This window comes from Coffea arabica, chromosome 7e (genome assembly GCF_036785885.1).
Source record: "Coffea arabica cultivar ET-39 chromosome 7e, Coffea Arabica ET-39 HiFi, whole genome shotgun sequence".
Lineage (NCBI taxonomy): Eukaryota > Viridiplantae > Streptophyta > Magnoliopsida > Gentianales > Rubiaceae > Coffea > Coffea arabica.
The window spans coordinates 45,052,754-45,124,842 of record NC_092323.1 but is presented as its reverse complement, the minus strand read 5'-3'; the positions used below and the strand labels follow the sequence as shown (position 1 = coordinate 45,124,842).

Genomic DNA, 72,089 nt, shown 5'->3' with positions numbered 1-72,089 from the left:
TCAAAAATCCTAAGACCGCATTCTATCAATATTTGCCCCAGTATGAGGGTATTAAAACTGAAAAATTGCCCCAGTTTGGCTTTTGAATCTTTTCTTTTTCTTTTTCTTCTCTTTTTTTTTCTTTTTTTTATGACAAATAGGAGATAAAAATTTACCCCAGTGTGGGGTTTGCAATCTTTAGGGGGCTATCAAACGAATGATTAAATTATTCTGAAGGTTCAAAAGGAAAAACTAGGGGTAAGATGTTTAAAGAGAAAAGAAAAAGGTCCACCTTTAATCCACCCTAGATGGTATCTCAAAAAGAAAAATGACATAATCAGATAAAGAATTTCTTACACATGTCTGAATTGATTAGCAGAAGAAAAACCTGTCCATCCAGTTCTGTGAGAATGGGCGTTCCTCTGGATAGCACTCTTTGAACAAAAAAATGGCCCTTGCCAAGTTAGAGCAAACTTCCCTTTAACCTCCTCTTGAATCGGAAGAATTTACTTGAAAACTTTATCCCTCACTTCAAATAAGCGAGATTTGTCTTTCTTGTCATAGCCAGTGAACCATCATTTGTTGATAGCATTATCCCTGACAAATAACAGTCAACCTCTTTTCATCCATTAGAGACATCTGCTCATTGTGCTCCTTGATCCATTTAATTTCTTCTACCTGAGCCTTTGTCAAAATGTGTGAGGACGGGATCTCAATTTGGCAGGTATTATCACTTCCATTTGAAGCATAAGGTATTGCCCCAACTTAGAAATATAAGTTCCAAGTGAAATGCTCTGAAAGTTCAATAGCAAAAATTTGCAAAATTGAAAGAAGAACTCTCTCCCTTTTTTTTTTTCTTTTTTTCGCCCTTTTTCCTTTTCTCTCTTTTTTTTATTCCCCCTTTTTCTTTTTTCTTTTTTTCCATTCCTCATTTTTCTTCTCTCTTTTTTTTTCATTCCTTTTTTTTCTTTTCTTTTTTTTATTACCCTTTTTCTTTTCTTCTTTTTTTTTTATTCTTTTCTTCTCTTTTTTTTTCAAGTTGACTGCTGAAGTATGCACTCTTTTTGAATAAATAGCCGATCCTCCACATTGCAATGTAGTATTATCACCCCCTTTTTATTCGTGATTACCCTCCGAATTTGCAAAATTTTCTCTTGCGTTTTTTCCTCGAACTCAACCATAAACACATGCACAAGGGGAATTTTTTAAAGCACTTGAATTTTTCAAAATTCTTTTTTTTTTTTTTAGCTATGATATAACAATTAAGACTCATACAAAGTGTTGAATTATCAAAATTTGAAAAACATGTACTTGATCTTGGACATACCTTACAAATGTGTTATAAAATTTTGCCTCAATTTGAACTTATTTGGTGAAATCTCATAAATATATTACAAAAAAATTGCCCTAGTTTTGGCTTATTTTAGTTGCAAAACAATCACATACAATGTGAATAGAAACTATATTTGTCAAATGAAGAATTTAAATATCATATCCAAATTCATATAAAAGATTTCATGATAAATCTCTCAAAATAAGGCCAAATTGCAAAAGATCTCTTCCTCGTTTTGGAATCGATGTTGAGGGAAAAGGGTCCCCTTCTTGTTAGCTCATCTTTTTAGGACCAATCAAATGGATATTATTTAGGATTTTGGGGTGGCTCTGGGAGATGGTATATCAGGATCTGTCTCTTTTTTTTTTTTGTGCCCAAATTGTATCTAACACATTCAATATCACATCTTAGTGAAAGCAAATAGCTTATCACTCTTATTTTTTGAGAAAACTCAGTCAACATATAAGCTGTATAGGTTTGTAATATATGGGTAGAAACAATAGCTAAACATATGAAAACAGGTTATGGCCTTATGATCATGAGTGATTGGTAGATTCCTTAGAGGCAAGATTTTCACTTCAAATTGTTATGAAAGATAAGTCAGCAATGAACTTTATAAGCTTGTAATGTGGCTTGACAATGATAGTTAAAAGAAATAAAATTTTCAAAGACAACGCACTTAAGATCGCATTCCTTCCCAAAAATTGCCCCAGTTTTGGACTTAAAACTCAGGACCCCATTGACTCCTTTTTTTTTATCAATCCTCCTTTTTTTTTTCAATCACTAAGGGGAATGCAGCATTGGATGTCTTTGTATTTTTCTTTTCATTTCATCATTTTTTTTAATTTTCTTTTCATTTTTTTTTACCAATACTGATATCCCAATGTCAATGATAGAATTGAAAACTCCCTAATTTTGTAGTATAGATGGCCCTCTTTCTTTCCGACATTGAAGACCAAATATCAATGGTAGAGTCAAATTCCCCCAACTTGTAGCATTTTCTCTTCTTTTTTTTTTTTTCTCCTTCTCCAATGTGGGGGTGCGATCATAAGTGCTTTTGAAATGAACCACCAATTTAGGCTCAAATAAGGATGCAAAGGATAAAAAGTGTTTAGATGGTAGAAACGATGGCCAGAACATCATTCTTATTTCTTGTGACAACCAAAGTCAAGGATAGCCCGTTGGAAGAATCCATCCCCTTTTGACATGTAAAATTATGATCACTAAGGCTTTTATTTGAAACGAAATTATTTTTTTTAAACGCTCAAATGGGAAAACAAATGATAAAATCTGTATAGATAGAGAAACGAAAGCCTAAAGTATCATTCCAAATTTTCAAAACAAAAAAGAAATAATGTACATTTTTGCTTTCACTCAGATGTGGATTGAATCTGGTTAGACATACTGGACATTTTCACAGTAAAAATTGTCTCACTTTGAAGCAAGTCAACCAATGTGACTGACCTTGGAGGTTCAATAGAAGTGGACAAAAAAATGAAAAAGAAAAGTGTCGGGGTTGATATTTTATGAGAAACTATAAAATTTGTGTGACCGCTTTTATTTTCGACTACTCTCATTGAGTAGTTTAGACCACAAATTTAGTGTATACAAAGACTTTTGGAAATTGGGCATATACTCATGAATTTTCGAACAAGAGGTCAAAAAAAAATCTCAATTTAGCTTTATTTCTTAAAATCCATCATGAAATCTCCCAATGAACAAATAAAGAATGAATATATACAAAACACTAATTGTCTAAATAAAAACTTTATTATTCAAATATTTAAATTTTTTTTTCAAATATAATACATGTGAGAAGATAAAAATCTCTAAAGAATACATTTTCAAATATATACACACTTTCTCTTTCTATCTTTTGAGACAAAATGTATTAGAAACAATGAATCAAAAGATTTTTGAGATGCTTTAGACTGGCATTTTCAAATGAATTTTTCATTCATTCATTTTTTTTACATTATAGGATCTACCCAAAAATCAAGTAACACTTGTAATTTTTTTTTTAAATTTATCAGACCCAAAAATATTACCAGATATAAGAAAAATATTTTTTACCTTGTTGAAACAACTTTTATAAATGCAGGGGAGGGGAAAAAATTAAAGAAAAATACCCAGAATTAGTAAGCAAAACTGTAAAGTCGGTATGCATGTCCTATGGGGGAGCCCTTTTATGCCAAGAGTTGGCCTAGTACGAAAAATGCAATCCTCTGAGATAGGCACCATACAATACCTGATGGATCCGATCAACTTATTGAGTAAAAAAATAATTTGAAAAATTTGGCCAATTGGAGTGAGAAGAGACATTTGTCCAAAAAATGAGGACAAAGTCCGAATGGATTGCTTGCTTTGATCAACACATAAAATGATGTGTAAAAGGGCCTACTCTTGAAAGGATTACCATGTCTCGACTAGGTTTTCAGTGAACCTTAGATCGAAACCCTAACAAAGAACAAACGAGTCAAATGGATCGGATAAAACTGATGATTTATTCAAAATTGACTAGATCACCCTAAAAATAAGTAAATTGATCAAATGAATTGAATGAAATTTGATTTATTCAAAATTGATTGGATCACCCTAAAAAGGGTTAAATTGGTCAAATAAATGAAAATGACAATTTATTCAAAATTGACCGAATTGTCCAAAAATGAATGAATTGACCAAATAGATTGGATGAATTTGATGGATAATTTGATTAAATGAATTGAATGGAAATGAGAGTTCATTGAATTGGCTACCTATTGGTAATTTCAAAAAATTCATTGCGATGCATCAGTCTATGAGCCTTCTAAAATCAAGATTTGGTCTCGATTATAGTTATCGTCTCAACAATGTGGAATTATTTGTGAATTTCTTCAAATTAATATCTTTTGCGCAAGGGAATTTTACCAAATATGTTAAAATGGCCAAAAAATGATTGTTAGATGCTCATATTCCAAAGATCGTGCTATGAAAATGATCGGATCCTACCTTACCTTGTGCACTACCCCTTTGGATGGTACAAAAAATATAGACGTGCAAGTCTCATTGGATTATATATCCGAAACACAAGGTGGCTTATTCCTAACACAAGATTCCCTAAATGGAATTCCTTCTATGGCTCATGCATGATGCCAATTTATCAAAGCAACTAAATATGCAGTACACAAATGAAACTTGACCTAAAGGAAACCCCCTTTGTATGTCGGGGTGAGCCTAAAATGAAATGTATTCAAGCTGTAAATGCGAAGCATTGAATTTAAACGTGTCACGTCAAATAGGGTAGGCCCCTAGAGAGTACCATGCCAGGACTCTTACTTTCTAGGGTTTATGAATGCAATGAAGACAAAACCCAAGAAAAGTTAGTACAATCAGATAAATACACATAACACATTGTGGCAAAGCAATACAAAGAAATAAAGCAATAAAAGGAAAAGAGGGGTTGGATCCCTCCCCTCGTGAATAGTGTCCCTAATAGGGTAAGGCAGACTCTACCCTAAGTAAATTATCATGGATGCATGAGGTATTGGCTCATTAATGCATCTAGACTCGATAGGTTTTAGGTCCCCAAGCCGTCAGACTTGGAAACCAAAGGTCATCAATCCCAAGGTTCTTTGTCGGTAGCTCGAGCGATTCCCCAGACACTGCTACGTACACGTCGTGTCACGGCCACATGTCTGAGTGAATCTTTCAAAAATCCTCAATCTATGACTAAAAGCTGAAGGCTATCAACCCAAAGCTTAAAATGGAAGATTGAGTGACCCTTCGGATCATGCTACGCACACGTCGTGTCGCGATCACACGTCCAAGTAGGTCGCCTAATCCTAATAGGGAAGAGTGGCGTGACAAGCCACTAAAAGAAAAATAAATGAGGGATAATAAAAAAAAAATAAAACGTATGCACGTATGTTAGTGCGCGATTTGGAGTGGAGGGATTGAGAACCAATGCGAGACTCTAGGGTAATATTCCCCACCCCAAATACAAAGCGCGATACAAATAAGTAAATAAACAAAAGTAAATAAATAAATCATTCATCACATACACGAGGAACGATGAACGAATACGAGGGTGAAATGTAAAACATCCTAAAAAAATGCAACCTAAAACATCCAAATATGATAAATAAAAAGGATTAAAAAAAAGAAAAGACAACTAAACCAAATGCTTGGACTCTCTAGCTCCCCAGTGGAGTCGCCAAGTTGTCGCGTCCCATTTTTCGTGATGAAAAATAAGCATAAAAATAGGTATTTACAAAATATGTGATTTTATTTTAAAATAAATGAAAAGGACCTAAAATGAGACTTTAAAGAATGCGACAATTTGGTTCCAAATATTTAGTCTAAAAAGGGTTTTCAAGAAAAAGGGAAGTCGCCACTTGGTATTGAGTTTAGGTGTACCAAGTCACCCCAAAAAGATTTTTGACAAAAATAAAATAAAATAAAATAAAAGCCTTTTTGACAACTCCAGGTCTTTGAAAAAACAGGAGAAAATGGGTTCGGGAGTCACGGTTGAAGAAAGGGAAGGTAAAGGATCGATTAACTCATACCTAAGGCACCCTTTCAATCTAGTCTAAACTAGTTGCGAGGTTTAATTAAAATTTTCCTAATCTAACCCTTAATTTTATCATGTTTGGATGCTTCCAACATGGATGCAAATCTAAATTTATAAAAATATCGAAAGGGACAAAATGTTCATTCAAGAGTTTAATTGAACCAATTGCATTAATTGCGAAGATCAAAATAATTTCTTGAATGTGTCACGAGTATGCGAATGATGAAATTAAAAGAAAAGAAAAGAAATTAAATTATATACATAGATATAAGTGATCAAAGAAAAAGGGAATGCAACATAAAGGGTACGGGAGGCAAAAACTCATGACAATAATTTTCTTATACAGGGATTAATGGGATATTTAAACTAAAAAGTTATAATCACCCATTTCCCATGTTTGAAAAATAATTCTCCTAATATGCACAAGCAAATGAGCTAACTTATTAGACAATGTCCTAAATGAAATGCAATTCTAAATGACATGATTAACACATATAGAGGATAGGGGATAATATAATAGGAAATATCATGCAAATGGGAAAAGACCCTAAAAATGAAAATATGCGTGAATATGTAATGAATATCACACAAAAATGAATCTAACGCACGAACGATCTAAGGGTCTAGCGTTGGACTAATCCATTTCTAAAAATCCTTACTAGCGTTGGACTAACAAGTAAATGGAGGGAGAAGCCACAACTAGCGTTGGACTAGTGTGGTGACGTCATGCATTTTTAATACATAATATTTAATACATAATAAGACAAGTAGACATAAATTAAAACAAATAAACACATAAGAGCACGTAGCACGTAACACATAAGCATAATATCTAGATGCAAAAATCCTAACGAAAGCGGGTAAGGCACGTAACACATAAGCCACATAAGCACACAATCTATCTATTACATCGGGGAGCGCCTAACTACAATCTAAAAGGGGAAATAAAATAAGACAAATCTAATTATTCTATCTATTACATTTTTGAGGTATTTAAGTGCCTCTCAAATAATTATAAAATTAACTAAACAAACATAAGAAAATTTAAATGAACATTCAAATCAAATAAACAAAACATATAAAAATATATAAACACATAGGACCACGTAGGAGCACATAAGAACACGTAATTGACATTGAAATAATAATAATGGGGTACCTCCCTTTTGAAGTGATGACTAAACAGAGTCAAATTGCCCTATTTATACTCAAAATGAACAAAAGAATCATGACACCAATTTAATTGAAAAACTAATAATAATAATGAAAATTCACCTTAATATGTCAAACGTAAATAAATTTAAGAATATCTAAAAATTACAAGTTGAACGTACTCAAAAGTAACATAATTAGCTATTAAAAAAAAGAAACAATCATAATAAAGGAAGTCAAAATTCACCAGGGACTGAATTGCAAAAATTGAAAAACTTTTGGGGAAAAAAATATATTTTCCAAAGTTTAGAGGTCAAAATTAAATGAAAGATTAAATTCAAGGACCAAAGTGCAACTAATGTAAGGACCTAAGTGAAACAAATTCAAAATGTTCTGGGCCGAAGTGAAACTACTCAAAAGATTAGGGGTTAAAGTGCAAATTTCACTAGCAGATCTTCTTAAGAAAACAGGCTACCGGGCCACTCTCTATTTTTCTTTGGGCCACGCTCATCTGGCCCAATCGAAGTCCAGGCTAAAATAACTAGGCCACCCCCTTTTTTTATCACTCAAACCCAACCAAAAATAAAGCATGGGCTCCAACTTCCTAGCCCAATCAAAACCCAAAAGAAAATAAATAAAGATCCATTCCTAAAACCCAATCAAAACAATCACCAACCCAACAGAATAAAAAGACATTAGCCCAACCATTTTTCTTTTCTTTTTTTCCTTTTCTTTCTTTTCTTTCCTTTCTTTTTTTTTCTTCTCTTCTCCTTCCTCTCATTTCTTCTTTCTCCCACTCCGGCAGTGTGAAGCTTCTGGCAGCCGTGCCGGCTGCCGCCGCCGCCGCCGCCGCCGCCGCCGTTGGTCGCCAGCGAATTTTTTCCAGTCACAAAAAAATTATCAAAATACACACCCCAACTCGGTTTTTCACGTAGATTGCATCTCCGGAGTTAGTTTTTACAGAAGATGATCCAAAAGTGGTTAAAATGCTAAAAAAAACAGCCCAATTTTTATTTGTTTAAAACATCATAATCACCACTAAAAATCACAAAATTTATACTACAACACTCCTTACAACCTCTACAATACAACTCTGATTTTAATTTGACAAGAAAATAACATAAAAGAGCTAAAATAAAGCAAAACAGCCCCCAAAAATTCTTTTTTTTTCTTTTGGCATTTTTTCAAACAGTTAATATGCATATACAAAATTTATCTCCCTTTTCCCTAATCTAGCTCAAGCTATTTCCCAAATTTCAGCAATACAACAGCAACAATAAAAAATAGCAAAAGCAAGATAAATTAAAATCAGAATGTATCTAATATGCTTTAAAAAAAACTGGAAAATACCTCAATGAAAGTGGAATTGCCTTGGCTGAAGTTTTTCTGATGCCTGTGAGCATGTTGGGGAGAGGAGAGTGCTTCTTGTTGTGGCTTTGTCTGTTGGGAGCAAAGAAAAAAAAAGCCGAGAGGGAGTTGGGAGGAGGAAGAGTGCCTTGCTTCTTTTTTTTTTTTTTTGTGTTTCTCTCCTCTGCCCAAGTGAGCCGAGAGGGATTTTTTGGGAGGAAAAAATTGGAGTGTTGGTTTTGTTTTTTTTTTTTTTTTTTGCCTTCTGTGAGTGAGAGCCGAGAGAGGGAGGGAAATTGAGTGCTTTTTTTTTTGTGTGTCTTGTCTAGCTGAGAAAAAGAGCCGAGTGAAGAGTTTTTTGCCCAAAAAGGTGGAGTGTTTTTTTTTTCTTGTTCTCTCCGTCTGAGAGAGGCCAGAGAGTCGATATTGGGAGAGAAAAAAAGGAGCTTGTGTGTGTGTTTGGTCAAAATCATTATTTTTTACCCAATGACAAGAAAGTTGAGTGTAGGAATGGGTTAAGTGTATTTTGTGGGGAAAATGATGAAAATGTGTAAGTTTAGTAATAATTTGATTTTGACTTTTTTTTTTTGATTTTTTGATTTTCTTTTTGTTGTTGTTTTGTCTTTTTTTTTTTTTTTAAACAAACCTGCAAAAATGAGAAAAATGTACATTAAAATGCTAGAAAATAAAGAATTCATTAAATAGAAAATCTTGAGAAAATATTAAAAATTGACAGAAATTTGGTGTCTACAGATGTTTAGTGCTAGGCTTTGGTTAATAAATCGATGGGCTCTGATTTTTTTTTATTTTATAAGCAGGCTAGTGCTTATTTTCTTTGGGTTTGTGGCATAAGATTGGAGGCTCAAGTCCAACTTCTTTGTTGTTTGAGAATTGTGGAATCATGAGGGTTAGGTTTCCTTTTTTATGGGGTGATTTGCTTTATTTCGTTGGGCGCCAAATAAAAGAAAAGAAAGAAAAGGCCCATGTTGTTTTCCTACATAATTTTCACAAATCAGAAACGAATTTTGTATTTTGGTCCCTGAATTTTTAAAAATAATTTTACTCTAACCCTAAAATTTTAGATTTTTCATTTAGATCCTTAATTTAATTGCCTTTGATCCCTAAACTTTACTCTTTATTCAATTTTGATCCCTAATTTTTTGATAATTTAATTTGACCCCAAAAACTTCTCAATTTTTGCAATTGGATCCCAAATCTTTATTACTTCTCAATTACAATTGTTTATCTCCTTTAATTGTTAACCATGCTTCATTTAAATGCCTTTCATTAGTAAATTTTAGGAATTTTATATTTATTCGTATTTCTTTGAAATAAAGTGAATTTACTATATGCTTACATTTTCTTTTAAATTGTTAATTAAATTGGTGCCTTGGCCATTTTGTTGATTTTGGAGTATAAATAGGACAAATTCTACCTCATTTAACCACTACTTCAAGAGAGGTACCTTCTATTATTATTTTAAGTTCTTTTATGTGCTCCTATGTATTTTTTTATGTGTGATTGCATGTTTTGAATATTTTTTCTTTTATTTACTCATTTTATTCATTTTAATTTTTCATTTATTTTATTTAATTTTTTATGCTTATTTGAGATACATTTAAATGCCAAATTGTAATAGATAGGTCTTCCCCTTTTGCCTAGGAAAAAATGTATTTAGTAAGACAAATGTAATAGATAGGTTTATTATTTCCCAAAAATTCCCCTTTTAGATTGTAATTAAGGCCTCCAATATAATAGTTAGTTTTTATTTGCTTGTATGTTTGTGTGCTTATGTGTCTTATTCACTTTCTCTAGGGTTTTGCATCTAGATATCTTGCCTCTGTGTTATGTGATCTACATGCTCTATATGTTTTATGTGTTTATTTGTTTTAATTATGTTTTATATGCTTTATTTATTTATAATGAGCACATGACGTCACCACACTAATCCAACACTAGTTGTGGCTTTTGCCCAGAAAAAAATGTATTTAGTAAGACAAATGTAATAGATAAGTTTATTATTTCCAAAAAATTCCCCTTTTAGATTGTGATTAAGGCCTCCAATGTAATAGTTAGTTTTTATTTGCTTGCATGCTTGTGTGCTTATGTGTCTTATTCACTTTCTCTAGGGTTTTGCATCTAGATATCTTGCTTCTGTGTTATGTGCTCTACATGCTCTATATGTTTTATGTGTTTATTTGTTTTAATTATGTTTTATATGCTTTATTTATTTATAATGAGCACATGACGTCACCACACTATTCCAACACTAGTTGTGGCTTTTCTCCCCAATTTCTCACTAGTTCAACACTAGTGAGAACTTGTAGAAATGGGTTAGTCCAATGCTAGACCCTTTAGACCATCGATACGCTAGATTCATGCTTTATTGTGACATTTATTGCATCTCATGCATTTTTTCCTATTTTTAGGTTATTTTCATTTGCATGATATTTTCCTACTATTATTCCCTTACCCTGTATAGGTTGGAAGTAAGTTATTTAGAATTGCATCTCATTTTATTTAGAATCATGTTATTTAGAATTGCATCTCATTTTAGAAAATTAGAAGTTAGTTAGTCTATTTGCTTGATCAGGTAAGAAGAGTCACCCTTCGAATATGGGAAATGGACGAGTATGACTTTGTAATCTTAGCACGCTATTACCCCTCTAATCAATGGTGGCTGAAGAACATGGAATTGGACCGAAACAAGGGTCTTGGATTTTTGAGATATTTTAGCTAATCATGTTTTGGCCTTCTTTCGTTTAGTTTCTCACATTTGATTCAGTACATAGGCTTTTAAATCTTGATGGATGAATGCCATACAAAAAATAAATAAATAAATTTTGTGTTACTGGTTTTGAGTTAGTCAACTGTGACTTAGCTACTTAATCGTATGTTGGCTGTAATCAAGGGGAATCTTTACATAAAAGTCACTTATATATTGATTGTTTACTGGGGTGCAATACTACCGTGGCATGTAAACTATTCCAGTTAAATTTGAAGTTGGCTACAGACGGGATAACTGATCTTTGAAGGCTGAATTATGTTTGGGTTTTCAAGTTGATTGTGAATCACGAAACGGACCTTTCATCTATGAGTAATTTTTACTAAAGTTCGGATCAATAGTACTTTGTCTAAAGCACTATTTTAGTCGGACTTCAAAATGGTTCAATTCAACTAGTCGATGTGTTTTAGTAATAAGATCTCAAATGTTGGTGATTGACCAATTGTGTTTTAAAATGCCCCTTGTTGGCATTATTAAGCTGGTGCCTTTAGAAATGCTTATGCAATGACTAAAATGTGATTAACCAAGTTAATACAGGAACAACCGTTCGTAATTGTATAAATAAAGCCCAGATTTTATGACAAAGTTCATTATCGATAAAAGGAGTATCTTTACAAGCACATGAGTTAAGAAACAATCCCTAAAGGGCTAAGATAATCATGATAAAGCAATTAAAGTATTTTAAAATTTCATTATGGCCCCAAAAGGTTTAACAATTGACTGTTTTTGTATGAACTAGTCCTATTGGTTAAATCGAGTCCAAAGAGTTTTAGAAGTAACCCAACAAAATATAATAATGTAGTGAAATGCCCAAATTAAGTAGAGCAAGTCATTTTCATAAATTAGATTATTTTAAAAACCCAAATCTATTGTAATGACCCAAACTTAATTAGACTCCCTAAAGTATTTATTTTAAAAGTCCAACAATATTTTAAAGACCCAATTTTGTTTAAATGAACTCAAAAAATCTTTTAAGTACTCAAGTGAATCGCGAACCCAAATATACATTTGAACAAGACATTTTCACGAATGAACTTAACTCTAAGGCCAAGTCTAAACTCAAATTCGGTCTAAATTAATGTAGGGCCTTTTATACTAGAATATAAAGTTTCTTTGTGAATATATGAATTTAGGCATTTCTAAAAAAAAAAAGAAAAGTTTTGAAATCGAGGAACCTTTTGAAAAAAAATGAAACTTTCTAGCTTAGGAAATTTCTAGGCAGGGGAACCATTCTATTTTTAGGAAACTATTTGAGTGCATTTTATCGAAAGTCCAAACATGTTTTATAGGATTACTTAAGAAAGAAATAGGTCCTTTAGGAATAAGACATGAGAACTAATTATGATATACATGTTATTGACAATAGGTTTGAAGTAAGTATAAGCATGTTAAGATATCTTCAAGTTAGCAGTTTGAGATAGGTGGTGCTTACCCCTCTGGACTTTCTGAAATGTTAAAGATGAATTTCCTCAATTGAATGCTTTATTTTGATACATGTAAAATGGATCATGTATGCTTATTTGAAATATTTTGTTATGCAATGTTTTATGAAATGAGTGGTATATTTTCGTGAAATGAAAGAAACATACATGTGACGTGTGACGATTTTATATTACGAAAGCTTTAAATGGTCATGAAATAAACGGTAAGGGCTATAGTCCTAGTATGTTATGTTAGTCATGGGAGTCGATATACAATCCGGCCGATTGACTTATGTTATGTTATGTGGTCAAGAAGTTTACGTGCAACCTCTTGGTTACCCTTTTAGAAGGGATTTAATATCTAGCCTAAATACTCATAAGCCGAATATTGTATATACTTGTTTATAAGCTATGTTTATGAATTGAGATGACATGACTGATATGTTTTATGATTTGCAAGTATGTTCAATGAATACAATCATGTCACATTATGTTTTTTTTATACCACATTCGACGGGAGCCACCTCTAGAACCTGCGAGACTAAGTACTGTGGCGGCCCATTTTTGAAAATAAAAATGAAAGTGATGCTAAAATTGAGTTTTTTAAATTTAAAAAATAAAGAAAAAGGGCCTTGAATGGGATTTAGAAAATGCGATGGTTTGGACCTAAAATAATAGTCTAAAAAGGATTATCTTACAAAAAAAAGAGTTATCACTTGATATTGAATTTAGGTGTACCAAGTCACTCAAAATATATTTTAAATGAAAAAAATAAAATCTTTTTAAACGTATGAGGACTCGCAAATTTCTTATATTTTTTTTCAAAAATACCTTTTTATTTGGAAATTATTATTTATTAAAACCCTACCACCCAATCTTTCCACAATAAGTGCAAATAAACCTAGAAAGTAGGGTTTTACTTTTGGTTTCAAGATCGGAGCAAAATTAGGGTTTTCGCGATTTTTCGCCGGATGAATTTTCGGTACAGAGTAAGGATTAAATTTGGAGATTAAAAGTGACTTTTAAGTGAGAAATAATATGTGACTAGTAGCAATGATATAAGGTTAGTGAATGGGAAGTAAAAACCCTGGTATGTGAGTTTTTAAGAAAAACGGCGCGAACCGGCGGGTCCCGCGAACTACCGATTGAACGCACCACTTGACCACCATTTTTCTTACCATACTAGCTTATTGATATTTGAGCAAAATATCTTCTTAATTCTCAGCAAGGTTGACCGAATTCTAAGGCTAGAAATGCAAGAAAGAAAGAGGAAAAAATGAAAGGAGGTGGTGGCGACAAGTGTCGCCACCTAAAGGCTTCTTGACCAAGACAAGAACTTTCTATTTAACTCCAAAATTCAGCACTTTTCTCTTCATTTTCTGCACCCTTTGGCCGAGAGGAAGAAGAGAAAAACATCAAGGGAAGATCTCTCCATTTCTTCTTGAATCAAACCACTAAGTGAGAAAACAAAAGAAATAAACCGATTAAACTTACCTTTGAGTGATTAGTTAGTGATTGTTGGTGAGATTTTGGAAAGGGAAAGCTAGGGATACACTTGGTGAACTCTAATCAAGGTAAGGAAGATGAGCTCTCTAATTTTTACTTTCAATCTTGTTTAAATTAAGCTTAGTAACTTAATTTTGTGGTGAATCATGGATGTTATCATGTTTTGGAGGTTTTCCCCTTTTTGATATGATGAACTAGGGTTTGAGAACTTGCTGCCAATTTGATGTATGATGCATATATGTTGTAATTAAGGTTGTATAAGGGTTTTGGTAGTGATTGAAGTAAGAAATTGAGGAAGGTTGCATTAAAAACTGAAAATTCCAGATTTCTGGAAAATTTGTCTTCCTTTCTGTCCGGTTTTGTAGCTGCATGTTAGAGGCCGAATTGGCCTCAGGTCAAAGCATGAAAGTTGTAGAGAATGGTATTTTATAGGTTCCTACAAAATTTCAGCTCAATCGGAGCAACGTAGGTCATGAAAAGTCCAAAATACCCTTACTATTTTAAGTTTTTCCCCAGCAGTCCGTTTGGTCCGTTTATCCAGTTTATCACGTTTTTTCACTAGGATCCGTACTGATTTAGCTTTTTGCCAAAACATGAAAGTTTTAGTATTCTGACTTAGCTTTCAAATGCCTCTAAGGACACTTGAATCGGACTTTTGTAACCTGAGATATGACCATTACAGTACAATGCGGTTAAACAGCCAACTAGTTAGATTTTAGTTCTGTAAATTGAGGATTTGACTAGGTTGCATTGGAAACTGGACTAAGTGACCTTCATGAACATTGTAGACCTGTGTCTTAGCTTCGAAACGGCATAAGTTGCGCCTCAATCCGATAAGCGTAGCCTCGGATGTGTTATTTCCGTAACTACACGTCGAATCTGTCTTTTGCTAGATTGTATTTCAGCACTTGTTATTATTGTGATTCTTATTCTTATGATATGATGAGCCTATGGAACGGCTTTTGACTTGAATTATGATATGTGTGACTTTGGGTTGTGGCTGAGGAAAAATAATGAAGCCTAAATGGCTGGAAATTAGGTAAACACAAAGGGCATGCTGCCCAAATTTACGCTCGAGGACTAGAAAATTATATTTGCAACTTGAGTAAAGGTTAAGTGATTATCACTTGAACTAGCGAGAACCTTTGCTACTATGTTTATCGAGGGTTATACGTTAGGACTTGGCCGAACTTGTACCCTTGAGGAAAAGACATAATGGCCAATGTAAACTTGTATTTCCTTGTACTTTCAATTCAAGTGTTATTTCCAAGTATCTATGCTACAAAACCTTACGATTTGAAAAGCGAGCAAGTTTTTCACGAGTGTCTTTCAAATGAATTTCAATTGGTCGATTCTTAATGAACGGGACGTTTAAGTTTCGAATCCTACTCGTGTTTTAAAGTTCTTAAACTGAATTTTTATTGCAGATCTGGACTCCAAGCCTGGAGTATAATTGAACGTGAATACTTGAAGCACTATATTTTGGTGAGTGCTTCCAAATATCCGATTGTACTTGATACATGTGTTCCTTACTTGATTTGTATGATTACATGAAAATGAATGATAGGGCGAGGGTGTACTTTACCGCACTTGCCCTAATATGACTTGTTCTTGCTAGTAATTATACTTGACTTGCTCTACATGTACTTGAGATATGTCTTGCCTGGAATTCCAGAAACCCTGTGGCTAGTTAATCGAGTCGAGCCGGCAAGGGCCTGGTCGATTAGATAACAAACCCTGGGTCACTAATAAGGTCGAGTGGAGTGTTATCTCCTCGGCAATCCGGTATCCTCAGTATTACCACCCGTGTTTCGTGTGGCGTGCGGGCCCGGAAAAGGGGGTTGATCGATGGACGGGGATTGGCGTGTAGTGGAGTTTTATTTTGGACTTGTTATTACTTGAAAGTTGACGGAGTGTCAACTACCCATTGATCAAGCTGGAATGGAGCCGAGATATGATTACCGTATCCTTATATATGACTGCAAACTTGATATTACTTGGCTAGTTGAAGTACTATTTCCCTGATACGACTTGTTTGCTCGCTATTTCACTATTACCATGTTATTCCTTGATTTGTTGGCAAATTTGATATTTGGAACTTCACTGAACTTTGATTCACCCTATTAGTTTTGTTTTCCTTACAGGGGTACGAGCGAAGCGTGAGAAGTGTAAAGGCTAGCGTAGTCTAGTTACTTTAGACTTTGTTTTGAATTTTGGTCTTGTACTCGCGCTATTCCTCGAATGGAACCTTTTGTACTTGGACTGTATACGTTTTGAACTAGTTTAAGCATATCGAGACTTTGTACCCTGATTTCCTATCCATGTATATTATAAGCTTGAATTGGGAATGTTATATATGGTTCATGGTTGTGTGCACGTGATTCGAGTGAGTGAGTCCTGGCGAGAGTTGGGCAGGCGGTCCGCCGAACCCTCTGGTACGCCTTAGGGGGAGGTGGGGTCGTCACAGGTGGTATCAAAGCCTAGGTTATGAATTGATCTAGGTAGATTGGGTACTTGATACGATTGGCTAGGATTTTATCCTTGAGCTTAGCCTTTAGCCTTGTTTTCAACGTGTTGCGTACTTATTTTTCAATGTTATTTGCAAACTTAGGTGATGGCAGACGCTGACGCTTCTGGGGGTGCGGGGCCGTCTCAGTCCGTACCTACTGATATACCTTCTGACGCTCCTGCTGGCGAGCCCTATCTGGAGGGGCCCGTCTCTCGCGTGATCACATACCAGGAGATTCCTGGTGGGCCGGTGCAGCGGTGGTCCCTAGCGCGCAAGATCCGACGCTGCGATTGCTGGAAGAGCTACTCCTATCCTGACCGAGTGGTTCTCGCAGTGGATGACGAGCGGAGACGATTGGGTAGCACCAATCGTAGGTGCTATACGGAGATAGAGCGTCTTCGAACTACACTCCGAGACCGGGGAGCCCTGATCCGAGAGTTGGAGGCCTCGGTTCTGGAGGAGCAGCAGCGGACCGATGCTTTCCGCGAGCAGGCTCAGGCGACGACTGGACGTCTGATGCGGGTAGTTGCGGCCATTAGAGACCGGACTGGCCATATTCTGACCGTGTGTGAGGCTTTAGTGGACGATGTGCTCCAGGACTTGGCCGATGAGGGCCAAGTGCCTGTAGCTCCTGGCGTTCCCAGTGCTCCTGAGGAGGATCCGGAGGAGGACCCGGAGGAGGAGCTGAGTGCATCCTCGGAGTCAGTTGGGTCGGCGTCTAGCCAGACCACTTGCTAGGATTGGGGTTTGAGGAGTTTTTGAGGGATAGTAGGAACATAGTGGGACGACACGTCTCCTTTTGTTTTGATTTAGACGTGTCTTGGTGGATGTAAATATCTTTTGTTCTATGTTCCTTGGCTGTGATAGCCTCTGACTATGTGACTTGTTGGCCTGTATATACGACTTGTTTGTTATGTAAATAAAGTGCTTGTTCCTTACGTGTTTATTTGCCTCTAGTTATCTTGTTGCAACGTGATATATGAGTCATACCTTACCTTGTTTATATGTTTCTAGTTGGTTAACTCTCAACATGGAAGATAATAGAAGTTGGACCAAGAAAGCTAACCGAGAACGCGGTTCTAGGCGAGGCCGTGAGGGTGAACAAGTACAGGAACCGGTGCCAGAACCGAGAGAGGAGAGGGAGGCAGCGGTTGAGCAGCAACCTGAACCCCAGACTGCCGGGGGAGATCAGGTGGCCACTGCCATCCAACAGATGACTAATATTTTAGCCCGGTTGGTGGAACAACAGGGTCAAGGCCCTGTAAATCAACCTAGGGACCCTGATTTGGGGCAGGATAGAGCCTTGGAGAGATTCCAGAAGTTCTCTCCACCCAAATTCTTAGGAGGACCAGACCCGGATGGGGCTGAGAAATGGCTGGAGGCCATGATAAATATTTTTGCTGCCCTGAACTATACAGAGGAGAGGCAGGTTCAATTTGCTGTATTCCAGTTTGAGGGGCCAGCTAGGACCTGGTGGAACGTAGTGAGGGCCAAGTGGGAGAGAGAGGGAACTGCATGGACTTGGCTAAACTTTGTACGAGATTTTAACGAGAAATATCTTCCTCCTATCGTCCAAGAGAAGCGAGAGGACGATTTCATTAAACTTCGCCAAGGAATGATGAGTGTAACTGAGTATGGACCCAGTTTACGAAACTGAGGATGAATGTTGGAGAAAGGCTCAGAAGTACCTAAGGTGTGGAAGTACGGAGCACCAGATAGTCAACTGCCTGTTGATTAGTGATACCCAGTCGACTGCCAGGTCAAACCCAAAACCGACCAATGCTGGAGGGGCTAGATCGAGGGTTCCGGCCAGAGTATATTCACTGGACCAACAATCCGTGCCTGAACCAACGGAGGTGGTAGAATGTACGATCCCTGTTTTTCACCGGTTAGCCAAAATTTTGATAGACCCCGGTGCTACTCACTCTTTTGTTAATCCTGCATTTATTCTTGGAATTAATTTGAAAGTTGAAAAGTTACCTTATAACTTAGAGGTAAGAACACCTACGGGTAATCAAATCTTGCTGGCGAATGAGGTGTATAGGAATTGTGATATATGGGTTGGTGAACGGAAATTGGTAGTGGACCTGATTGGTCTAGCCATTAAGGGGTACGATGTTATCCTATGTATGGATTGGCTAGCTCATTATCATGCTCGGGTAGATTGTAGGATGAAAATGGTCGAATTTTGTATACCGGGGGAGGCAACTCTAAAGCTTGATGTGAGGGGTATGATAGTCTCTTCTGCACTTATTTCGGGTATAAGGGCTAGGAAATTGCTTAGTCGTGGGGCTCGTGGTTACCTAGCTTTTCTAATTAACACTCCGGGAGAGAAGACTAAGTTGGAAGACATTCCAGTAATCAGTGAATTCCCGGACGTATTTTCGGAGGAGTTGGAGTCTCTGCCGCCCGAAAGGGAGATTGAATTTAAGATTGACTTAGTACCCGGAACCACTCCTATTTCGAAAACTCCTTATCGTATGGCACCTGCTGAGCTTAAGGAGTTGAAGGTGCAATTGCAGGATTTGCTAGAACGAGGGTTTATTCATGAGAGCGAGTCTCCGTGGGAAGCTTCAGTGCTATTTGTTAAGAAGAAGGACGGGAGTTTAAGGTTGTGCATTGACTAGCGAGGATTGAATACAGTAACCATTAAGAATAAATATCCTTTGCCCCACATCGATGAATTGTTTGATCAGTTACAAGGGGCTGTTGTGTTTTCTAAGTTGGATCTGTGACAAGGGTACTATCAGTTGAGAATTAGAAAGGAGGATGTGCCAAAAACGGCATTCAACACTCGATGTGGGTATTTTGAGTTCGCAGTGATGCCTTTTGATTTAACCAATGCCCCAGCGGCATTCATGGATCTGATGCATCGAGTGTTCAAACCTTACATGTATAGGTTTGTAGTGGTGTTCATTGATGATATCTTAGTGTATTCGAGATCAAGGGAGGAGCATGAACAACATTTGCGGATAGTACTACAAACCCTAAGAGAGCACCAACTGTTCGCTAAGTTCGGTAAGTGTGAATTTTGGTTGGAAAGTGTGGCGTTCATAGGTCACATAATTTCAAAAGATGGCCTTGCGGTAGACCCGGTGAAAGTGGAAGTTGTGGCTAAACGGAAACGGCCAGAAAATCCTACAGAGGTGCGAAGTTTTCTAGGCTTAGCAGGGTACTACTGCAGATTTATAAAGAATTTCTCGAGAATTGCAGGACCCTTGACTAACTTGACTAAGAAACAAGGAAAGTATATTTGGGATGTTAAGTGTGAAAGTAGTTTCCAAGAGCTTAAGAAACAATTAACTATGGCTCCGGTTTTAGCTTTGCCCAGTGGAAGTGAAAGTTATACGGTTTATACCGATGCTTCGAAAGAAGGGCTAGGGTGTGTGTTGATGCAGAATAGGAATGTGATTACCTATTCATCTCAAAAATTAAAACCTCATGAGCAGAATTATCCGACCCATGATTTGGAGCTTGCAGCTGTAGTATTCGCTTTGAAGAAATGGCGGCATTATCTTTATGATGTAACTTTTGAGGTTTATACGGATCATAAGAGCCTTAAGTATCTGTTTTCTCAGAAGGAGTTAAATCTAAGAAAACGTCGGTGGGTAGAGTTCTTAGAGGATTATGACTGTACAATTAACTACCATCCTGGAAAGGCCAATGTTGTAGCAGATGCTTTAAGCCGGAAAACTCAACTAGCAAGTTCCTTAGTGAGAGAGTGGAGCCTGTTGGAGGATGTCTGTGAGTGGAAACCTCGTTTGGAACCGAAGCGGGTGATTTTTGGAAATATTGAGGTGAAGTCGGCACTGATGGAGCGAATCAAAGAGGGCCAAGTAAAGGACCCAATAGTACAAAAGTGGGTAGAAAAGGTGGAAAAAGGGGAGTTACCTAATTTCAATCTAAGTCCTGATGGAATCCTGAAGTTTCGAAATCGTGTCGTGGTACCTAGGGATGAGGAATTGAAAAGGGAGATTTTGGAGGAATCACATTGCTCTAGGTATACGGTGCACCCAGGGAATAATAAGATGTACCGAGATTTTAGAAGTCTGTATTGGTGGGAAAATATGAAGGCGGAGATTGCCCAGTTTGTGCAAAAATGTCTTACGTGCCAACAGGTATAAGCTGAGCATCAAAAGCCATCAGGTTTGTTACAGCCTTTAGAGATTCCTGAATGGAAATGGGAGTACATAACGATGGATTTTGTGTCAGGATTGCCACGAACACAAAAGGGGTATGATGCAATTTGGGTAATAGTGGACAGATTAACTAAGACTGCACATTTTCTGCCAGTAAACATGAAATATCCTTTGGAGAAACTTGCTAAACTTTATATGGATGAGGTAGTAAGACTACATGGGGTACCAGTGAGTATTGTATCGGATAGGGACCCCAGGTTTGTATCCCGATTTTGGCAGAAATTGCAAGAGGCTCTAGGGACTAAGTTGAGCTATAGTACAGCGTATCATCCGCAAACTGATGGACAATCTGAGAGAACCATCCAAACTCTTGAGGATATGTTGAGAGCCTGTATTGTGGATTTTAAAGGAAGTTGGAGCCAATATTTGACCTTGGTTGAGTTCGCGTATAACAATAGTTATCATTCCTCTATTCAAATGGCTTCATATGAAGCATTCTATGGACGAAGATGTCGATCTCCAATCCATTGGGAGGAAGTAGGAGAGAGAAAAATTATAGATCCGACCACAATACCATGGGTTGAGGAAGCGTATGAGAAAGTAAAAGTGATCCGCCAGCGGCTTCAAACAGCCCAAAGCCGTCAGAAAAGCTATGCCGATCATAGGAGGAAAGACTTGGAGTTTGAAATAGGGGATAAGGTTTTTTTTCGGATTACACCATTAAAAGGAAAGTCAGAACAGTAAAAGAGAAAAAGTTGCAACCACGATATATAGGACCTTTCAATGTACTTCAGCGAATAGGAAAGGTGGCTTATCGACTTGAGCTACTAGCTAGTTTGTCTAGGATCCATGACGTTTTCTATGTTTCTTTGCTTAAGAAATACCATTCGGATCCAATTCACATTTTGCCACCTGAAAATGTTGAACTTGACTAGTCCTTAACTTATGAAGAACGACCTATTTAAATACTGGATCGAAAGGTGAAGGACCTGAGAACCAAGCAGATTCCTTTAGTAAAGGTTCTATGGAAGCATCATGAAGTGGAAGAAGCAACTTGGGAGCTAGAAAAGGACATGCAAGAGAAATATCCTGACCTGTTCACGACAAAAGGTATGAATTTCGAAGTCGAAATTCTTTTAAGGGGGAGAGAGTGTGAGGACTCGCAAATTTCTTATATTTTTTTTCAAAAATACCTTTTTATTTGGAAATTATTATTTATTAAAGCCCTACCACCCAATCTTTCCACAATAAGTGCAAATAAACCTAGAAAGTAGGGTTTTACTTTTGGTTTCAAGATCGGAGCAAAATTAGGGTTTTCGCGATTTTTCGCCGGATGAATTTTCGGTACAGAGTAAAGATTAAATTTGGAGATTAAAAGTGACTTTTAAGTGAGAAATAATATGTGACTAGTAGTAATGATATAAGGTTAGTGAATGGGAAGTAAAAACCCTAGTACGTGAGTTTTTAAGAAAAACGGCGCGAACCGGCGGGTCCCTCGAACTACCGATTGAACGCACCACTTGACCACCATTTTTCTTACCATACTAACTTATTGATATTTGAGCAAAATATCTTCTTAATTCTCAGCAAGGTTGACCGAATTCTAAGGCTAGAAATGCAAGAAAGAAAGAGGAAAAAATGAAAGGAGGTGGTGGCGACAAGTGTCGCCACCTAAAGGCTTCTTGACCAAGACAAGGACTTTCTATTTAACTCCAAAATTCAGCACTTTCCTCTTCATTTTCTGCACCCTTTGGCCGAGAGGAAGAAGAGAAAAACATAAAGGGAAGATCTCTTCATTTCTTCTTGAATCAAACCACTAGTGAGAAAACCAAAGAAATAAACCGATTAAACTTACCTTTGAGTGATTAGTTAGTGATTGTTGGTGAGATTTTGGAAAGGGAAAGCTAGGGATACACTTGGTGAACTCTAATCAAGGTAAGAAAGATGATCTCTCTAATTTTTACTTTCAATCTTGTTTAAATTAAGCTTAGTAACTTAATTTTGTGGTGAATCAATGATGTTATCATGTTTTGGAGGTTTTTTCCTTTTTCATATGATGAACTAGGGTTTGAGAACTTGCTGCCAATTTTATGTATGATGCATATATGTTATAATTAAGGTTGTATAAGGGGTTTTGGTAGTGATTGAAGTAAGAAATTGAGGAAGGTTGCATTAAAAACTGAAAATTCCAGATTTCGGGAAAATTTGTCTTCCTTTCTGTCCGATTTTGTAGCAGCATGTTAGAGGCCGAATTGGACTTAGGTCAAAGCATGAAAGTTGTAGAGAATGATATTTTATAGGTGCCTACAAAATTTCAGCTCAATCGGAGTAACTTAGGGCATGAAAAGTCTAAAATACCCTTACTGTTATAAGTTTTTCCCCAGCAGTCCGTTTGGTCCGTTTATCCAGTTTATCACTTTTTTTTCACTAGGATTCGTACTGATTTAGCTTTTTTCTAAAACATTAAAGTATTAGTATTCTGACTTAGCTTTCAAATGCCTCTAAGAACACCTGAATCGGACTTTTGTAACCTGAGATATGACTATTACAGTACAATGCGGTTAAACAGCCGACTAGTTAGATTTTAGTTCTGTAAATTGAGGATTTGACTAGGTTGTATTGGAAACTGGACTAAGTGACCTTCATGAACACTTGTTATTATTGTGATTCTTATTCTTATGATATGATTACCTTCATGGAACGGCTTTTGACTTGAATTACGATATGTGTAACTTTGGGTTGTGGCTGAGGAAAAATAATGAAGCCTAAATGGCTGAAAAATTAGGTAAACACAAAGGGCATGCTACCCAAATTTACGCTCGAGGACTAGAAAATTATATTTGCAACTTGAGTAAAGGTTAAGTGATTATCACTTGAACTAGAGAGAACCTTTGCTACTATGTTTATCGAGGGTTATACGTTAGGATGTGGCCGAACTTGTACCCTTGAGGAAAAGACATAATGGCCAATGTAAACTTGTATTTCCTTGTACTTTCAACTCAAGTGTTATTTCCAAATATCTATGCTACAAAACCTTACGATTTGAAAAGCGGGCAAGTGTTTCACGAGTGTCTTTCAAATGAATTTCAATTGGTCGATTCTTAATGAACGGGAAGTTTAAGTTTCGAATCCTACTCGTGTTTTAAAGTTCTTAAACTGAATTTTTATCGCAGATCTGGACTCCAAACCTGGAGTATAATTGAACGTGAATACTTGAAGCACTATATTTTGGTGAGTGCTTCCAAATATCCGATTGTACTTGATACATGTGTTCCTTACTTGACTTGTATGATTACATGAAAATGAATGATAGGGTGAGGGTGTACTTTACCGCACTTGCCCTAATATGACTTGTTCTTGCTAGTAATTATACTTGACTTGCTCTACATGTACTTGAGATATGTCTTGCCTGGAATTCCAGAAACCCTGTGGCTAGTTAATCGAGTCGAGCCGGCAAGGGCCTGATCGATTAGATAACAAACCCTGGGTCACTAGTAAGGTCGAGTGGAGTGTTATCTCCTCGGCAATCCGGTATACTCGAGTATTACCACCCGTGTTTCGTGTGACGTGCGGGCCCGGAAAAAGGGGTTGATCGGTGGACGGGGATTGGCGTGTAGTGGAGTTTTATTTTGGACTTGTTATTATTTGAAAGTTGACGGAGTGTCAACTACCCATTGATCAAGTTGGAATGGAGCCGAGATATGATTACCGTATCCTTATATATGACTGCAAACTTGATATTACTTGGTTAGTTGAAGTACTATTTCCCTGATACGACTTGTTTGCTCGCTATTTCACTATTACCATGTTATTCCTTGATTTGTTGGCAAATTTGATATTTGAAACTTCACTGAGGTTTGATTCACCCTATTAGTTTTGTTTTCCTTACAGGGGTACGAACGAAGCGTGAGAAGTGTAAAGGCTAGCGTAGTCTAGTTACTTTAGACTTTGTTTTGAATTTTGGTCTTGTACTCGCGCTATTCCTCGAATGGAACCTTTTGTACTTGGACTGTATACGTTTTGAACTAGTTTAAGTATATCGAGACTTTGTACCCTGATTTCCTATCCATGTATATTATAAGCTTGAATTGGGAATGTTATATATGGTTCATGGTTGTGTGCACGTGATTCGAGTGAGTGAGTCCTGGCGAGTGTTGGGCAGGCGGTCCGCCGAACCCTCTGGTACGCCTTAGGGGGAGGTGGGGTCGTCACAGGTGGTATCAGAGCCTAGGTTATGAATTGATCTAGGTAGATTGGGTACTTGATACGATTGGCTAGGATTTTATCCTTGAGCTTAGCCTTTAGCCTTGTTTTCTACGTGTTGCGTACTTACTTTTGCAATGTTATTTGCAAACTTAGGTGATGGCAGACGCTGACGCTTCTGGGGGTGCGGGGCCGTCTCAGTCCGTACCTATTGATATACCTTCTGACGCTCCTGCTGGCGAGCCCTATCTGGAGGGGCCCGTCTCTCGCGTGATCACATACCAGGAGATTCCTGGTGGGCCGGTGCAGCGGTGGTCCCTAGCGCGCAAGATCCGACGCTGCGATTGCTGGAAGAGCTACTCCTATCCTGACCGAGTGGTTCTCGCAGTGGATGACGAGCGGAGACGATTGGGTAGCACCAATCGTAGGTGCTATACGGAGATAGAGCGTCTTCGAACTACACTCCGAGACCAGGGAGTCCTGATCCGAGAGTTGGAGGCCTCGGTTCTGGAGGAGCAGCAGCGGACCGATGCTTTCCGCGAGCAGGCTCAGGCGACGACTGGACGTCTGATGCGAGTAGTTGCGGCCATTAGAGACCGGACTGGCCATATTCTGACCGTGTGTGAGGCTTTAGTGGACGATGTGCTCCAGGACTTGGCCGATGAGGGCCAAGTGCCTGTAGCTCCTGGCGTTCCCAGTGCTCCTGAGGAGGATCCGGAGGAGGACCCGGAGGAGGACCCGGAGGAGGAGCTGAGTGCATCCTCGGAGTCAGTTGGGTCGGCGTCTAGCCAGACCTAGACGCCGACCACTTGCTAGGATTGGGGTTTGAGGAGTTTTTGAGGGATAGTAGGAACATAGTGGGAGGACACGTCTCCTTTTGTTTTGATTTAGACGTGTCTTGGTGGATGTAAATATCTTTTGTTCTATGTTCCTTGGCTGTGATAGCCTCTGACTATGTGACTTGTTGGCCTGTATATACGACTTGTTTGTTATGTAAATAAAGTGCTTGTTCCTTACGTGTTTATTTGCCTCTAGTTATCTTGTTGCAACGCGATATATGAGTCATACCTTACCTTGTTTATATGTTTCTAGTTGGTTAACTCTCAACATGGAAGATAATAGAAGTCGGACCAAGAAAGCTAACCGAGAACGCGGTTCTAGGCGAGGCCGTGAGGGTGAACAAGTACAGAAACCGGTGCCAGAACCGAGTGAGGAGAGGGAGGCAGCGGTTGAGCAGCAACCTGAACCCCAGACTGCCGGGGGAGATCAGGTGGCCACTGCCATCCAACAGATGACTAATATTTTAGTCCGGTTGGTGGAACAACAGGGTCAAGGACCTGTAAATCAACCTAGGGACCCCGATTTGGGGCAGGATAGAGCCTTGGAGAGATTCCAGAAGTTCTCTCCACCCAAATTCTTAGGAGTACCAGACCCGGATGGGGCTGAGAAATGGCTGGAGGCCATGATAAATATTTTTGCTGCCCTGAACTATACAGAGGAGAGGCAGGTTCAATTTGCTGTATTCCAGTTTGAGGGGCCAGCTAGGACCTGGTGGAACGTAGTGAGGGCCAAGTGGGAGAGAGAGGGAACTGCATGGACTTGGCTAAACTTTGTACGAGATTTTAACGAGAAATATCTTCCTCCTATCGTCCAAGAGAAGCGAGAGGACGATTTCATTAAACTTCGCCAAGGAATGATAAGTGTAACTGAGTATGGACCCAGTTTACGAAACTGAGGATGAATGTTGGAGAAAGGCTCAGAAGTACCTAAGGTGTGGAAGTACGGAGCACCAGATAGTCAACTGCCTGTTGATTAGTGATACCCAGTCGACTGCCAGGTCAAACCCAAAACCGACCAATGCTGGAGGGCTAGATCGAGGGTTCCGGCCAGAGTATATTCACTGGACCAACAATCCGTGCCTGAACCAACGGAGGTGGTAGAAGGTACGATCCCTGTTTTTCACCGGTTAGCCAAAATTTTGATAGACCCCGGTGCTACTCACTCTTTTGTTAATCCTGCATTTATGCTTGGAATTAATTTGAAAGTTGAAAAGTTACCTTATAACTTAGAGGTAAGAACACCTACGGGTAATCAAATCTTGCTGGCGAATGAGGTGTATAGGAATTGTGATATATGGGTTGGTGAACGGAAATTGGTAGTGGACCTGATTGGTCTAGCCATTAAGGGGTACGATGTTATCCTATGTATGGATTGGCTAGCTCATTATCATGCTCGGGTAGATTGTAGGATGAAAGTGGTCGAATTTTGTATACCGGGGGAGGCAACTCTAAAGCTTGATGTGAGGGGTATGATAGTCTCTTCTGCACTTATTTCGGGTATAAGGGCTAGGAAATTGCTTAGTCGTGGGGCTCGTGGTTACCTAGCTTTTCTAATTAACACTCCGGGAGAGAAGATTAAGTTGGAAGACATTCCAGTAATCAGTGAATTCCCGGACGTATTTTCGGAGGAGTTGGAGTCTCTGCCGCCCGAAAGGGAGATTGAATTTAAGATTGACTTAGTACCCGGAACCACTCCTATTTCGAAAACTCCTTATCGTATGGCACCTGCTGAGCTTAAGGAGTTGAAGGTGCAATTGCAGGATTTGCTAGAACGAGGGTTTATTCATGAGAGCGAGTCTCCGTGGGGAGCTCCAGTGCTATTTGTTAAGAAGAAGGACGGGAGTTTAAAGTTGTGCATTGACTAGCGAGGATTGAATACAGTAACCATTAAGAATAAATATCGTTTGCCCCACATCGATGAATTGTTTGATCAGTTACAAGGGGCTGTTGTGTTTTCTAAGTTGGATCTGCGACAAGGGTACTATCAGTTGAGAATTAGAAAGGAGGATGTGCCAAAAATGGCATTCAACACTCGATATGGGTATTTTGAGTTCGCGGTGATGCCTTTTGATTTAACCAATGCCCCAGCGGCATTCATGGATCTGATGCATCGAGTGTTCAAACCTTACATGGATAGGTTTGTAGTGGTGTTCATTGATGATATCTTAGTGTATTCGAAATCAAGGGAGGAGTATGAACAACATTTGCGGATAGTACTACAAACCCAAAGAGAGCACCAACTGTTCGCTAAGTTCGGTAAGTGTGAATTTTGGTTGGAAAGTGTGGCGTTCCTAGGTCACATAATTTCAAAAGATGGCCTTGCTGTAGACCCGGCGAAAGTGGAAGTTGTGGCTAAACGGAAACGGCCAGAAAATCCTACAGAGGTGCGAAGTTTTCTAGGCTTAGCACGGTACTACCGCAGATTTATAAAAAATTTCTCGAGAATTGCAGGACCCTTGACTAACTTGACTAAGAAACAAGGAAAGTATATTTGGGATGTTAAGTGTGAAAGTAGTTTCCAAGAGCTTAAGAAACAATTAACTATGGCTCCGGTTTTAGCTTTGCCCAGTGGAAGTGAAAGTTATACGGTTTATACCGATGCTTCGAAAGAAGGGCTAGGGTGTGTGTTGATGCAGAATAGGAATGTGATTGCCTATGTATCTCGAAAATTAAAACCTCATAAGCAGAATTATCCGACCCATGATTTGGAGCTTGCAACTGTAGTATTCGCTTTGAAGAAATGGCGGCATTATCTTTATGGTGTAACTTTTGAGGTTTATACGGATCATAAGAGCCTTAAGTATCTGTTTTCTCAGAAGGAGTTAAATCTAAGAAAACGTCGGTGGGTAGAGTTCTTAGAGGATTAGGACTGTACAATTAACTACCATCCTGGAAAGGCCAACGTTGTAGCAGATGCTTTAAGCCGGAAAACTCAACTAGCAAGTTCCTTAGTGAGAGAGTGGAGCCTGTTGGAGGATGTCTGTGAGTGGAAACCTCGTTTGGAACCGAAGCGGGTGATTTTTGAAAATATTGAGGTGAAGTCGGCACTGATGGAGCGAATCAAAGAGGGCCAAGTAAAGGACCCAATAGTACAAAAATGGGTAGAAAAGGTGGAAAAAGGGGAGTTACCTAATTTCAATCTAAGTCCTGATGAAATTCTGAAATTTTGAAATCGTGTCGTGGTACCTAGGGATGAGGAATTGAAAAGGGAGATTTTGGAGGAATCACATTACTCAAGGTATACGGTGCACCCAGGGAATAATAAGATGTACCGAGATCTTAGAAGTCTGTATTGGTGGGAAAATATGAAGGCGGAGATTGCCCAATTTGTGCAAAAATGTCTTACGTGCCAACAGGTAAAAGCTGAGCATCAAAAGCCATCAGGTTTGTTACAGCCTTTAGAGATTCCTGAATGGAAATGGGAGTACATAACGATGAATTTTGTGTCAGGATTGCCACGAACACAAAAGGGGCATGATGCAATTTGGGTAATAGTGGACAGATTAACTAAGACTGCACATTTTCTTCCAGTAAACATGAAATATCCTTTGGAGAAACTTGCTAAACTTTATATGGATGAGGTAGTAAGACTACATGGGGTACCAGTGAGTATTGTATCGGATAGGGACCCCAGGTTTGTATCCCGATTTTGGCAGAAATTGCAAGAGGCTCTAGGGACTAAGTTGAGCTATAGTACAGCGTATCATCCGCAAACTGATGGACAATCTGAGAGAACCATCCAAACTCTTGAGGATATGTTGAGAGCCTGTATTGTGGATTTTAAAGGAAGTTGGAGCCAATATTTGACCTTGGTTGAGTTCGCGTATAACAATAGTTATCATTCCTCTATTCAAATGGCTCCATATGAAGCATTCTATGGACGAAGATGTCGATCTCCAATCCATTGGAAGGAAGTAGGAGAGAGAAAAATTATAAATCCGACCACAATACCATGGGTTGAGGAAGCGTATGAGAAAGTAAAAGTGATCCGCCAGAGGTTTCAAACAGCCCAAAGCCGTCAGAAAAGCTATGCCGATCATAGGAGGAAAGACTTGGAGTTTGAAATAGGGGATAAGGTGTTTTTTCGGATTACACCATTAAAAGGAAAGATCAGAACAGGAAAAGGGAAAAAGTTGCAACCACGATATATAGGATCTTTCAATGTACTTCAGCGAATAGGAAATGTGGCTTATCGACTTGAGCTACCAGCTAGTTTGTCTAGGATCCATGACGTTTTTCATGTTTCTTTGCTTAAGAAATACCATCCGGATCCAATTCACATTTTGCCACCTGAAAATGTTGAACTTGACGAGTCCTTAACTTATGAAGAACGACCTATTCAAATACTGGATCGAAAGGTGAAGGATCTGAGAACTAAGCAGATTCCTTTAGTAAAGGTTCTATGGAAGCATCATGAAGTGGAAGAAGCAACTTGGGAGCTAGAAAAGGACATGCAAGAGAAATATCCTGACCTGTTCACGACAAAAGGTATGAATTTCGAGGTCGAAATTCTTTTAAGAGGGAGAGAGTGTGAGGACTTGCAAATTTCTTATATTTTTTTTCAAAAATACATTTTTATTTGGAAATTATTATTTATTAAAGCCCTACCACCCAATCTTTCCACAATAAGTGCAAATAAACCTAGAAAGTAGGGTTTTACTTTTGGTTTCAAGATCGGAGCAAAATTAGGGTTTTCGTGATTTTTCGCAGGATGAATTTTCGGTACAGAGTAAGGATTAAATTTGGAGATTAAAAGTGATTTTTAAGTGAGAAATAATATGTGACTAGTAGTAATGATATAAGGTTAGTGAATGGGAAGTAAAAACCATAGTACGTGAGTTTTTAAGAAAAACGGCGCGAACCGGCGGGTCCCTCGAACTACCGATTGAACGCACCACTTGACCACCATTTTTCTTACCATACTAACTTATTGATATTTGAGCAAAATATCTTCTTAATTCTCAGCAAGGTTGACCGAATTCTAAGGCTAGAAATGCAAGAAAGAAAGAGGAAAAAATGAAAGGAGGTGGTGGCGACAAGTGTCGCCATCTAAAGGCTTCTTGACCAAGACAAGAACTTTCTATTTAACTCCAAAATTCAGCACTTTCCTCTTCATTTTCTGCACCCTTTGGCCGAGAGGAAGAAGAGAAAAACATCAAGGGAAGATCTCTCCATTTCTTCTTGAATCAAACCACTAAGTGAGAAAACAAAAGAAATAAACCGATTAAACTTACCTTTGAGTGATTAGTTAGTGATTGTTGGTGAGATTTTGGAAAGAGAAAGCTAGGGATACACTTGGTGAACTCTAATCAAGGTAAGGAAGATGATCTCTCTAATTTTTACTTTCAATCTTGTTTAAATTAAGCTTAGTAACTTAATTTTGTGGTGAATCATGGATGTTATCATGTTTTGGAGGTTTTTCCCTTTTTGATATGATGAACTAGGGTTTGAGGACTTGCTGCCAATTTGATGTATGATGCATATATGTTGTAATTAAGGTTGTATAAGGGTTTTGGTAGTGATTGAAGTAAGAAATTGAGGAAGGTTGCATTAAAAACTGAAAATTCCAGATTTCTGGAAAATTTGTCTTCCTTTCTGTCCGGTTTTGTAGCTGCATGTTAGAGGCCGAATTGGCCTCAGGTCAAAGCATCAAAGTTGTAGAGAATGGTATTTTATAGGTGCCTACAAAATTTCAGCTAAATCGGAGCAACATAGGTCATGAAAAGTCCAAAATACCCTTACTGTTTTAAGTTTTTCCCCAGCAGTCCGTTTGGTCCGTTTATCCAGTTTATCACGTTTTTTCACTAGGATCCGTACTGATTTAGCTTTTTTCCAAAACATGAAAGTTGTAGTATTCTGACTTAGCTTTCAAATACCTCTAAGGACACCTGAATCGGACTTTTGTAACCTGAGATATGACCATTACAGTACAATGCGGTTAAACAGCCAACTAGTTAGATTTTAGTTCTGTAAATTGAGGATTTGACTAGGTTGCATTGGAAACTGGACTAAGTGACCTTCATAAACATTGTTGCCCTGTGTCTTAGCTTCGAAACGGCATAACTTGCGCCTCAATCCGATAAGCGTAGCCTCGAATGTGTTATTTCCGTAACCACACGTCGAATCTGTCTTTTGCTAGATTGTATTTCAGCACTTGTTATTATTGTGATTCTTATTCTTATGATATGATGAGCCTATGGAACGGCTTTTGACTTGAATTATGATATGTGTGACTTTGGGTTGTGGCTGAGGAAAAATAATGAAGCCTAAATGGCTGGAAAATTAGGTAAACACAAAGGGCATGCTGCCCAAATTTACGCTCGAGGACTAGAAAATTATATTTACAACTTGAGTAAAGGTTAAGTGATTATCACTTGAACTAGCGAGAACCTTTGCTACTATGTTTATCGAGGGTTATATGTTAGGACTTGGCCGAACTTGTACGCTTGAGGAAAAGACATAATGGCCAATGTAAACTTGTATTTCCTTGTACTTTCAACTCAAGTGTTATTTCCAAGTATCTATGCTACAAAACCTTACGATTTGAAAAGCGAGCAAGTGTTTCACGAGTGTCTTTCAAATGAATATCAATTGGTCGATTCTTAATGAACGGGACGTTTAAGTTTCGAATCCTACTCGTGTTTTAAAGTTCTTAAACTGAATTTTTATCGCAGATCTGGACTCCAAGCCTGGAGTATAATTGAACGTGAATACTTGAAGCACTATATTTTGGTGAGTGCTTCCAAATATCCGATTGTACTTGATACATGTGTTCCTTGCTTGACTTGTATGATTACATGAAAATGAATGATAGGGCGAGGGTGTACTTTACCGCACTTGCCCTAATATGACTTGTTCTTGCTAGTAATTATACTTGACTTGCTCTACATGTACTTGAGATATGTCTTGCCTGGAATTTCAGAAACCCTGTGGTTAGTTAATCGAGTTGAGCCGGCAAGGGTCTGGTCGATTGGATAACAAACCCTGGGTCACTAGTAAGGTCGAGTGGAGTGTTATCTCCTCGGCAATCCGGTATACTTGAGTATTACCACCCATATTTTGTGTGGCGTGCGGGCCCGGAAAAGGGGGTTGATCGGTGGACGGGGATTGGCGTGTAGTGGAGTTTTATTTTGGACTTGTTATTACTTGAAAGTTGACCGAGTGTCAACTACCCATTGATCAAGCTGGAATGGAGCCGAGATATGATTACCGTATCCTTATATATGACTGCAAACTTGATATTACTTGACTAGTTGAAGTACTATTTCCCTGATACGACTTGTCTGCTCGCTATTTCACTATTACCATGTTATTCCTTGATTTGTTGGCAAATTTGATATTTGGAACTTCACTGAGCTTTGGCTCACCCTATTAGTTTTGTTTTCTTTACAGGGGTACGAGCGAAGCGTGAGAAGTGTAAAGGCTAGCGTAGTCTAGTTACTTTAGACTTTGTTTTGAATTTTGGTCTTGTACTCGCGCTATTCCTCGAATGGAACCTTTTGTACTTGGACTGTATACGTTTTGAACTAGTTTAAGTATATCGAGACTTTATACCCTGATTTCCTATCCATGTATATTATAAGCTTGAATTGGGAATGTTATATATGGTTCATGGTTGTGTGCACGTGATTCGAGTGAGTGAGTCCTGACGAGAGTTGGGCATGCGGTCCGCCGAACCCTCTGGTACACCTTAGGGGGAGGTGGGGTCGTCACAAAACGACTCTAAGTCTTTGAAAACAAGATAAAAGAATTCGGGAGTAACGGTTGAAGAAAGGGAAAGCAAAAATTTTGATCTAAGGTACCCTGTCAACCTAACCAAAAATAGTTGCAAGATTTAGTAAAAAAATTTTCTAATTTAACCTATAAAACCTATCACATTTGGATGCTTATATATGGATGCAAACCAAAACCTATGGGGTATCGAAAGGGACGATTGTCTCTTCGAAATTTAATTGGTGCAAGTCACATTAATTGTGAAGCCCAAAAATGATCCCTTGAAGAGGTCATGAATATATAAAAGATGAGATTCAAAAAAGAAAGTTAGAATATATAGATAAATATATATGATCACATTAGGGGAATGCAACATAACGAGTATGGAAAACTAAAATTTGTGTCTCAATTTTCTTTCTTATACAGGGGATAAGAACGTGCTAAGGTTAAAAAGTCATACTCGTTCATTTTCCATATTTGAAGGGTGATTCTTCTAACTTAGTCAAGCAAATAAACTAACTTACTTCTAATTTCCTAAAATGAGATGCAATTCTAAATGATATGGTGCAAACATATAGAGGGTAAGGGAATAATAGTAGGGAAAATGTCATGCAATTGAAAATAACCTAAAAATAGGAAAAAATGCATGAGATGCAATAAATGTCATACAAGGTATGAATCTAGCGCAAAAAGGGTCTAAAGGGGATAGCGTTGGACTAACCCATTTTTACAAGTCCTCACTAATGTTGGACTAGTGAGAAATCGGGGACAAATGCCACAACTAAAATTGGACTAATGTGGTGATATCATGCATTTACTGTAAATAAATAAATAAAACATATAAAGAATAACTAAAACAAATAAACACATAAAACATATAGAACGTATAGAGCACATACCATATATGCATGATAGCTAAATGTCAAATCTTAGAGAAAGCGAATAAATGCATAAGTACACAAGCACACACGCAAGCAAGCAAATAAAAACTAACTATTACATTAGAATCCCTCACTGCAATCTAGAAGGGGAATTTTGAAAATAATAAATCTATCTATTACATTTATCTAACTAATTACATATCTTGGAAGAAAATGATAAAAAACTATTTATTACATCACCTATCTAAATACATTTTTCCTGGGCAAAAAGGTAAAACCCTGCCGGGTGGACTCAAGGGGGGGTGCCATCTATACAAGTCGAAGTGCCTTCAACTGCAGCTAGTTTGCGGAGAGTTACGTTAGCTTGGGTTCCTTCCTTGGCTGCTTTTCACAGGTCTCTTGAGAAAAGGAACATATAGGTACAGAGCCGTTTCGGTAAGGGGTATGGGTCCGTCTCAGTGCAGTAGGTGCAAGCTTTGCGAACCAAGGGAGGAAAGGCCTATTCTTTTTTTTCTTATTGAATTTGATTGTTGTTTGTTTTTAGGCTGCGAGGTTGGAATGAAGACACGAGAGGGAGTTTCTGACTTTACCGGAAAATGCCATTGGGCTATTTTTATTTTATCTTTTGGGCCATAAACCGAATAATTTCTATGCCGGCCCACTTATTTACCAAATAAGGTTTGATAGAAATGTTGGGCATGAACCTCAAAGCCCAAACACAAACCCAATAGAAACTCAACACTAAAACAACTCTTGATTCAATTCTTTAGCCCAAAAATATGTTTCATTAATCATTTACAAATCAAATGGATCTAACATAACAAAACAAAACAAAAATAATTGGAGCAAAAATGAAAAAAAAATTCAAGAACTTTCCGGTTGGCCGACTCACCGAAAACTAAAAAAATTCCGGCCAAACTAGCCGGAACCTCACTGGAAGTCCTTTCTTCTAACTTTTGAGACCGGATCTCGACATAAAATGCTCGCTAAAACCTTGGGGATTTGTTTATACATCAAAAAAGTCCATTAAACATCACAAGTCAAGAGAAAAATGAAATCTAAAGACCAAAACTCATGGAAGTTCATGTCATGGTTTAAAACCTCATGCAACACATTAAATCAACTAAGAAAGGCATCTATCATTACCTAAAAATGATTGGTGGCTTGAATCAACGTGAGAAAAACTCCAAAAGGTCGCCCAAATTGCAGAAACAAAGCAAAGAAATATTTGTCGCAGATCTTCAAGTGCTAACGAACCCGCGACTTTGAGCTTGAATTTGAGGGGTTTAGAGGTGTTTTTTCGGAAAAGTTTCAAGACAAAAGTTTCTCTCCTACAACTAGAGATAGTGCAGAAAAAATAATCTCCGTAAAAGAAGGTAGGAATTGGTCGGAATCAAGTGACGAATAGGGTTGTTCAGTCAACTATGGCTCAGTTTTCTGCAGATTTTTTTAGGAGCGAAGTTTGGGTTGCGATTTGAGGATTTTCTGCTGGTTAGCAAAATTCTTCAACACCAATCTATAAAATGCAGAAAGAAAATGCAATCTATAAATTCCCCTCTGTCTCATGAAAATGCAGAAAGAAAAATCACCTAAAAAAAACCTATATCTGAAGAGAAAATTGCCTCTGAACCAATCGGGTTCATCAACCATTTTCAATTTTTTTTTTTTTTTTTTGCAGAAAACTCTCTCCGTTTCTCTCTTTTCTCTCTCTTTTGGTTGCTTTTTGCTGCTTTCCCCCCTCTCCCCTTCTAAAAGTCGCGTTCTTTTCTATTTAAATGAGTCCAAAAGACCCTAAAACCTAAGATGAAGGGTTGGGATCAAAAAAGAGAAAAAATGGGTTCATGTGGCATGCTTTGATCCATTTTGATGATTTTTTGATATCTGTCTCTTGCTTGATTTTTTATGATTAGATGTCTAACTATTTGCTAAACTTGGAGAGAAAGAAAACAAGAAGCCAAAATGAATTTTGGTTGCCAAAAATCCAACCCGCTTGTACTGCCTTCGTTGCTGATATTGCAGCAAAAATTTTTTTTTTTTAAAGAAGGGCTAATGGGCCTTTTCTTTCTTTTCCAGACTTTTGTTGGGGTTTTGCCTTGGGCTTTTGGGAGTTTTGGCTTAGGTTTTGTTTGGATTTTGGCTTCGATTTTTGTAAAGCTTCACCTTTGGTTTTTTTTTTTGGACCAAAAATAAGAATATTTTGAAATTCCATTTCTTCGTCCTTTTTCCTACAAAATAACAAAAATAAAATAAAATAAAAAATGATAAAGATACAATAAAAATTAACAAAATTTTTGAGATACAATAAAAATTAACAAAAAATTTTGAATTTTTGAGAAAAATTTGGTGTCTACAAGTACCGCGTCAGACAGAGGTCACTTGTGTGCATGTTATTCACCTTCAATAAATATGTTATGTAATATATGAAATGAGATGACTAATGTTTTTAATTGATGTATGTATGTGGTATGGTGTGATCGAATTTGTAAATGTATATAGTATGTATATAGCTATATGATCCAATAGTGGAGTAAGTACTAGCTGTTGGGCATACATCGCTCAACCCACATCTATTTATTTTTCTCGCAGATCAAGAAAGCTAGCTCATGTATGTTTAGAAGATAAGTAAGAGAAGTAAATAGGTAGATATTAAAATTTTAGGAAGTTGGAGTAAAGCATTTTGTAGATGCAATTTAATGAAATGTATGTATTTCATTGGTATTTGTAAGATTTAAATTTTAGTGAAATTTTATAAATTATGCTCATGATGTCTTGTATTTATGGGAGTAATATCTCATAGATACTGCGTGCCATATTGCAAATCTCATAGAGGACCGGATTTGGGGTGACAGTTTACTTCACGGCTGTTGAGAGTTTTACAAACTATTTCTGCTGATGTAAAATTTGAAACCTGGTTGTCACCAGTAACTGTGTGATATCAGTCTGAGCTAGAGTGGGCAATTGGTAATGGTCCACGCTGATGCAGGACCAGGGACAGGAACGATTTCACACGGCGTAATTTTGTTTGCACAACGTGTAGTTTTAGAACAAATTTTTGTGGATTCCACACACGTTGTTAAAAACGACGTATAAAAAGTGATTTGGACCATACAAATTTTTGGAGCCAAATCTTGGCCATGAACAGTTCAGAAACGGTCCACTTGATGACCGTCCCTGCCCCGTATCCGCTGATGCAAGGCAAGTAACATAAAAGCCCGCTGTCCAATCTCTGGGAATTTGTGGTGGGAAGGCAAAGGCACGCACAACGCGCTGGAATTTCCAGTAATCTGCGAAAGACGATATTTAAAAGCGGACACAAATGCGCGATTTAATAAAGAATTATTAAGTTGGTGAACAAAGGTATTAGAAGCAAATACGTAAAAATAGTGGAAGGGACCTATACATAAATAATCATACGGCTACTATTAAAATACTTTTGCCTTATCACCTTGATAGTACATTGGATTTTTCTATAATGAAGTTTCTAAAAGGTTATAGAGAATTGCAGCCCGATCTTAGATTCCATAAATGGTACTTGTAGTGATTTTTTTATTTTGCTTTTTGTAAAAAGACATGAATAAAAACAAAACTACAATACTTTCACAAAGAAAAGAATAAATATTATATAAACTGACAGTATATACACTATCATCATTACACTGTCCATGTAGGAAAGATTAATCCCAAATAAAATACCTTACTTTTACATAGTATTCATGATTTTGTTCTCGTAATACAAACTTATAGCCGTGGTTAGTTTTCTTTCTATTTACTCTATGCCTCTAATTTATTTGTTAAATTATAAATTTACACATTTGACAGGTTAGATGGGTCAAATAGGTCAATCCATGTTTGACATGATTTGAACTTGTTTGCTTGATAAGTTATTCGGGTCTGATTTGATTTTAATCCAAACTAGTGAAGAGTAAATCTATACTTACTAATTTTGTGTTAAGTTCAAGTCGTATTTTCTGGTCGTGTTGAGAATTACCAAATTTATAAATAATGTTTTACACAAACGAGTGTTGATGTACGTCACTTAAGCAAAAATTGAATTCAAAATTGAATTTATATTATGCGCTTTACTTCTACATCTACTCTTGTATATATTGTTAGTACATAGAAAGTTTACCTAAAACTAATATATTTCTTAATGTTACGAAAGATAATGAATATTCTTATTTAACAATATAGTAATTTTTACATAGATTTTTAGAACATCATCAAGAATAAACACAAAATAAATTGCTTTCTTAAAATTTGGCGATCATGATTATCAACTATATATAATACAAACTATAAAGCAAACAACAACAAAACCCAATTTATCAAATTTTCACATATTGGTATCACTTTTATTACACAAAAGAGAAATATCTCAACTTGATGCTCAAATCGTGATCTAAATTATCATAATTTTTTAATTGAAATATTTTCTTTACGCATTATTAGTTATCTCTATTCAATAATATGTCTTTCTTTCATTGATCATGAGTGTTCTAAAATTTGGTCATAGATTTCATTTTGGAAAATGAAAAAGTGCGTCAAAGCTTTTATTGTTATTGAAACAACTAATATTCTAATCACCATGATTTGCAAATCTCAAAGATAATACACAGTACCCTATATGAATACACTCATTTAACTCTTCACTTTCTTCTATCACAATTCCTAATTTTAAGTTCCATACATTCTGTTAGGTCTGGTCCCAGGAAATTGACGAACGAGAATAATAGAGTTCTTGGTAACTCAATAATAACAATAACAGAACAAATAAATCAAATAGAGAGACACGATATTTACGTGGTTCAGTCCAATTGACCTACGTCCACGGGCGAAGGGGTAGCAGATTTACTATAATAGAAAGAGAGTACAAAACCTTAGAAAATAATTCTCAGGTCCAAAAGGCACCTAAATTGAAAACACAAAAGAGGCTAAATGGCACTAAATGCTTAATGGCTCAAAGGCCCATGACTTGCTCTTTTGGTTTGATGCCAAGCCAAAACCTCTCTTAGACTGGGGCGTGGGCCCCCTAAAAACTCTCTTGTACTGGTGCATATGACACTTGGGCTGGTACCCTTAGCACATTTAAACTCACTTAAGTCCACTATATTTATAACTACCACAAGGAGAGATTTCTTTGTTAAACTCCCGATGTGGGATACAAAGACACACTCAACAAATCTCCACCTTGGCGTGTATCCAACATCGGCAAATAACAGACGAATAGCAAACAAGTTCCACCTTCTCCATAAAAGTCCCAATAGATTTCAATGAACCACAAAAGTCCCAACGAACCACAACGAGCCACCAACGAATCAGAATGCAAAAGGCTCAACAGGTCCCAACGGGCCAAATCTCACAAAAGGTTCAATAGATTCCAACGGGTTAAAAGTCACGAACATAGTAATCATGCTTCACCTTTTTCTCAAAACCCTTAACGAGTTCCAACGGGTCAAATAACTCTTCTTTAAAACCCAACTGAACTCCAACGAAATTTTCTTTTCTTTCACTCTCTGTAGCACCCAAAATCTGTTATTGTCATCAAGAACCCCAAATCTGACCACGACCCAAAACCTGAAGCTGAATCTGGAACCTGAAGCTCTGATACCAGTTTGTTAGGTCTGGCCCCAGGAAATTAACAAAAGGATTTGTAGCAACCCCAAAAGATAAATAACAAAGCAGAAATAAGTAAAACAGGAACACCAGAATTTACGTGGTTTGGTCAAATAGTAGATTAACTATAACAGAAAGAGAGTACAAAAGAGAGAGTACAAAACCTTAGAAAATAATTCTCAGGTCCAAAAGGCACCTAAATTGAAAACACAAAAGAGTCTAAATGGCACTAAATGCTTAATGGCCCAAAGGCCCATGACTTGCTCTTTTGGTTTGATGCCAAGCCAAAACCTCTCTTAGACTGGGGCGTGGGCCCCCTAAAAACTCTCTTGTACTGGTGCATATGGCACTTGGGCTGGTACCCTTAGCACATTTAAACTCACTTAAGTCCACTATATTTATAACTACCACAAGGAGAGATTTCTTTGTTAAACTCCCGATGTGGGATACAAAGACACACTCAACACATTCTCTTTTTTTGGTGTAAGCAGAAGAACTCGAACCCGAGATCTCTTGCTTACACTCCCTCCCCCCATACCACCCAACTCATCCCTCCCCCTTAGTTCCGTACATTCACATATATTTGTTATATATAAGAAAGAAATCTTCTACTTGACTTCTCGAGCAATGTTCCAATTCATTTAAAACCAGAACCAGTTTTGAACTGATTATGATATGTTTTCATTCAACAATACATCTTTTTCTAATTAAGTATTTCAAAATGAGAAATACTAAAAAAATTTTAAAAAAAAGTATTTTGAAAATGAGGTTGTAAAATGATCGGTTCATCCATCACATTTCACAAAAATATTCTTTTCGTCTCTCACTTTTAAAATGAAGCAATTTCGTCCTTGACATTTAAAAATCGAAATTATTACATCCCTGAACCCAAATTTCAATCTGAATCAAACCACCAATCAACCTGATTACAAATTTTGGGGGTGTAATTGGTAGATCACTTGGTTAACTCAAATTGATATTCATGTGAAATTTAATGAACCTAAAAAGAAAAAATAAAAAATTATAACATTAAAAAGAAAGATTAATCTTTTCTACATTATCATTGTATACACTGACGGTTTTATGTACCGCCATATCATTTTAAATTAAATTTAAACACCAAATTTTATATTTATGATACACATCTAGATTCGCAAGCGGATATACTAACGGTGCATGAAAAGATTTATCAAAAAAAAAAACTCTACTATTCTAAGACAAAGAATGGCCTTTTATGTTATAATTTTTATTTTTTTGGTTTAATAAATGTCATGTGAATATGATGAAGTTGATCGAATGATCTATCAATTCTATTTTCGAAATTTATTACTAGGTTATTGGATGGTTTGATTTAGATTGAAAATTAGATTCAGGGATGTAATAGCTTTAATTTTTAAATGTCAGGGACGAATTTGCTTCATTTTAAAAGTGAGGGACGAAAAGAATATTTTTGCGAAATGTAAGGGATGAAACAGGTCATTTTCCCTTTTCACAAAGGGAGAAGGAAAACTTATAAGTTCATCTAAATTCTTAATTTTTTCCCTAAACAACTAATATGCATCTCTCCTCACTTTTTCTATCATATTTCTTACTTCTAAACTTCACATTACCAAAACAGGAATTTTTGGTTCTGTGATTAATGTTTATACTTGTTGAATTAAGTTATGGAAATGAACTTATAAAAACTAATTAAATAAGGCACGAAGCATGCACAGATGAACATATTTGTTTAACTATTAAATTAAGTAGTCTTATAGGCGGGAAGGGAAGAGAAGGAGGTGGCATAGAAGACTTGGGGTGGCATAGAGGTAGGGGCAATATTAAAAGAAATTTTTAAAACTTTAAAAACACCATATCTACAGTATTTATAGATACAGATTTACAATAAAGCTTTCCTACATATCCAAAAATTGCTAGGTCTATTTGGAGTGAAGATTGTTTGGAAGATATTCTGAAAAAAGAATAGTGTAGTACTTTTGGACATGTGGTGCATGTGAGATGAAAATGAGGTTTATAAAAATATTTATGATGCCACCATTTTTTTTTTTTTTTGTAAAAAAAATTTCAATCGGAAGAGATTAATTCAATTCAATAAACTCTTTCTTGTGTCATTCCAATACGTAAACCCGTCCATTATTTACAGTACTTCAATCCCAACAATAATTAATAAAGACACGTTAATAATATATTTTTCAGATTACTTCTACTATTAAAGAAATTCAATTAAGTATGCATAATGAATAATATTTAACTAATCTACGTTATTTTGATACTAAAATATTTGCCTGCATCACAACTTAAAAACTTTCAAATTCCATTTCAATTTTCAATGTCTCAATTTTTTGTATAGTTAACAGAGAAACAAATTTCCTTTTTTTTTGGGCCAACTATCTTTCTCCTGCAAATCGCTGTGATGTCTCCAAATTAATGCAGTTAATAGTAATTTTATATTATCCATTGGTGCAGTCTTGCACTTCGTTGTATTTGTTTTCGTCCAAATAAATGCAGTTTAATAGTTATTTTATACTACACATTGGTGCAGTCTTGCACTTTGTTGTATTTGTTTTCGTTTCCTCCACTGCCAGTATTTTTTTTTTCATTTAAAAATATCCTAATCTTTCGACCTGACTAATTCCCTGAGACCGTATATAATTGCTCCAAGAATATACAGTCAAATAGTATATGGGATCGATCACGTAACTTGTTAGTAAAGATCAGACTACAGAACCAGTCAGACTATCCGCGTCGCCCCTCCGCTGTTAGTACACATTCTTTTTATTGTTTGTTACTTTCCATTCTTTATTATTTATACATACGGCCCTTGCACTGTTTTAGCATATTTGCTTCCAAGAGCCTCCTTCACCAACTTCATCCTTCTTTATAATATCGCTTCCACAATTCGAATTTAAAATTCGTCTTTGGCCCCTCTCCTCCACACTACTGCGCCTGGGACGGTTCCCACCATAGACAAATCCAGTCCGTACAAAAGTCAGAATTTGCTGTGGCTAACAATAATGTAGTAATGCTTTGAGGTCCGCAAATGATGAGAGGGAAAACATTTTACTAGTGAAAGTTCCCATGTTTTATATGTCAATTTATTGATTTTTTTTCCCTTCTACTATTTTGTGGATCATGTTTGAACCCAAAAAGGTTTCACACAAGAAGAGAAGAGACTTGATTTCTTTCCCACTTTAGCTGCAAGCTTCAAGTCAGGTATTCATGGCCATTGCATGACTCTCAGCGTTTCCCACTGTTGAGGGCAGAAATTCTAGGCCTAACAGTTGAAGGTAGGAAAGATGTGCGGTGGGTGAGAGGGTAAATATATACATATATATGTATTTGTCAGATTTAGCTCATGACTTTATGAAATGCATTTACTAATGTTCCGTCGCTGAGAGCGAAAAATTTGTCGGAGGGCTGTAGTGTATTAAGAGCAAAGTTAGATAAAATACTATTTACAAGTTGTGCAAGCAGGATCTCTTGTCCAACTTGATAAATCAATGTAAGTGCCTTCTTTAATTAATGCAATCCAGTAGCAAAAGGTCACATATCATTACTGCAGATGAATTCTTTAAATTTTGTTCCTTCTTAAAAGGTTTTTGCTATAAGGAATTAACTTCTTTTGATTCTTGTCCATTTTTGGTTTTATAGCCAAAAAAATAGTTTTTTTTTTTTTGCTATAAGGAGTTAACTTCTTTTGATCTTTGTCTATGCTTGTTTTTATATCCAAAAAACTGTTTTTTAATAGAATAATATTATTTTGGCTTAATCACATATTGCCCCCTTGTAATTAGGGTCAAGTAGCAAATTACTGCTTGTATTCGCAAAACATACAAATTGCCCCCGTTGATAACTAGTCAAGTGTATGTCTCTAGGGCTGTCAACGGTCCGGGTCTAGACCCGGACCCGGACCGGATCCGTCAAATTTATCCGGGTATGGGTAGGGATTTAATTCCGTTACCCGGACCCGGATCCGGATCCGTTTTGTCAAATAAAAAAATGGGTCGGATACGGAATATAGTATTTCGGCCCGTATTGGATCTGGATCCGGATATAAATGGATTAATTATTTAAAAAATATATATTTATTAATATAATTTGATTAGGATGATGTATTTGAATAATAAATATAATTGAACCCGGATCCTAATCAATATAATTTGATTAGGGTGACGTATTTGAGTAAGGTTAATTTGATTTCTTTTCTTATTTGATTTTTTTTTGTATTAGTTAGAAATTAATTTATAAATATATGTTTTTTTCTCATTTTTGTTAGGAATTATAAATTTTGTTAGTTTTTTTTCGGGTAGACCCGGATCCGGATCCGGGACACGTCTGATCCGGATTCGGAACATAGAGTAAAAGACCCGTCGGGTAAACGGGTCGGATCCGGGTCCGGGTCTGGAATAATGTATTCCGGCCCGGACCGAGCCCGTTGACAGGCCTATATGTCTCTAGCAAAATGATTGATTTGCCCTCATTATTAGATTTTATCAATAATTCTTTTTCTTTTTTCTTTCTTCTACATTTTTTCCTATTTGTGTATAGATTTCTTATTACTCCTCCATATCAACTTTAATATACAAATTTTAAGAATAATGAATTATAGAATTTTTTATGGTTTAACATGTATTTTTTTTTTTGTAAACAATTTCTTTTGATAGATGAATATATTTGTTGTTATTCAATTATGTAAATTATCTAACTATCAAATTATTACTCCATGAAATGAGAAAGTGAATATTTAATAAAAGTAACTGAGGTAGTTTCTATTTTTCTTAAATAGTTTCATGTTGTGATAAAATGTTGATAATGCGCTAATTGTTAACAAAAATAAAATTATATACAATAGTATTAACTAATCTACAACTTTTAGTTTCTTATAACAATTTATAATAATTAAATATTTCACAGAAAAATAACTATATATGTTTGAGATTCAAATAAATTGTTAATAAACATAAGAAGAAAAGAAGATGAAGAAAAAGAGAAAATATAAGTAAAATATTTATACTAAATATTTGATATTTTATTTTGATTAACAATTAATGCATAACAAAATATGTTAATCAAGCAAAATATGTTAATCAAAAAGAAATTACTTAGAATAAATAAATACTCTTAAATTTCTTATTGATAATTGAATTTTTTAGTAGAAATTCTCTAGAACATTATTGTTAAAATTGTATTTCATAGTTAGACTTGATAAAGCGGAACAAAATTTAAATAATAATCAGGAAAACAACAAGAAGAGAAAGAAAAAAACTAATGGTCATTTAACAATATTCTAACAATGAGGGCATAATTGTATTTTTGCTACTCAAATACATAAGAATATTATCATCAAGGGGGTAATTTGTAGGTTTTATGTATTGAACACAGAGAACAATTCGCTACTAACATGTAATTACAAACGGGGGTAATATGCATTTAAACCTATTATTTTTAAAAAAATATTAATCACACTTTTACTATCATTTTATCATATGGTTTTTATTTATTAGACTATATAATAAAAAAATAGTGGGAGTACATTAATAAAAAGTAAAGTGCAATTAACATTTCCCTATTTTAAACCAATGTTTTAAAACCCGGACCGTCAATTGAACCGGTAAAGTGAAAGAATCGAGATTCAACCGGTCGGACCGGTTCGACCCCGGTTCAATGAATTTTTTTAAAAATAATTTATATAAATATATATGCACAAAATAAGACATGCAATGGACTAATTTAAAACTTTATATGATGAAAAGTTTACTACTTTTGTATAACTTGGATTTTCAAAAATAAATTTTTTAAATTGTAAGTTGAAATAAATAAATTTCATCTCAATTTCAATTATATCTACCAAAAAAATCTTAAATCCAACCCAAAAATATCACAATATTTTGAAATTATACAAAATTTACGTCTATGAGAATTTAAACATTGTAAACTTAAATTTTAATTTACGTTTTTGAGATTTAGAGATTGCAATTTAAAAAAGAAAGTTTGGAGTTTGAAGGAAGTCAAGAGAATCGAAAAATAGAAATGCAAACTTGATAAGAAACAAAAAATGAGATAAAAGTGAGTGGTTGTGGCATTAAATAATTTGGATTAAAGAAAAATAATTCTTTTTTAACTTTTTTCAATTTAATGGACAAAAACAAAATTAAAAGATGGAAGAAAACATCAATAAATTAAAACTAAAGAGGTTTGATTAAAAAGGGAGTGACAAAAGAAAAGAGGAGAGAAAGAGAGTTGAAAATTAAAAAGAAAGAGTCATGAGAGGATGGGATTTTGTAAAAAAAAAATGGAAAAAAGAAATATGGGTGTTTGTTTTATATAAATAAGTTATCAAAAAAAGCTAATAAGATGTGATGGTGCAATGGTTATTACATTGGCCTTTTATTATAAAGGTCTTGAATTCGAATCTTGATAGCTGCATTTTGCAAAACTTTAAAAAAAAAAGAGGGGAAACTTAAAAACCGGAAACCACCGGTTCAGTGGTTTTTCACGGGTTGACCGGTTTTGACCGATTTTCTAACAAAGTCAACTCTAACATAGAACCGGACTGGTGCCATGGCCGCTTCGCGGTTCAACCGGTCGAACCGGCCGGTCTGGTTCAATTTTCAAAACACGGTTTTTAACCTAAAAAAGAAGAGGATTTAAAATTCTTAGTTGTGATTAATCCAAGTAGTGGATTTTAAAACTAAATTTGAAATCATTTTCTCAGCTTTAAATGCTTGTCCAAACAATGTAATTCAAATACAGAAGATTTCAATTACATGGATTTGAAGTTCATTTATTTCAAACCCTTCTCTACATCAAAAGCAACCTTAATGCATGCCGGCCAAGTCGAACTAAACATTATTGCAATTATTGTAAAAGCACGACTTAATTATATCCTTTAAATTGTCAAACTTCAACAAACTCTATAATTAACTGCCTGTATTACGTGTAGTAACTTGTCCTACATAAAAATTTGTCAATATAATTGATGAGAGAAAAAAAATTAATTATTCAAAATATCTTATCATATGGTCATGAAACCGACCATAATTATATTCTAACACAAAAGTTTGCAGGCTCATTTTCAGATGCAAATCCAGTTTCCATCACCTAACCATTGTTGACATTTTCAACTATCAAGTAAGCTGGAGATTATTTTTCTTTCAACATCATATTTAAGATGACGCTGAAGCCATTCCCTCGGTTCTAGTCTGTAGCAAAATTACTAACAAGGAAAATAAAATGTCAAGAAAAGGAAAAGGCCTAAATTGATGAAATAGATTATCACCAATTTCTCAAAAAGATGCATTCTGTAAATGTCACAAATATTTGCAAGATTTGGAGAACAAGCCTGTATGTTGTTAATGGAACTCAAAATTCAGAGCTATAACAACTGGTAATAATGAAAAGAGAAGGGAAAAATGCTCATTAGCCGACAAGTCAGTTTTAACAAAAACAAGTAGATCGGACTAAAACTCATTACCTTTTGTAAAATGGATTTTTGCAACCAAAAAAAAAAAAAAAACTTGGGCCTCAGAATTAACTCTGTCTGAACCCCCAACGCCCCTCCCAAAAAAAAATTCCTTATACCAAAGTGCTAATTATTTTTTTATGCTACCCATTTATTTACTTTTTGGTTCAAGTTCAATGGAACTTACTCATTCCGAGAAGATGAATATAATAGACAACTTGACAATTTGAACTTTCTTGTTTTTTCCTATATCCTGAAAAAAAAATATTCGAATATGCCGATATACTTAACTGCACAAGGTTTGATTTTCTTGTCACTGCTCTGCAGGGAGGGTGGCGGGCGCTTCGGAATTGGGGTAGTTATCATATAATTGATGAGAAAAACAATTAAGTACTCAGACCATCTTATGAAATGGTACGTCATGAGATGCCCACCAACACAATATTCTAAACACAATTTGCAGGCTCATTATCAAATGCAACCGCAACTTCCTTCACCTAACCATTGTCATCATTTTCAGCTATCAAGTAGTTAGCTGGAGTGCTGGACACTAATTTTCTTTCGGCATCATTTTGAAGATGATGTTGAAGCTATCAGCTCTGTGCTTGTCAAGCAAGAACCAGTCACTAGTCTTTAGTGAAATTATAGGAAAATAAAAAGGCTATGTTAATTCCAGCCAAAACTAGGGAAAAAAAAACCTAAATTAATTCAATTGGTTATAAAAAATTTCTCAAAAAGATGCATTCTGTTATCGTCATCAAAATTCCCAAGATATGGAGAACCTAATTTTTTGAAAAGTTTATACCCTTGTCCTCTTTTTCTAAAGAAATGTTTGAATATGCCAATATAGTTAAGAGTACAATGTTTGATTTAATTGTTACTGTTTGAGAGAATACCACGCCTTCCCCCCTTCCCTTCCCCTATCACTGTCAACATATATAGAACAATCCTATGAGTTTTTAGAAATAAAATGACTTTATTTGGGGACTGAGGTATGTAAACCTACATTAAGTAACTGTTAATGCATAATAGAGATAATAATTTACTTATGACACTCATGTTCAATTTTATAAAGGAAGTAGAATATTTTATGGATAGAAGATTTACTAATTTGTTAACTTTAGGTTCAATGCTATGCATTTTAAATAGTGACTAAGGGAGAAAAGGAAGCTGCCACCAAGCTCATTTGCTTTATTAATGTAAACGTAGCTTCAACAAAGCATGTTGCGATCGATGTTTCTTCCCAATGAAGCACTTTGGTTGAGTTAGCATGACTTCTAATTATGGCCTAGCATTTTAGAGAATAAACTAAAAGATAAGTATTATTACTTCTAATGAAGGCATTGATTTATACATTCTTTTAGGTATTATAAACAACCATCATATTTTAGCAATGATATTAAATTGGGTTACTAAATCATTGATTTTATATTAACTATTTGTATCCAATATAGTCTGATAAATCATCTAATCATATACCATATCTATAGATCGGTCATTTGAAGTACTGAAATAACCTTTTTCTCTTTTCGTTTTGGAATTGCTGGCTAGTTGGTCTTTCTTACTTTCACTAAAACAAATCAAGCATAAACAACAATAACTTTTTTATCCTAGAATCACCTTTTTGAAGCATAGTTATTAAACATGACTCAACCCGGCGGTTGAATTGATCGGCCTAGTAATCCGGGTATCAGATCGGATCGAGTCTCTAGTTTGACCGGATAAGAAACTGATCCAGTCAAACTCGTACAAACATGTTTGACTCAATAGTTCAATTGGGAACCCGCCCAATTTTTCAATTGACTTGGATTACCTTTTTTTTTAAAATATAATTGTGGGTCTTTGTTTTTGAAACAAAATATATATATTCTTTCGATAAGATTTATACATTAGATCTTCATTTAAATAAGTATAAGACTTTACCACTTGCTTAGTTTTTGTTTGATAACTAAATTATTTTTAATAAACTTGTTTATTTTTTATTATACAATTAATCCTTTTAACTTTTAAACTGACAATATTTGATTAGTTAGAAAATTACTTTGTGTTTAAACAAAAAATAAAATAATGAAAAAATAATGCTATATTTTTAAAACAAGCAATATAAAATTTATTTTATACTTGAATATATTATTTATTTATTTATTTAAAAGTACAATAAAATGAAATTAAATCTTCTATTAATATCTATATATTTGTTATATATCCTAAGTATAATAATTAGTATCTAAAAGCACTTTATTATATTATATATATGTATTAAAATTACTATTTTATATTTATAAATATTAAATTAATACTCACCGGTTCAACCAGTGATCCACTGGTTGAATCAGTGATCCATTGACCCAGTTCCTCTGTCAGGTTCCTTATCGGGCTGGGTTTAATAAGTATCCATATTAATATTGGCATTGGAATTGTGGCTAATCTAGAATTTTGCATTAACAAATAAATTAGGAGCAAAATGCAAAGGAACAGTTTTAGATAGAAGTGCTTTATTATTTTACTTGTCACCATAATTCAAATTTGATGCCTAATTCTTTGTAACCACTACCATTATTGATCATTAACGAACTAGAATGACACTAATTATTAGAGAGGAGAGTACTTTGGGCATACCAAAAACTAAAACCAAATTCTGCTAACACTGTAACTTAAGACTGATGATATTTTAGTAACAAAATAACTATCATTTGAGTTGAATTTTTCAAATTTTTTGGTTAATTTTATGTCATTTCATATAAAGAACTTTGGGCATCACTATATCTATATCTATAACTATGTTTTTGTATTTCTGATCGATTCAAATGGCCTTAATGTTCTCTTTTATGGCATTTGAACTGAATTTTTCAATTTTTTTGAGTATTATTTATCATTCTTTATGTCATTTTATGATTTTCTGCAGAGAGGTGGCACGAATGGTCCAATTTAGCGTTAGCTCGGCCATTTGCGCACCTTGTTATTTTGTTCAGTTGCCACATTAAGCCGAGAAACAACACAACTGGAGAAATAAAACTGCCATTTCTGTTGCCTCGCTACCTTTTCTACCTTTTCCGATCTTCCATTTGCAACAAGTTCTCTTTATTATACCCAATGTAATCCTCTTTCATGATATCAACCCATTTCTTTTATTTTGGTACTCTGGTAGAATGCAAACTTAAATGTATGCAGCAAGATGTATTATTGCTTTTTAATATATATTACAAGGAAAAGAGAAGGAAAAGAAAGTGGATCCAAGAGATGAAGAAATAGGATGGAGGACTCAAATTTGCGACCAAACGGGTGTGAGAATTCTAAGTTTGACAAATTTTTAGTTAACAACGCCAGAATGGTCTATGCCTTTTTTTGTTCCCTTTGATAAAGTATCATCCATTGTCTTGGTCGCCGGGAAAGTATGGTCTGGGTCATTTAACTATTCTTTTTTGGTCCAAATTACCACTGATCTTTATCTTTTGTGGAAAAAGAATAAGACTATGGACAAGATGCCAATTTGACCTTTCTTATTTATTCCTCTTTTCCCAAAGAAATATTCGAATATGCAAATATAGTTGAGAGTACAATAGTTGATTTAGTTGTTACTACTCGTGGGAATATTATATCTGACCAAAAAAAGGTAAAAGGAAAAAAAATCAATGTAACAAGGAAGCATAACCTCGTTAATTCTCAGCTAGACAATCCTATCATTAGTTTTTAGTGTAAGATAATCCATCTGTTTGCACTATACATGTACAATTCTACATTTTTAAGTGTTTAAAAAACAATACTCCCACAGTTCCGTTGAAAGCGTATTACTTTACATTTTGAAATGTTCCAAAATATTTGTTTTGTTGAAAAAGTCAAAACACTTTTTAATCTCTCATTCTAATAGAATCCCTTCCTCTAATCATATGTATGTTACCATTAAAATTTAAAATTTAAATTTATGGGGGTAAAATTGAAAAAAGAAGTACAAACATCACAATCAAATCACTATTTTCAAAAAAATCGAATTTCTGAAATAGGACCAAATAATTGGGGCAAAGGAAGTACAATTTATACAAAAAGGAGCAACTAAATTTCAGTTAATAGGAGAACTTGATTTTCTTTCTGAAGAACACAATCATTTTCTTGAACTACATTCTACATTTTTTAACTAAGTCGTACCCCTATAAACATTGAACTAGAGCTACAAACCAGCAGCAATATCTACAGCAGGAGGACTCTGGTTGCTTCGCTCACTGATTTGCATTGTGATTCAAATTAGATAATTAGTTGAAAACTAGAAAGCCATAAGCCATCAATTGTTTAAGAACAATATCAAAATTAATGCCAAAACCATTGCATGAATGTTGTAATCTTTCCGCTTATGTGACCTATGTTTTCAGAACCGGACCGGATAGCGACTCGGCCGAGGTCAGGGGTCAGGGGTCAATGGGTTCGACCGGGGGTCGATAGGGGTCGAACCGGATGACGTCATAAATAAAAATTATTTTAAAATTAAAATGTTATATATATAATATCTAATAATATATTGATATTAATAAAGGCATATTCATATATATTTGATGTTTCAAATATATTTAACAAGAAAATACAAAGAAATTAGAACAATCAAGTAGCAATTTATATTATTTAATAAATATTAACAAGTTTAGAATTAAAATTATGAATTTAATTGAAAAATAACATCAAATTTTAGGACAATATTTATAAAGTATCAAATATTTGAGGTATATCAATAAGTTTTAACAATTTAGGGGGTCAAAACATAATATTAAAAAGTTTGAATTTTTTTTTTTAAAAAATACTGTTGAACCGGAAAAACCGGTTTTTTCCCGGTCAAACCCGGTCAAACCCGGTTTTTGACCGGCTTTGACCGGGTTTTAAATTTCCGGTTTTCTAATGTGACTCGGACCGGCTACCTGGCCGGTTCCCGGTTCAACCGGTTCGACCGGCCGGTCCGGTCCGAATTTGAAAACAGAGTATGTGACTGCAAATTTGAGCTTGAAATGGGAGGAATCTTACTTTAATTTGGTCATAACAAAAAAGTAAGCCACCAAATTGGTACACGTGGCCACTAATAAAGGACCAGATTGGTCAATACCATATTTTCGAGGGACAAAAATGATAACTTTTCTCTTGGTCTTCGTCTTGGTCTTTGTTTGGTATTATTGAAGTTGCTGGGAAAGTATGGTCTCACTTATTTAACTTTTTTGTTACTCCAGAAGTTCTGATGCACTCTATCTTCTGTGAACAAGATAGCATCTTCCAATATTTACACGAAAAAAAAAAGTTGTAGATCTTGAACTAATTTTATTCAGTTGCTAAACCAGATAGAAATCTGATATCAGAGTGAAAAGAAGATAAGATAATGGAGATCCCTTCCAGCGGGAACACAGGTTGCTTTGATTTTGCTTCAGATGATTATCTGCACTCGTATCACATCTCCTGTGGCAGTAGCACTAGCTGCTTTGATCTTGCTTTGGATTGTCTAGCCAAGTTTGACAAGTTCTACTTTCACTGGGACATCAAAAACTTGAAGAAAAAGGTAAGATTATTGAAAGCCTTTTTCCTGTATATCAAAAATTGTAGGAGGAGGAGGAACCGTGAAGCGCTTTTGGAGCACGATGAGGAGGACGAAGGTAATATTATGTCTCAAAGTTTGCGACGTAGCATTATTTGCTTCAGAATTCAAGATGTGACTATCAGGATGGTTCATGATCTTCAGTCTGCTTATCTTCTATACAACCATTCTGATGAGTCAGATTTTGACATCCTAGAAAGTGCGCTAACTAGGTCCCGGGAAAATATCATGTTGCTTCTTGAGGCAGATATCAAGAAATCATGCACCATCATCTTCTTCGACTATTACTCACCGGGAGATCCACGACTAGTTATGGATCTTATTGTGTCCTTTTTAGAGACTATGGAGGATCCTCTGGAGGTTCATTTCAATCATAAACGGGAGAAGCTAATGGATACCGTTAGACAGAAGTTAATGCTTTTAAGGAATCTCATTGGCTTTGCGACAATGCGAGGTGTTGAGTCTATGCAATTGACAGATCTCTTGACTCATGTTGCAATTGTGGTTGCACACTTGATTTCTATATGTCAGTTTGACAGACTTGATGAACAAGTGTTCAATCAAATGGAATCTGAAATTTCTCGGCTGATACACGAGAAGATAAATCCTCTCGATCCTCAAGTCCGAGAAACTTACATACATGTCCTGACAGCTTCAAAGAAACAATCAAGATCATCATATGCTTTAGCCCTTGTGGAGAATGAGCATCCAGTGCTAGTCGAATTTGTTAATTCTCTCCTAGAATATCTTATGGATCTTCTAGAATCTTATGGAAGTTTACAGGCTCCAGTGAAGGATCAGATGCTAAAATTCCATCGGGGAATAAAATACCTAAGTATCCTTCTTAAACAGGAGGAGAAACTACATGATGAAATAAAGGATCTTATTGGAGTTATGGTGTGTGATGCAGGAATTTTGATCTTCTCTCTTCCTATCAATGAAATCAAAGAAGGCTTGCTCGAGGAAACAGATCTAGGGCTGTTTCATTTTCACAAAGTTCTCAAGTGTATGATGGCAGAGGCTGCACGCAATTATCCACTTACATCACCATATTCATCATCTAATTATCCTAGATCCAGTGAGTTGGGCTGTATGGATTTCTTCCTAGAAAATCTCAAGGAACTAGCAGGATGTGATGAGGCTGATGATTCAATTGTTTTCCCATTGGATAAAATCCAAATGGTTCGGAAAAATCTCATATTCTTAAGGTCTTTTCTAGAGAATATCAAGGAGCAGAGCTATCAGAATGGAAAACTCCAAGCTTTCTGGAATCAAATTATGGAGGCTGCATACAAGGCAGAGTTACTGATTTACTCGACACTTATTGGTGATCAATGTGAACATTCTTTGGATGCTGTTGCTGGAGATATCAATCTTCTGAAGATTGAGGCCCTAGAGATCCAAAATGGTCAAACCCAGAGAGTTAACAAGACTTCCAGTCACATACCATCACAACATACTGCGGCCATACACAATGAAGATCTGGTGGGTCATGAAGATGAAGTGCAAGCTATCACACATCGGCTTACGAGAGGATCAAAGCAGTTGGATGTTGTTTCCATCGTGGGTATGCCTGGGCTTGGTAAGACCACATTAGCCAATAAAGTTTATACTGCTTCTTCAGTTAGGTCACATTTCCATGTTCGTGGCTGGTGTTGTGTTTCTCAAACCTTTAGTACGCACAATTTGTTAACTCAGCTTTTGTGTAGTATTTCTTTTGACAGTCCTGACAAATATCTTAAGATGACTGAAGATGATTTGGCTATGAATCTAAGAAAAGTTTTGCTGAGAAATAGGTATCTCTTGGTTTTGGACGACTTGTGGGATGTTGAGGCATGGAATTTGTTGAAATATTCATTGCCCAATGATGTCAATGGAAGCAGGATTCTCTTAACCAGCAGGTTGCACAGTTTGTCTTTGCAAATCAAACCTGATAGCGAGTCATACCATCTCCACCCACTTAGTGACGCAGAGAGTTGGACATTGCTGCAAAAAAGGCTATTTGACAAAGAAGGTTGTCCTCCAACACTAAGTGAAGTTGGATCTCAAATAGCAAAATATTGTAGGGGTTTACCCCTCACAATTGTCCTTGTTGCTGGAATTCTTGCTACTACTACACGAGATAGCTGGGAAGAAGTTGCTGAAAGTCTTAGTTCTACTGTCCCTTACGATGAATATTGCATGAAGATACTTGAACTGAGTTATAGTCACTTACCAGATTATTTGAAGTCATGCCTTCTATACTTTGCTGCATTTCAAGAAGATCAGGTCATTAATGTCCAAAGGTTGCTATGGCTTTGGATCTCCGAAGGATTTGTGCAACAGACTGAAGGAAAGAGTTTAGAAGAAGCAGCTTACGACTGCTTGTTGGCTCTAATTAATAGAAGTTTAGTTATGGTTACCAAAAAAGGAACTATGAATGGTGCCAAAGCCTGCCGACTTCATGATTTGGTATATGACTTTTGTGCGGAAAAAGCCAAAGAACAAGGTTTTCTACATTTTATTCATAGCTGGGAAGACCCTTTTAGTCTTACTGGACCAAGCAACCACCACCGAGTTTGTGTTCACTATACCAGTCAATTGAAGATTTGGGAGTTAATGCTAATTTTTCCCAATTTACACTGTTTGCTCTTGTTTGGACCCTATCATCATGTACCTAAAGATGAGGATTTGGGGATTTTGTTTCCTATACTGCTTAGAGTACTAGATTTGGGGGATCTGAACTTTCGTGGATCATTTCCAACGGAAGTAGTATTGCTTGTTCATTTGAGATACCTGGCACTTAGTGGAATAACATCCATCCCATCTGCAATAGCCAACCTCTCAAGGTTAGAAGCTCTTATCGTAAAAAAGACGTCCACTGATATTGTGCTGCCGAATACTATTTGGAACATTAAGACATTGAGTTATCTATGTACTACTAATGGTGCAATTGTGGGTTTTATTTTTCCAGTTAGAAATCTTGAAGTATCCCCAGATTTAGATCATTTAGAGACATTAAGCCTTGCAATTGATCCCTCCTCTCAAAGCTTGCAAACGATACTGAAGAAGTTACCAAGCATCCGCAGGCTAAAATTAAAATGTAGGGGATTTTACAGTTTAAAAGCAGCTACCAGAAATTGCGACAAGATTCTTGTGTTTGACTGTTTGAATCAACTGCAATCACTTCGTTTGACTGCTTTTGATGGATATGGATTTAAATTTCCATTGAATTTGAAGAAGTTGACTCTCAAATGGAATAGACAGCCATGGAGTGAAATTTCAACAATCGGAAAGCTGCCCAATCTTGAAGTGCTTAAATTACTCAAGGAATCCTTTGTTGGGGAAGAATGGGTAATGGAAGAAGGGGAGTTCCCTAGCCTCCGAGTATTGGAATTATCGATGTTGGACATTCGCAAATGGACTGCATCTTCTGATAATTTTTCCCGTCTTGAGAAATTGTGTGTGCACTCGTGTATGAACCTGGAGGAAGTCCCTTCTTGTTTAGGGGAATGTGAGACTCTGCAAATGATTGAGGTGAAAGGGTGTCGTGATTCTGTCACAAATTGTGTAGACCAAATTCAGCAAGAACAGATGGATATGGGAAATGAGGTTCAAATGATGGTAACTGAAGATTTTGGTTATACATTTGCTTCCTCGGATTTAGAGTCAATTCCCTCGGAGGCAGAGTCAATTCCCTCAGAAGCAGAGTCAAATTTCTCAGAAGAAGAGTCAAATGCCTCAGAACAGGAGTCTATTTCCTCTCATCACGCCTGACAATGGTGAGAGTGAACGGACAATGGGATTCCACTCATCAGGTCAGATAAAACTATATTGGCATTCGTTGAATCAGTTCAATTATATAATAATTCACGTTTCTCTTTTTCATCTGTTTATATGCTGAATCAGTTTAATGATATATTAATTGATGTTTATTGAAGCAATTTCTGGAGGCTTCCAAATTCTTTTGTTTGAGCCTGATGCTGCTGTATAACTTTCTGTTTCTAAAATCTTCTCCTTGTTCTTCCATGCTGCTACATATTGATATGATACTAAAAACCAGCAGCAGGGGACAAGTTTTCCGTTCCCAGTTTGTGTAAATACAGAAAAGTATAACTTGCTTCTATTTTTCCTCAATAAGAACCATAACTCAATTGATTGATATGCTGAAACATGCAAAAATAGTTTTACAACAAATTAATAGTAAGAGGAGACCAAAAAGAAAAAAAAAGAGGTATGGTTGTGTTCCTTTTTAACAGAGAAAGGGCATAGGACTTAATAGCAAAATTTTGCATCAATACTTGTCCTTCATAATTTGCATAGCATTGTTATGTGAAGCGCATGTTTCGTTGGCATTGAGATCTAGAAATAGCCTTGAATATCAAACCAAAAGATCTAGAAACCGTTCTTCATTCAACTGATCTAATACTGCAATTATTCATTCTTCCACAGCAGATTTCCTTGGAAGGAGAGTCTATTTCTTCTCATTTACACTCAGTGAAGCATTTCTGTCTCTTCTTGATTTGGTGTGATCATTCCCGCTCATCAGGTTAGATATAATTGTATGTATGTGTATGTTAATCCAGTTTAATGATATATAATTCCTCATGTACCTTCTTTTTCGTCTGTACCAAATTATTTGGTTTGATGCGGCTGTATTACTTTGTCATTGCAGGGGGACGCACAATCATGCATTGGATTAGTTCGATGGTAAAGTAATTCATGTTTATTGAAGCGATTTCTGGGGCTTCCAGATTGTTTGGTTTGAACTTGATGCAGCTGTATCACTTTGTCATTGCATTCTATCAATCCAACATTATATCCATCATAATCTGCTTGTAAAGTGTTCTCCATGCTCTTTCCTGGTTTGATGTTTAATAGTATTTATGATCCCAATCCCTTTTTTTTTTTTTGGGTTACAGTAATCTCTCATCTGTATGTCTTTACACCCTTGGATATTGTGGAGAAGCAAGTTAATATCATTTTTCAAATTCCCAATATCAGAAACACCTTCTTCTGGTTCTATCAATGCTTTGATAACATTGATGGCATCTCCATTGGAATTTTATCTATGTTAAAACTGTAAAAGGTGGTTGGTCAGATTGCTTTAAACATACATTAAAGGCTAACTTGACATCTAATTGTATATATATATATATATACTTTTGTGAGCGAAAAAAGGGCCAGGCGAAAAGTGACACTAACTTTCTGCCGTCCCAATAATGATTGTTATCGAAAATTCCAAATTTCCGCTGTTTTGTTTTTCGACTGTCTTTCTTTGTTTGGGCCTCTGGTTCATTTTTGCCTTTCTGATTTTTCGCTTTGGCTTGTTGGGTTTATTATTTAGATTAATTTTTTCTACACTAAAAGTGTATACACTATCAGCGTTAGATGAATGACAATTATGCAAAATTTGAATTTAAAATTTAATTTTTGTAAATGTGTCATAGATTCAACGGTGATAATATATAAACTGTCTGTCAGTGTATAGGAGATTTATTCTTATTATTTCTTCCGATTTCTTTTGATTTTTTTTTTGTATTCTCTATATATTTGTTTCTGTGATTTTTGTATCCTTAATTTTTTTCACTTTTTTTTGTTCCATAAAAGAAACGTACAAAATTAAGAAAATCGGACATTATACAAAAAGTAAAACTTATTAATTTACCTACGCATGCATAGACGCGGTTTACAAACTTACACGGTTTTCATGAATGGACCATTATTGAAACATCACAAAGCATAATTAGTTATCTTAATAGCTACTTAATTACTTTGTCAAGTCTCGTCTTTTCTATATACAATAGCGTTCCCCTACGTAGATTGTACAATTGACTAGGCATCAAGGGGAAGACTTCTAAACGTCAAAACACGAGACATTAAACATTTAAGATTTTTTTTGCCGCCACAAACTGAAATGGCTTATGAAATGATTTCTTTGCATTCTTCAACTTTGCAATAATTTTCCAGAAGTCTAAAGAGTGTAATTTTTCCTAGACATTTTTCTATGGCGTTTTTCATCTTTTATTTTCCAATCAACATGATTAATTGTTCAAAGTCCAAACTGGCAAAAAAAAAATTAATTAGTTCTTTTAATAGCTGCTTAATTACTTTATCAAATCTCGTCCCAATTGGAGACAGGAAAGGATGGGAGGACCAAAAACCAAAAAAAAAAAAGGTCTCATATTGTCTATATACAATAGTGTTCCTCAATCTAGCTTATATAATTGACTAGACATCAAGGGCAAGACTTCTAATTGTCAAGTCACGCAACATTAAACTTTTAGAGTTTATCCCACCTTGCACCATTAAAGTTCTTTCTACTTTCATTTTGCTCCTCAAAATCTTAGTTACAAAACCTTACATCTCATCTTTCAAAGCAAATTCTAAATCTTACAAAGACCTTAAAACCAAAAACCTCATAATCATCTGGTTAATACCACTATGAGTTGAACTGCGGCGTGAGAGCAATCCACTGTTGTTGATGCCATTCATCCCATTTTGGGTTCTCTCTCTCCCAGGCATAAAAAATGAGATTTATTTACGAAGATGTGATTACCATAACAACCAACAGTAGAACAAACCGCCATCTTTTACACCATTTGCCACAAATCTTTCATCATTGTTTATCTTTTTTCCGAACCTATCCTAATTCTACATCTATTTTGCTCATTGGTATACTCAAATATCCAACTTAATTACAAGTTTAAAACCTCAAAGCTCTTGTGGAAGTTGAGGCCGGGTAACATTGGAGTAGACAAAGTTTTGTTTAATTTATGTGATTTTTTTTTTCAAGTAGTCATAATCAACTTTTTATTCTTTTTGGACCATTTACAAATTCCAAGCCTTCTTTAGGAGTTCTATACTCCAAGGGATTTTGATTTTTGTAAGATTTCCTACACATCAAAAATTTTTCAAGCTCAAAATACATTAAAATGATTGAACTAGTGATCTAGACGCTTGAACTCATAAGTCAAAACTAATCACTCATTCAGTTCATTCAACAGTCCAGTTTCAAAACATTTCAATTGCTAAAATTGTTCAAAAGCTGGAATATTTTGAAAACAACCTTCCCTAAAGTTTTTAGCAATATTATTTATCATCCCTATAATTTTAAAAATATCACTTACCTTCTTTGTTAGTGAGATGCGATAAAAAGTCACCATCACAACGTACAAAATGACAACATCACCCTCATTATGTAACATTATTTGTTCAAAAATATTTTGGAAGAAAAAAGGGAAAATGATCGGTTTCATCCTTCACATTTTACAAAAATATTCTTTTCGTCCCTCACTTTTAAAACGAAGCAATTTCATCCTTGACATTTAAAAACTGAAGTTCTTACATCCCTGAATCCAAATTTCAATCTGAATCAAACCACCAATCAACCTGATTAGAAATTTTGGGAGTGTAATTGGTAGATCACTTGGTTAACTCAACTTGATATTCATGTAAAATTTAATGAACCCAAAAAGAAAAAATAAAAAATTATAACATAAAAAAGAAAGATTAATCTTTCCTACATTATCATTGTATACACTGACAGTTTTATGTACAGCCATATCATTTCAATTTAAATTTAAACGCTAAATTTTATATTTATGATACACATTTAGATTTGCAAGCGGATATACTAACGGTATATGAAAAGATTTACCCAAAAAAAAACTCTACTATTCCAAGACAAAGAATGGCCTTTTATATTATAATTTTTATTTTTTTGGTTTAATAAATGTCATGTGAATATGATGAAATTGACCGAGTGATCTATCAATTCTATTTCTGAAATTTATTACTGGGTTATTGAATGGTTTGATTCAGATTGAAAATTAGGTTCAAGGATGTAATAACTTTAATTTTTAAATGTCAGGGACAAATTTGCTTCATTTTAAAAGTGAGGGACGAAAAGAATATTTTTGCGAAATGTGAAGGATGAAACAAGTCATTTTCCCTATTTTAAAACACTTGGACCTCAGATTCAACTCTTTGTTTGACCAAAAATAAAAAAAAAATGGATATCTTTGTACCAAAATGCCTTTTTTTTTGTTAAGCCAATCTTTTCTCCTTAATATTTTAAAGTTTCCTTTCTACATGTATAGTTTTTATAAAGCTAATATTCAAATTGTCAATCGTAATCAATGCATTGAATTGGGAAACAAAGACATTTCACGCAGAAAGGTTAAACATTTCCATTTTATGCAACTTGATACTAAATTCGGTTTGAGCTGTGAGAAAGCCAGGGAGATTGTTGTTCTTAACAAGATCATTGGCCATACATGTTTAATTATTACCCATTAAACCAGGATTAAGATCATGTACCACAGATGATCTCCAAATCAATGCCATTTTTTGAAGCTTGCATGTGTACTCTCTGTTCTTTTCCAAGAATAGCTTGGCCATTAAACATTTTTGTGGTTTTCCCCAATATAAGTTCATCGTGAACCTTAGCTGAGAAACAACATATACATAAAGGAAATTTTATATACACTGTCATTATTGAATCATGACAGATATGCAAAAAATTGGCTTTGTATAATATTCAATTTTGTAACGTGAAGTTTTAAGGTATTAATTCAATCATGCGAATTACAAAAACCAAGGGCATTTAATTCAACAAAGAAAGAAGTGTTTCGTGCGACATGCACTATTTTTACGTGTCTCTGTTTGTGCCGTTGACTTTATCTACAGAGGAAGTTCTATTCTATTTTCCCGTTTCCTTTGCATGGACTTTTTTTGGCTTCAAGCTTACCATAAGTTTGTAGTGGTCGCCGACTTAGCTTCATGTCTTCTCCTCTTCTCTTCCCCAGTTTATTCTTTATTTGCAATAGCATGTTGTATCCAGTGGCGGAACCAGAATTTTAGAGTATGGAAAGCGAATAATACAGGTGAAATTTTTTTTTTATGAGCGTAATTTTTTATAATCACGAATAGTAGGTCAATTTATGAGTGTAATGATTTAGACTTGATCTAATTACAGTTTAATGAATTATTTTAAACCAATGTTCTCCAACAAGACCAACGAAATCAAGTCTAAAAAACATAATAAGGACGTCATATATCGAGTAATGAATTAAAATATGCATTAGTATGTTAAATGTACATAGTAACTCATGTTTTTATCTTTTCTTTCTTACTACCCTACACGAAAATTTTTTAAAAAAAAAACTACATGAACATATGGCAAAGTTTTACTTGAAAATACTGAATGAAATTGTCAAATTAGTTACAAATATGAATTGTAGTACATGTTTACAATGATATTTTTGGAAACAATACATACAATTTTTAGAAGATAATGTGTAATATAAAGCATATAATTGGAAATTAAACTTTGGAGATCAACTAATTTAATAATAGCCTAAAAATATTTAGAAAGGTTATTATCTTTCCTAAGGGCAAAAGTTGAGTGAAGGGGGCTGGCAGCGAAAATTTTTCTTTAAATTCTTGTGGGCAGAAAGTTGAGGGGTGCAAAAAAAATAAAAAAAAAGACTGTAAATGAAAATTAGTAAAATTCCTCAAGGACTTAAGGAGAGTAGCCAAAACTTGGGGGTTGGCTGCCCCAACCTGCTCCCTTGTGATTATGGTTGAAAAATGACTTAATCTACTCGGTATTCGAATCGAGTTTAACAAAGTAAACGTTCGTTCAAACTTGGTTCGCCAACTAATGAAATCATTCAAATTTGATTAAAAAAAATTCATTCAAACTTGATTCGGCAAATAAATAAGTTAAATTTAAATAAAATTTCAACCTAATTAAAATAATCAAATAAACTTGAATATTAGGATATTCAACTTGATTAAACTCATTTATACTCCTATTTGTGGCTCCAACCCTGGCTATATCCGGTTTTTGGACTCTCTGGTTCTTCCAAAGGGAAAAGCAATAGAGATTAGTGTAAACCAACAACCAGCAAGAAATGACACGTATTTACTCTCATGTTAATGTAAAAAAATTGGTATGTAAATAAGTCCGAAGCACAAGTAGTGAGAATTCAACCAATATTAGAATAAAAAAAATTTTGAGTTAGAGCCCCGAAGCAATAAACCAAATTAAGGGATAAATTAGCCTATGTTAAATAAAATGGAAGAGCTGCATAAAACCCAATAAAAAAACCATCCCAGGAAAACGGGAAAAAAAAAGGAAAAAAGACCAAAAGAAAGAAAGAAAGAAAAAAAGAAAAAACCCGGTAGAAGACAGAGGAGGCTTTCTGACAACAGCAGTTGGCCGAATTATCCATTGTTCGGGCCAAAAATCAAGGCAGCGTCACATGGTCTTCTTTGGTGTAATGGTAAGAGATAAAACAGCGTCGCATGGTCTTATCATATGGTCATGAAACCAACCATTATAATACAAAAGTTTGCAGGCACATTTTCTGATTTTTTTTTTTCGTCTTCACTTTTTATCTATACCTTGCTCTATTTTAATCTATCTAAAAAGAGGTTCAATACTGAGAATCAGTGAAAACCGAACCACCGTCAAAAATACACTACACATCGTCTGAATTTTTTTAGAAAAGTAATTTATTGTGACAATCGGTGACAAGCAATATTTGAAACTTTAACTTTTCAAAGACCGGTGAAGACTTGATCGGTCTCCACCCACCCAATGGCCGGTGGTTAGGCACATATTCTGATTGCACATTCAATTTCCATCACCTAGCTGTTCTTGAGATTTTCAACCATCAAGTAAGCTGGACATTATTTTTCTTTCAACGTCATATTTATTGAAGATATGATGTTGAAGCCATCCCCTCTGTGCTAGTTTGTAGCAAAACTAACGAGGAAAATAAAAAGGCTACGTCAAGAAAAGGAAATGGCCCAATTTGATAGAATAGATTCTCAAAAATTTCTCAAAAAGATGCATTCTGTAAAAGTCACAAATATTTGAAAGATCTGGAGAACAAGCCTGTACGTTGTTAATGGAACTAAAAAATTCAGAGTTGTAGCAACTAGTAACAATGAAAAGAGAAGGAAAAAAGGCTCATTAGCCGGCAAATTAGTTTTAACAGAAACAGGTAGATCGGACTAAAACTCATTAGTATTTATAAAAAGGATTTTTATGAAAAAAAATTTAAAACACTTTGGCCTGAAAATCAACTCGTCTGACCTCCCCCCCCCCCCCCACCCCAAAAAAAAACAAAAACTCTTGTCTGACCTCCACTAATTATTTGTTTTTTTATGCTGGCCATTTTTTTGGGGTTAAGTTCAATGCAACTTACTCAATCCAAGAAGATGAATTATGATTTAGCTGTCACTGCTCGGCTGGGTGGCTTATACTGATAGTCAACGCATTGAGATTGGAAACAAAGAAATTTGATGCAAATTCTGAACACAAATATGTCATACAATGGATGAGAGAAACAATTTAGTACTTAAAGAGTAACTTATGAAATGGCACGTCATGATGCCCATATTTTAAACACAATTTGCAGGCTAGTCATCAAGTGCAACTGCAACTTCCTTTCACCTAACCATTGTCCTTATTTTATTTGGACACTAATTAGCCAGTCACTAGTCTTTAGTAAAATTAACAGGAAAATAAAAAAGCTATGTTAAAAAAAAAAAAATCTCAAAAAGATGCATTCTGTAATCGTCATCATACTTCCCAAGATATGGAGATCATGACTTTTTGAAAAGTTTATACCTATTCCCTCTTTTTCTAAAAAAATATTTGAATATGTCAATATAGTTAAAGTATAATGTTTGATTTAATTGTCGACGCTAGCGGGAATACCACACCTTCCCCTTTCCCACACCAAAACAAAAAAAAAAAGAAGAAAAAAATGTAAAAAGTAGGCATAACTAATGAAGGCATTGATTTAGACATTCTTTCAAGTATTATAAACAATCATCTAGTCTGGTAAATTATCTAATCATAATACTTATCAATGGATTAGGTGATTTGAAGTACTGATATAACTTTTTTTTTATTTTAATATATATTACAAGAAAAAAGGGGAAAGAAAGCGGAACCAAGAGATGAAGAAATAGGATGGAGGACTTAGATTTAAAACCCAAGGGGTGAGAATCCTAAGTTTGACAAATTTTTAGTTAACAACACCAGAACGGTCCATACCTTTTTTTTTTTTTTTTTGGTATTAAAAGTAACATCCGTTGTCTTGATTGCTAGGACAGTATGGTCTAACTTATTTAACTATTATTTTTTGGTTCAAATTGCTACTGATCTTTATCTTTTGTGGAAAAAGAACAAGACTATAGACAAGATGACTATTTGAATTTTCTTATTTATTCTTCTTTCCCAAAAGAAATATTTGAATGTGCCAATATAATTAAGAGTACCATAGTTGATTTAGTTGCTGCTGCTCGTGAAATATTATATTTGACCAAAAAAGAGAAAAGAAAAAAAATCTGTATAACAAATAGGCATAAAACTCGTTAATTCTCACCTAGGGAATCCTATAATTAGTTTTTAGTATTGAATAATAATTCATCTGTTTGTGCTATACATATACAATTTGAAAATTGCTCTACATTTTTAACTGTTTTTTTAAAAAAATACTTTTTATGTGTTTTAAAAAACAATACAACTTATACAAAAAGGAGCAACTAAATTCGAGTTAATAGTAGGACATGATTTTCTTTTTGAAGCACAAAGTCATTTTCTTGAATTGCACTCTACATTTTTTTTTTAAATAAATTGTACTTCTGTCAACATTTAATTAAAGCTACAAGCTGCTTCTCTGATTGATTTACACTGTGATTCAAATTAGACAATTAGTTTGAAAACTTGAAATTAAGAACAATATCAAAATTAATACACATGAATGTTGTGATCTTACTGCTCATGTGACTACAAATTTGAGCTTGAAATGGGAGGAATCTTACTTCAATTTAGTCATAAAAAAAGTAAGCTACCAAATTGGTACACATGCGGCCACTAACAAAAGACTAGATTGGTCAATACCTTATTTTCAAGGGACAAAAATGATAACTCATCTCTTGATCTTGGTCTTGGTCATTGTTTGGCACTACTGAAGTTGCTGAGAAAGTGTGTTCTCAATTATTTTGGATGTTGCTGCGGTATGTTTAGTGGTAAATTCTGTAATGTAATCGGATATTTGAAGACAGGTGTGGAAAGTAAAGCATATGGCAAAACAGGTGGCACGTTGCAACCTGACATGTATGGATCAAGAAGGGAATATTTGTACAAAAGCAAGTGGAGGCCTATAACCGGGGTTTGGAAATATTGTGTACTGCATAAGCTCAAAATGTGTTGGGGTGTCACAGAATTAACATAAATATAAAGGGTCTAAGAAAAAAACATTTGTGAGGAAGCGTAAGCAGTACTAATTACTAAACAAAGCCATCGTGGGACCACCAAAGAGGAAGCGTATTACGTACTAAAGGGAAACTAGTAAATTTTATATTTAACAAATTTTAAATATGTGAAAGTAAAAAATTTTTGCTCATAACATATCAGCTCTTTATGAGTTTTTTGCATTACATCAACAAAATACTAACTATTTATGGGTATTTTACTCTGAATCATTACATTTATGTAAAATACATATATGTTTGTAACTAAAATTGAAAAAGTATTATACTTATACTTTTACGAAAGGAAAACTAGTAGATTTTGCATTTAACAAATTTTAAATATTTGAAAGTAAAAAAGATTGCGCCCATAATATACCAGCTCTTTATGGATTTTTTTGCATTACATCAACAAAATACTAGCTATTTATGGGCATTTTACTCTGAATCACTACATTTACATAAAATACATAAATGTTTGTAACTAAAATTGAAAAAGTAATATACTTATATTTTTACAAAAGAGAAACTGGTAAAATTTGTATGTAACATAAATTAAATATGTTAAAGCAATATTAAAGGTGATTTTATTAGTTACTTAATTTGTTGGTAAGAAACAAGGTTTCTTTTGCAAAATTTGTTCATTAGATTTTTTTTTTCAAATAATTAGGATATAAAGGTAAATTTTCACAATCTTTTGTTAGCAATAGACCCCAATTTCCTCCTAGGCAGTGACGAAACCAAGATTTTTTCCTTGAAGGGAGGGGCAAAATGATTGATAAATAAAATTATTTTAATATGTTATGTTCAAAATAATTTTCATCTATTTAAATATATGGCATCCTAAAATATCAAATATTAACTTTAATTATAAAGGTTTGTCTATTTAATAAATATGTAGTATAATCATAACTAAAATTAAGACAAGAAATAACATTTGATTAAATATCTTATACGAAAAAATGCACTTTTCATCCTCAAAGTTTGGGTGGTTGGCCAATTTCATCCTCAAAGTTTCACCCCAAACATATTGCATCCTCAAAGTTTCGTAATTTTGGCCAATTAAGGACAATTGACGGGAAATGAAGAATTAATCGTTAGAACCAACGATTTTACCCAACAAAAAATGGGTAAAACCGAATAGAGCCATTTTTAACGGAACAATTGCAACAGACAAAAAACTCAATTCTTCTCCTTCTTCGCTCTGCCTTTCTGTAACCCCAAAATTTTTTTGTCAATCTTTGAAATTTTAACAACCATTATACAACTTTCAAAATAAATAAATTCATTCTAAATTTTTATTTGGGATTATTTCACAAACCAAATCGCGGTCACTTTGTGTAAAGTATCACTTTCCCAAAAAAGACCAGCTCTTTATGGCTTTCCTCCATTATAAGAACAGAGTACCCATTTTTTCATAACTAAATTTATTTATCGAATAAAATAAAAATAAATCCATTTTCTAATTAAAAACCAGCTCTTTATGGCTTTTCTATATTATAAGAATAGAGTACCCATTTTTTCATAACTAAATTTATTTATCGAATAAAATAAAAATAAATCTATTTTCTAATAAAAGACCAGCTCTTTATAGCTTTCCTCCATTATAAGAACAGAGTACCAATTTTCTCATAAATAAATTTATTTATCAGATAAAATAAAAATAAATCTATTTTTCAATAAAAAAAACCAGCCCTTTATGGCTTTCCCCCATTATAAGAACAAAGTACCCATTTTTTCATAAATAAATTTATTTATCGGATAAAATAAAAATAAACCCATTTTTTCAATAAAACACCAGTTCTTTATGACTTTCCTCCATTATAAGAACAGAATACCATTTTGAAGGCAAAAAGGAATTTGTTTATCGGATAAAATAAAAATAAACTCATTTTTCAATAAAACATCAACTCTTTATGACTTTTCTCCATTATAAGAAAAGAGTGCCCATTTTGTCATAAACAAGTAACTTCTTTAATTATAAACCATCGACCCCTTACCAAAGACGATCAAATGCAGCTAGATGATTTTTTTGCAAGAAAGTTGCCAAAAGCAGCTTTGTGACTGTAGTTGCTACTTTTTTTTTCAACCATTTTTTTAGCAAGAGGTATCATTAATGTCAATATTGAGATATAGCAAAAATTTTATATGAATAACAAACCAATTTGTCATTACAAATACAAAACGAGCAACAATATATTACAACCAATACTATCAACAGTACAAAGCACAAAGATACTCAAATCAAATCCTAATTAGGCTTTAATATGTACAACCAAAATTGTCAGGAATAACAAATGCTAAGATAGACCCTGTGCCGATATACAATGAGTATCATGTTTGCATTAATTGGCGAAGTCCATAATCGAAGTAGCTTGCAAGAGCTTCATAGCCAGGTTTACTACAATCCACCATCAACCTACAGAGTCCAATGGAAAAAAAATTATTAAACAGAAATTTACATTGGTAGTTAGATAAATTAAACTTGCATTAGCCTACATATATCAAAGACGTTATGTTTTAATTGCTTTAAAAGATTCACTCACTTAGAGTTCAAGTCAACATTCATCTATTATTTTAGTAAATGGAAAATTAGCCTTTGGTTCCCCATGTGTGAGTTAACACAAGGAACCTCCTCCATAGTCGCGGGTTGCTTACAGCTTCCATCAATTCTGGTATTTCTTCTTCTGAAAGCTTGGATCCCAACCTAGATAACCCAGTTTTGAGCTCTTCATAAGTAATGGTACCACTTCTATCCATGTCCATGTTGTTGAACATTTGTCTCAACCCCTTGATTTCTTCTTCTGAAAGGTTTTCTGCAATAACCTTCCAGTAATTTCATGTTTCAGCTATCAATAACTCTAGAAAGAGGAATCATAAAGCAACTGTAGAAGGGAAAGTACTCTTATGAATGACTGTCAAATGTATTCACTAGTTCATTATGGAAACCGCGTTGTCCAAAGAAATTTACATATCGATTCATTACCTTTAAAGCCAGCTTTTTCAGCTTGTTCATTGCTCTAAATTGCTTCATCCTTATTTGCACAACACTGTCAATAGGCGTATCTGATGCTTCACCACCTTCCTTGAGCCATTGATGTTCTGGTTCATATATGTTTAGCCAAATTTAGATGATGATCTGAATTATAGGTATGCAATTATTTGGAGGATGTAAACATTATATACTATTTTCTTTCCAAGAAGCGCAATACACACAGTGTTAACTACTGCCACTACATGGAGTGTTATACTCCATACGCTATTTACTCTCTGTACAATATATAATAGTTTCTTTACAGCAACAGGTAAACAGAGCCAAATGACTTGAGAAGGACAGAAAATAATAATATTGAAGGTCAAAAGTTTTTACTATTTACCAAGGGCTTCGGCAGCGGTGATCCTTTTCCGAGGATCCATTGTTAACATTTTCCTAACAAGATCCTTTGCACCAGACGATATTGAAGGCCAGGGAGAGCTTTGGAAATCAAGGCGCCCCGCTAGGATTTCATCAAAAATGCCTTTGTCGTTCTCTGAAGCACAAGCCAATATCACTCAGTATAGCAACTTAAAAGCTAAATAGCAAAAATTAATTCCAGGTGCTAGAATTTAATTCATTCTTCATTGCAGCGTAAGAGAATTAGGGGGTTTGGGACAACAAAAGGGGACAATTAGGGCTGGGCAACGAGAGGTACGGAGGAATGAAAACGAGAGTGGTAAAGAGAGGAGATTGAACAATACAACAAAGCAGGGAAAAAATCAAATCGTGGAAGGAAGAATTCTAGTATGAAAATATGTTGGAGACTAATATGTTGGAGACTACCTGAAATCTTAGATCTGAAATTTTGATGGGTCGTTTTCATTTTGCCTTCCAGTAAGACCCCCTTCTCTACTCCAACTGAGATGCCCATTCACTCCAATCCACTGAGGTAGAAGCCTACAATTTTGAAAAGTTTATTTTGCGATTGTTAAATTGACCAAAAATGCAAGAAACAAGCAATTGACAAAACAGAGATGAAAATAACATATCTGCTTAAAAAACCTGCACCATCGCTTTTCCTTGAAGTCTGCCATTGCATCGGAAGAGTCTTTAAAGTGTGTCCATGATTGTATAAATTCAGATCTGGATGCTAGAGAGGAAGAGAGGAACCATATGTCTACGGGAAACTGAAAATTGATAGAGAGGGAAAGAGAGATAAAAGGAGAAAGGTGTAGGGGAGGTTGCGATTGAACTTTCGAGGGCTCTGATCTGAGAACAATATTTGGGAAAGTAGCCTTGCAAGTATGGAAGGCTTGGAATTCATGTGGTGCTAGGCTTGACAAGTGCTGTGCCGGGAATGGTTAAAAAATTTTCAATGCGCGGCTCTGCTAAAAATTGGAAGGGAGCAAAATTTTGAAATTTTCACAAAAAAAACACCCATGATTTCTCACCAATAACATAGAAACTTTGGGCCACTAGAATTAGTATTTGGAGGGAAGCTTTCCCGCGCTCCTTTTGGCGAGAATTTTAAGCGAGAAAAGTCCTTGCTCTCGCAGAGTATATGATGGCTCCAATTTTCGGTGAGGTATTGTCCTTTTCCTTGCTATAAACCTCTTAAGAGCGTCAAGCTTTCTACTTCTTGCTAAAGTTGTTGTCGCTAATACCCTTTTTTGTTGTAGTGAACGGAGGAAAATCATAAAGAACTGGTATTTTATTGAAAAATATATTTATTTTTTCATCCGATAAATAAATTTATTTATGAAAAAATGGATACTCTATTCTTATAATAGAGGAAAACTATAAAGAACTTGTGTTTTATTAAAAAACGGGTTCATTTTTATTTTATTCGATAAATAATATTTTTTTTAGAAAAATGGGTACTATATTCTTATAATGGAGGAAAGTCATAAAGAACTGGTTTTTTATTGAAAACAGAGCTTATTTTTATTTTATTCGATAAACAAATTTATTTATGGCAAAATGGATACTCTTTTCTTATAAGGGAGGAAAGCCATAAAGAGCTGATGTTTTATTGAGAAACGGGTTCATTTTTATTTTTTCGATAAATAAATTTTTTTTATCCGATAAATAAATTTGTTTATGGCAAAATGGGTACACGGTTCTTATAATAGAGGAAAGGCATAAAGAGTTAGGATTTTATTGAAAAATGGGTTTATTTTTATTTTATCTGATAAATAATTTTTTTTTTAGGAAAATGAATACTCTGTTCTTATAATGGAGAAAAGTCATAAAAAGTTCATTTTTTTTATTGAAAAACGGGTTTATTACAATTTTATTCCAGCCAACTGTGACCCATTTTCCCACTAACCTAAGTTAGACGGGCTAAATCATTGAGTTTGTTAACCACAATCAAAATTAACACAGAAGCAGCTGACTCAAATCACTCAATCCTTTATGGCTTATACCAAATGAATACTAGGAAGCTTATTTGAAATAATAATAAAATATTTTATAAATGATTAAAATTTAGTACATTAGTTAGCAAGTACTCGTAACATACTTGTATAATGCATGATTATATGTATAATTTAATATTCTTTTGTACTTATATATTTTAAAATATTTTGTGAAAAATATTTTGACCTTTCACATAACCTTAGAAAATAATAAAATTTTATCGTATTATAAAATAATAATTTTATCTTATTATATTCATAGGTGTTAAGTTATAAAAATTGTGATATAGAAACAAGTGATATTCTACATGTAACTAGGAAGATTTGTTGTTATTATTATCCAAACTTTCAAACTTTTCAAAAATTGAAAATGATTACAAACTTACTTTTCTACAATTAGTATAATTTGTTAATTAGCCAAAATTCTAGCAAAAGGCAAGCAAA

General features: G+C 35.1%; 4 protein-coding genes across 7 annotated transcripts; 3 read left to right on the top strand and 1 right to left on the bottom strand.

Moving 5' to 3' along the window:
- Positions 1–18,215: 18,215 nt before the first annotated feature.
- LOC113700897 (uncharacterized) lies at positions 18,216–19,208 on the top strand. The gene has a single exon (XM_072060191.1). The coding sequence runs from the start codon at positions 18,216–18,218 to the stop codon at positions 19,206–19,208; it is 993 nt and encodes a 330-aa protein (XP_071916292.1).
- A 10,408-nt stretch (positions 19,209–29,616) lies between these two features.
- On the top strand, positions 29,617–34,918 carry LOC140011396 (uncharacterized). Its single transcript, XM_072060189.1, has 3 exons — positions 29,617–30,250; positions 34,751–34,791; positions 34,901–34,918. The coding sequence occupies exons 1-3, from the start codon at positions 29,617–29,619 to the stop codon at positions 34,916–34,918; spliced, it is 693 nt and encodes a 230-aa protein (XP_071916290.1).
- A 17,695-nt stretch (positions 34,919–52,613) lies between these two features.
- Positions 52,614–57,973, top strand: LOC113702334 (putative late blight resistance protein homolog R1A-4). Of its 2 annotated transcripts, none has more exons than XM_027223486.2 (3): positions 52,614–56,791; positions 57,429–57,522; positions 57,649–57,973. In XM_027223486.2, the coding sequence occupies exon 1, from the start codon at positions 52,782–52,784 to the stop codon at positions 56,748–56,750; it is 3,969 nt and encodes a 1,322-aa protein (XP_027079287.1). In that variant the 5' UTR covers positions 52,614–52,781; the 3' UTR covers positions 56,751–56,791; positions 57,429–57,522; positions 57,649–57,973. The 2 variants fall into 2 exon arrangements, with proteins under 2 accessions (XP_027079287.1, XP_027079286.1); XM_027223485.2 differs by having other exon boundaries at positions 57,426–57,522.
- Positions 57,974–68,404: 10,431 nt separating this feature from the next.
- Positions 68,405–70,706, bottom strand: LOC113701042 (calcium-dependent protein kinase-like). 3 transcript variants are annotated; one of them, XM_072059867.1, is made up of 6 exons: positions 70,291–70,703; positions 70,072–70,185; positions 69,629–69,781; positions 69,238–69,353; positions 68,798–69,077; positions 68,405–68,670 (listed from the first exon to the last, which is right to left on the bottom strand). In XM_072059867.1, exons 2-5 carry the CDS (start codon positions 70,157–70,159, stop codon positions 68,844–68,846), a joined length of 591 nt encoding a protein of 196 aa, XP_071915968.1. In that variant the 5' UTR covers positions 70,160–70,185; positions 70,291–70,703; the 3' UTR covers positions 68,405–68,670; positions 68,798–68,843. The 3 variants fall into 3 exon arrangements, with proteins under 3 accessions (XP_071915968.1, XP_071915969.1, XP_027077296.2); XM_072059868.1 differs by having other exon boundaries at positions 68,910–69,077; positions 70,072–70,706; XM_027221495.2 differs by having other exon boundaries at positions 70,072–70,697.
- Between the last annotated feature and the right edge of the window lie 1,383 nt (positions 70,707–72,089).

Coding starts and splice junctions, on each gene's coding strand:
- LOC113701042 (XM_072059867.1), bottom strand. CDS start 70,159: ATGGGCATCTCAGTTGGAGTAGAGAAGGGGGTCTTACTGGAAGGCAAA. Junction 69,354..69,628: donor CACCGCTGCCGAAGCCCTTG/GTAAATAGTAAA, acceptor TATATGAACCAG/AACATCAATGGCTCAAGGAA. Junction 69,078..69,237: donor TGAAAAAGCTGGCTTTAAAG/GTAATGAATCGA, acceptor AATTACTGGAAG/GTTATTGCAGAAAACCTTTC.
- LOC140011396 (XM_072060189.1), top strand. CDS start 29,617: ATGGCTCCATATGAAGCATTCTATGGACGAAGATGTCGATCTCCAATC. Junction 30,251..34,750: donor TGACCTGTTCACGACAAAAG/GTATGAATTTCG, acceptor TGCTTTTCACAG/GTCTCTTGAGAAAAGGAACA.
- LOC113700897 (XM_072060191.1), top strand. CDS start 18,216: ATGGACCCAGTTTACGAAACTGAGGATGAATGTTGGAGAAAGGCTCAG.
- LOC113702334 (XM_027223486.2), top strand. CDS start 52,782: ATGGAGATCCCTTCCAGCGGGAACACAGGTTGCTTTGATTTTGCTTCA.